At 36.2% G+C, this 72,089-nt stretch overlaps 3 protein-coding genes across 3 annotated transcripts; 1 reads left to right on the top strand and 2 right to left on the bottom strand.

Moving 5' to 3' along the window:
- Positions 1-33,228: 33,228 nt before the first annotated feature.
- Positions 33,229-36,405, top strand: LOC110877230. Its single transcript, XM_035977346.1, has 2 exons — positions 33,229-34,969; positions 35,848-36,405. The coding sequence occupies exons 1-2, from the start codon at positions 34,613-34,615 to the stop codon at positions 36,097-36,099; spliced, it is 609 nt and encodes a 202-aa protein (XP_035833239.1). The 5' UTR covers positions 33,229-34,612; the 3' UTR covers positions 36,100-36,405.
- Positions 36,406-37,252: 847 nt separating this feature from the next.
- LOC110875320 (probable protein phosphatase 2C 51) lies at positions 37,253-38,991 on the bottom strand. Its single transcript, XM_022123518.1, has 2 exons — positions 38,727-38,991; positions 37,253-38,379 (listed from the first exon to the last, which is right to left on the bottom strand). Exons 1-2 carry the CDS (start codon positions 38,989-38,991, stop codon positions 37,253-37,255), a joined length of 1,392 nt encoding a protein of 463 aa, XP_021979210.1.
- A 24,394-nt stretch (positions 38,992-63,385) lies between these two features.
- LOC110877231 lies at positions 63,386-64,198 on the bottom strand. The gene has a single exon (XM_022125390.2). The coding sequence runs from the start codon at positions 64,113-64,115 to the stop codon at positions 63,690-63,692; it is 426 nt and encodes a 141-aa protein (XP_021981082.1). The 5' UTR covers positions 64,116-64,198; the 3' UTR covers positions 63,386-63,689.
- Between the last annotated feature and the right edge of the window lie 7,891 nt (positions 64,199-72,089).

The following is a 72,089-nucleotide window of genomic DNA, read 5'->3' as shown; positions in this document are numbered from 1 at the left end:
ATAAATCATCCAAATCGTTTTACTGAAAACAAATTGGATTATTACTGAAATATTATAGTTTTTATAATCATATTTGACTTCTTAATTAGCACTGGTTACTCGTGCAAAGCCGGTTTCGTCTCGAGTGCTGCATCCAGTGCTTTCCAGGCTGGGTTACGTGTGTGTCCCAGACCGGATACGCGTAAATAGAGTAAAAACGCGTAGATGATTTTGGCTATTTACTCTTGGATTTATGATGTAAATATTTGTTTATTGTCTGTGTGTGGTGATATGGAAATAATTTGGGAGGTAATGGTCTTATTAATTAATGACACGTGTTTTGATGTATGTCATCTGCTGTTTCGTGTTATTTTTTCCTGTGCAACACCATTTATGTATTGGTGGATAATAGACTATGGCTGCACGACTTGGTGTCACGGCCTCCACACTTGTGGTAGTTAATGGTTACCAAGGTTGCATACATGTTTAAAACATCCTAAATGATCAAGTTTTTTCTTTGCTACATTTAAAATTGTCATGTTTTCTTCTTGATTATGTTTCAGTCACGAATGTCACCATTCGACACTGCTATACGACTCCATTTAAATTCTGTTGTCTGGTTATTAATATCGTTCTTAGCTATATCGCACCTGATTTGTTTCACCGAGAACTCCACATGTTCAGCGTTGATACCCACTGGTCTCTCATGTTTTGAATAGTCTGCTACACTAACAAATTATGAAGCTGACCCATTTGCTACTTTTCATGTACTGTTGAGTGTTGATGATATTGCCCTCCATTCCAAGTCCAAATTTTACTTTTACTAATACTAATTACTAAAGTACACAGAATAGCTACAATAATGTTTGATTTCAAAACGCATAAAAACTAGGGGTGTGAATTTCTAACACAACTCGAAAACCCAACACGAACCTAACACGAAATTCGCGGGTTTAGGTTTAGTCTAAACGGGTTCGGGTCAGTTTCAGGGGACCCGTTTAGGTTAACGGGTCGGGTTCGGGTCAGGTCGGGTTTGGGCTCGTGTAAAATTTTCGGGTTCGGATCGGGTTGAACCCGTCAACCTGCGAACACGACCCGAATCCACAGCATTTAATCTCAGTTGATATATGTGTTTGTCTGTTACCAATCTGTTGTTTTTAGGAAAATCTCTATATATGTGTTTGTCTGTTAGCAATCTGTTTTTTTTAAGAAAAATCGCGATTTTGTTTACGTATCTGCAGATTTTCTTTCCTGCGATGACCAGAATCATTTCAACTTTAGGTCCTCAAGTCGCATTTCATCTTTAGCAGTGTCACATCTTTTGTTTACACTGACAACATCAACAACAATTTGTAAACTAATAGACGGGTATAATGATGTAAATTATCGATGTTGCGATTGTCATTCATAACCTAACATAAAGCGGAACAATTTATAAACAAATAGACGAGTATAATGATGTAAATTATCGACTCCGCCGCAACGCCCGAGTTTCCCACTAGTTATTTGTAATGAATGAACAAACAAATAAACAGAGCTTGGACTTATAAACTATTCATCGGCCATACTCAACATAAAGATTGCAAACCGGTTCGTGATTTTTTTTTTTTTTTTTTTTTGCGCATTTAGTAGCCGACAACAAAAGATTACATAAAAAAAATTAAAAATCATCCACATTTTCCTCACCTTCCAATATATATTACACTTAGAATAGAAAATTACAATATTAATAAAAACTGCCCTCAACTTACTAAACGGCCTTCCATTAACTCGTGCATATTCGACGCAAGATTCTTCAACAGCAGTCTCCTCGTCTTGATCGTCTCCCAAACTGTTCATCATCAATCTGCTATAGATTCTTTGAAATCTTTCAAGCACTAACGATATACTCTTCCACTTTGATAATATTTGATCTCTTGTATGCTCGGTTGCGAAACCCATTTCCTCGTCAAATCTATCAATAACGGAATCCCAAAAACTAGTATCAGATGTATCATGTGTACTATCCTCGTTTAACTCTAAGGTCCTAATGAAAGCAAGGCCCAAGGCGTACTCCTCGTCATCTGTCCAAACAGGAAGACATGGCAGCATTTCGGTGGTGTGGTGAAGTGAATCGTTTGCACGACGAGAGCGTTTTTTGGGTCTTCGATCCTCCCTGATGAACATTATGAAAAGCAAAACTGGAAATACGCCCTGATTGAAAGAAAGCTCCTTTCAATTTCGAATTCTTCAGAACTGCTTTTGCGATTTTATTAAACACGGCTTTTTCTTTTTATTAAAACTCAAAAGTATAATTAAAAAAAATAAACTTCTGACGCTATTTATTAACGTACGAATGCTTGTATTTCAAGTATCCTATACCGACTCATAGAATTCCTCTCATAACTTGGAAATTAAGCAACATTCAAACTCTATCTAATTATGAGTTAAATAATTGATTTGAATAAAAAACAATTAATTAAACTTGCTGGATAACGTAAAATTTATTATTATTACTTTATTTATTTTAAAGGGCGTATACAGGTAAGTTACCTCAAAACTATTTATGGTATTTATCGTATCAAGATAGGGTTCAATTAAGAACCACTTTTATTGTGAGAACTATGAGAATCTTGGAGTGAGCAAGTTTAGGTCCGGACCGAAAATAACCGAGAACCGGACCGAAAAATATACCCAACCCGACGCGAACCCAAGTACCTAGGTATTTAGATCGGTTCCAATTTTTCATATAAAATAGGGTCGGGTCGGTTCTGGGTTCTTTTCATGGTGAAACCCGACTTGGACCTATGGACCGGAACCGACCCTATATTTAGAGTAGTGAATCGATTCTACATTTTATGTTTGATCGGTTCTCGAGTCGGGTCAGGTAATGGTCGGGTTTTTCCTTTTGCTCACCCTGTAGGTCCGGGTTTCGGGATCCAATCCGTGATTTTCATGATTATGTTCAAAGATGGAAGAGATAAAGAGAGGATAAACAAACAAACTTTGTATTAATCCGGTAGAAAAACATTACAAGTCGGCCCGATTACATGATAACCGAACTAATACCAAAGAAGTATACATCCAGGGAGAAATCAAGTGGTGATTTCTCCCGGTGAGGTACCAAACCTCCTCTCACTCTCTTGCACACACTTGTGCTCTCACTCTTGTGTTGCAAATGACAAGGTGTTGGTATTTATACAAAACACAGGTTGCACGGTCGAAGGATTAAACTGACTGGTCGATAGATCATCTGTCGACCATCCAGCTTTCGAAAGATACACACATACCTCGAAGGATGCCATATCCTTCGAGGTCCATCTTCAACCTTCGATGGATATCTTTCGAGCTCATCGAAGGATACACAATCCTTCGATGCCTTATCCTTCGACACCAACATTAAGCAACCATAATTTGTCTTGCAACCACACACGGTCAAACGAATAACCCTCTCGTTTGACCACTTCAAACGAGCGGGTCTATACACGTTCGATAGACCGTTTCACTAACTATTACAAATTCAGCTTAAAATAATAACTAATCTATTCGACAAGCATCGGACACAAAATCTGCATCAACAAATTCCCCCTTGTCCGTTGCTGTCGAATGCTGAAAATGCAACTGCAATCGATCTTCAGTCAAGTATTCATCTTCTCTGTGTAAACAAATTCCCCCTTGACCGATGATCCAGGTAAGTAGTATCTTGATGCTCATTGTATAATATTTCCCCCTCAAAGTACGCGTATCCGAGTTGAGTGTTGTGCAATTTCCTCAAAAGGCTCAATTGACCGATCTTCCGCTGATCTTCCAATACTCCAACCGGCATTTGATAAGGGTTCCATTCTATAACAACTGCATCAAGTCTTGATCTTCAAGCATACCTATGATTGCGTTTAGAAATTTACCGAAGAAATTCAACATATGAAAATTTTTATCCCCCCATTTCTTTGGTAAAATCTCTAAACCTTAACAGATTCTTTCCACTTCAAAGAAACTGTCGTCAAATATTCACCAATTCCCTCCACTAAGCGGAACTGTCGTTTTTGGCCCATAATAGTCGCGTTACCATTTTTGCCATTTGCATCGGTAACCGTGACTACCCCACAATTTTTCAACAATCAAGTTTTCATCATCTCTTGTTTTCATCATCCCGCATCATCCCGCGCGCTCCCAAAACCCATACGAATTTTGACCTTGATATTAGGAGCGCGATTCAGATCAACTCCGCAAATACCCGTCCCCACTTCACAAACTTGATGCAAGCCCAAATCCCATTCACTTGATTTATAAACAGCCCAACACAAGAAAATAATTTCACACATTTGTGGCCCACTATTGAAACTGACTAAGTGATGGGCCCCAAATGAAATCGTTGGTATATCAGTTGATGTTTGCAACTTGTGAGAAATTATCTCAATCATAGGTGGGCCCAAAAAAAAATTAAGTCAACAGGTTTGAAACCATTTTGCCTTGTTATCTTAGCCCATGAAAGAAAAGACATTATCATTGTAAAGCCCTAGCCGACAACAACCTTGATCAGCAGCCAAACATTCTAGTATTGTCTCTTCTCAAAAGTCAACAACCCTAATCTTCAACATTCAGCCGACATCATGTTCTTTCTCTCTCCTGGTCCTTTTCTTCGATACAAACAACAGCAGCACCATCATCTTTCATGACCTGTTCAATCTTTCGAGCCCCAAACAGCATCCTTCGAGATCTGAGGATGATCTTTCGAAGTCAGTTGGGTTTGATGACCCTTCGAAATGAAAAGAAGACCTTTCGAAAATCATTAAGATGACCTTTCGATTTTGTTTTCTTTCGATTCTGTTTGGTCTCTATGATCCTTCGAAACAGATGGTATGACCCTTCGAAATAACTGATAACCTTTCGAAGTTGCTTAACTGTCAAGATGACCCTTCGAGAAAAAAATTGGGTTGACCTTTCGAGGAGCTACTTTGACCTTTCGAAGTCTTGATCTGACCCTTCGAAAATTTGCCTGATCTTTCGAATTTTGATCTGACCCTTCGAAAGTGAATGATGACCCTTCGAGAAATTGTTTTGACCTTTCGAAGTTGTTGTGGGAGGAAGTTGATCCTTCGAAGTTCTTTACATCTTTCAAATTATGAAGATGTGAAGAACATCAAGATCACAGAAACCTGGGAAAATCTGCAGATTCGATGAAAAAAAGTTGTACACGATTTTTGATGAAGAAAACTTGAGTATTTTAGAGAAAAACATAAAACCCAACACTCGTTTTATCACAGATCTGAATATTCGGGTCCAGATCTGAGTTTTTCTCATTTTCACCATTTTTACATCTCGAACAAAAACCCATAAAAATCACAGATCTAGAGCGCATGTGACTTAGTAAACGGTTAGTTTTACTAAATCGGGCACCATGGCTCTGATACCAATTGTAGGTCCGGGTTTCGGGATCCAATCCGTGATTTTCATGATTATGTTCAAAGATGGAAGAGATAAAGAGAGGATAAACAAACAAACTTTGTATTAATCCGGTAGAAAAACATTACAAGTCGGCCCGATTACATGATAACCGAACTAATACCAAAGAAGTATACATCCAGGGAGAAATCAAGTGGTGATTTCTCCCGGTGAGGTACCAAACCTCCTCTCACTCTCTTGCACACACTTGTGCTCTCACTCTTGTGTTGCAAATGACAAGGTGTTGGTATTTATACCAAACACAGGTTGCACGGTCGAAGGATTAAACTGACTGGTCGATAGATCATCTGTCGACCATCCAGCTTTCGAAAGATACACACATACCTCGAAGGATGCCATGTCCTTCGAGGTCCATCTTCAACCTTCGATGGATATCTTTCGAGCTCATCGAAGGATACACAATCCTTCGATGCCTTATCCTTCGACACCAACATTAAGCAACCATAATTTGTCTTGCAACCACACACGGTCAAACGAATAACCCTCTCGTTTGACCACTTCAAACGAGCGGGTCTATACACGTTCGATAGACCGTTTCACTAACTATTACAAATTCAGCGTAAAATAATAACTAATCTATTCGACAAGCATCGGACACAAAATCTGCATCAACACACCCCCATGAGAATCAATGTGAAAACAACAAAATAAATTCACTCCACCACCACCAAAAACCTAAACCCCCACCCTCTAAAAACAATATACCTCTTCAAAAAAAACTAACCCCCTCCCCAAAATCAGCTCCACAACTTGTTAGGCTGAGCGGGGCACCAGCAGGGAGTGGCTGCGGTGACCCAATTCCCCTAGCGGGAACACCGTCGCCATCCCTGCGGTGACCCAATTCGGGTTGTTGGTGGGGTCAGCCTCATTTTCAACCAATCTGTGATTTTCTTTTTTTTTATTAAAAAAATAAGTCACCTAGGAGGGGAGTGCCGCCATCAAATTGGGGTGTGAGGGGAGTTTAAGAGAGAAGTTGACGTGGCATAAGCTGATTGGGTGTGCGTAAGAGAGAGGACTCCCCTCTTAGAGGAGTGCCCCGCTCACCCTTAGAAGTGGCGGTGGGGCCCATAATATTTGAGGAGGAGGTGGTGATGGGTCCAGATGACTTTAACAACATTATCTTTATATAAATTATAAGAAGTTTTACGGTAACAAAATACAAGAAAACCCCAAATCATATAAACGCAAAAACCCTAAACTGAAACCCATCGCATGCGTAACAAATTAAAAAAGAACCAAAATTTCGATTTTAAATTACCTGTAAGCCGAATTCGATTACTCGATTGTGGAATCCGTTGCACTGGAAATTAGATTATTGGGGAAAATTGGAACGGTGGTGGATGATAAAAGGGGTGGAATTTTCGACACAAAAGTGTGTAAATTTGGGGAAAAACTCAAAAAGGGATAGTTTGTGCACAAATAGACCGGTTTGCTGACTTGGAATTAGTAATAACCATTTTTCATGGTCGGTTTTTCGATTTTAAAAGACTGTGATTTTGCATATAGGTTTTGCGAAGTTCACCGCGTTGCGGCGAATTTCTTTTGTTATTTCGTTTGTGTTAAATGTGTTTTGAAATTACTACGATCGCATTACCCACGGAACTGCTGACAAGAATAAAAAGAAAATGTAGAAAAATACACTAAAAGATAACCGAAAGAAAATCAACCAAAAAAGTTATATGGTAACGATGTTGTTCGTATGAAACCCGTGGTCGTGGGTAGCGGTACCAAATTTGCTGAACCGAAAGATCTTAAGTACCAATTCGGTACCGACTTTTGGCGTTCCTAGTACCGGTTCATTACCGTTTTTTACCTTCATATACCGGTACCGTAACCAATATTTCGGTATCAGCAATGTTGTAGAAGGCGCTAGGTGCTAGTCGGGCGGTGAGGTACCGCCTAGGGATTAATCGGGATTAATCAGGATTAATCGGAATGGGATTTTTATATGTATTTTTTCAAAATTATATATATAGAGTAGGAGTTCTGCGGAAAGTGTGTTTTTCCTAGAAAGTCTAGGAAGCGATCTGGGCCATCCGATTGGTGTTTTTAATGGCTTAGATCTAATGGATGGCATTTTTGTAATATTTGAGTTATATAATTAGAGACTTTTAATATAGTGAGGGTATTTTGGTAATTGGAAGTGTTTTAAATTAGTCAAGAAACTGCCATATTAATAACCAATCCCTTAAATCATGGGATTTCCCCTCTTTCTCTCTCTCTCTCTCCCTAAACGCAACCAAAGAAGAACCAACCATTTTTCCTGCAAATATTCTTCTCCGATTGGTCATATATCGGTTGTTTTTCATACTTGTTTCAATTTTTTTTATCTATCATTGAATCGGGTTCTTATTTTTAGTTAATGGACCTCAATGTTTGACATGTTAGAGTGGGCTCTAGGTTTATGTGTTTTACCATTTTAATGTTGACTGATGACAGTGTGTTGAAGACGAAGACACTGGGTTGTGTTGAAGACGAAGACAATCACAGTGTGTCCAACAATCTGCTTGCTGTTAAATCACAATGTCAAGAAATATGCTTGCTGTTAAAACACAGTGTCAAGAAACCTCCAGCAATCTGCTTGCTGTTAAAACACAACGTAAAGAAATCTGCTTGCTGTTAAAACACAGTGTCAAGGAAATTTGCTTGTTGTTAAAACACAGTGTCAAGAATCCTCCAGCAATCTGCTTGCTGTTAAAACACAGCGTAAAGAAATCTGCTTGCTGTTAAAACACAGTGTCAAGGAAATTTGCTTGCTGTTAAAACACAGTGTCAAGAAATCTGCTTGCTGTTAAAACACAATGTCAAGAATCCTCCAGCAATCTGCTTGCTGTTAAAACACAGCGTCAAGAAATCTGCTTGCTGTTAAAACATAGTGTCAAGGAAATCTGCTTGCTGTTAAAACACAATGTCAAGAAATCTGCTTGTTGTTAAAACACAGTGTCAATAATCCTCCAGCAATCTGCTTGCTGTTAAAACACAGCGTCAAGAAATCTGCTTGCAGTTAAAACACAGCGTCAAGAAATCTGCTTGCTGTTAAAACACATTGTCAAGAAACACAGCGTCTTGTATCATTTAAATTGAAACTGCCAATTTGATTTAAATGGAATATTTAGTTTCCATAGTTAGTTATCCTAATAAAATAATCCATAATTAAAATAATATGCAAATTACACAATTGCCCTTTTAGTTAAAATCCTTCAATGCCACATGTCGCGTTCTTATTGCTTCCAAGACTTTCTAGGAAAAACACACTTTCCGCAGGAACCCTACTCTATATATATATACCCAATAATATAAAAATACTACTTCAAAATTCACATAAATACTTCAAGTTTCAGATAGTATGGTTCCATTTTGATCGATTTTGACCAATTTTGACCGCCTAGGACCGATTTTGACCGATTAATATAGTCCGATTAATCCGATTTTTGACCGCCTAGGACCGCCTAGGTACCGCCTTTGACCGACTTTGACCATGGCCGAATAATTGACCGACTAGCTCAAAATTAGGCAATAAGTGGCCGCCTAGCGCCTAGGCGCCGATTAATCGGCCGCCTAGGCCGATTTCTGCAACACTGGGTATCAGTACTGCTTATATATCGGTTGGCACCGAGCTCATCCCTACCCCTGAAACTAAAAAAAGAAAAACTTAAAAGTTGAAAAAAATCAACCAAAAAAGTTATACGATACCGTTGTTGTTCGTACAGTGGCCATGATCAGGGATGAGCAAATGATATCGGGTAGCAGCACTGAATTTCCCGAACCAAAAGATTTCCAATATCAATTCGGCACCAAATTTTGGTGTTTTCTGTATTAGTTTCGGTTTTTATCTTCATGTACCAATACCGAACAGGACCGTACCAGTATTTTCGATACCAGTACTGGCTCGATACCGGTTGACACCAAGATTATCCCAACCCGTGATATTAAAAAAATAATTAAAGTTAAAAAGTAAAGAAAATAACTATTATTATAATATTAAAATAATAAAAGTATTAAAAACTATATATTATTATAATATTAAAATTACTATTCATTAGCTTCTATAATTAATATATAACTAGTTATTTTCCGCCCGCGCGTTGCGACGGGACCCAATTACTACAAAAGGCGTGTAAGCAACGGCAAACAGATACTGAATATCAAAACATAAATAAAATGACGTGGTAAGGATAGTCACTCCGTCATAAAAAAACGATTATAAATAACCTAATATATAATAATAGGACCCACACGTCCTACACGTTGGAAATTCGGTTGTTTTCAGTTAAGTTATTACGGTGCTAACACGTTAAAATATGGATGAGCTCGGTACCGGTAACGACAGCGAAAGTACCGATCTGGAAAATCATCGAAATTAGGTACCGGCACTGAAAATGCTCGGTACAATACGGTATGGTATTTGAAGGTAAAAATCAATAAGTACAGGTATGGTGCTAGACCAGTGTCGAACCTAAAGTAACGATTCTGAAAACGTCAAAAGGTGGATACTAAATTGGTACAAAAAATGATTTGGTACCGATACGATACCCGTTCGTTTACAGGATTTGATAATAGGACCCACACGTTGGAAATTCGTTTGTTTTCAGTTCAGTTATTACGGTGCTAACACGTTAATATATGGATGAGCTCAGTACTGGTAACGGCAGGGAAAGTACCGATCTGGAAAATCATCGAAATTAGGTACCGGCACCGAAAATGCTCGGTACAATACGGTATGGTATTTGAAGGTAAAAATCAATAAATACAGGTATGGTGCTAGACCGGTGTCGAACCTAAAGTAACGATTCTAAAAACGCCAAAAGGTGGATACCAAATTGGTACCGAAAGTGATTTGGTACTGATATGATACCGGTTTGTTTACAGGATTTGATACGATTTGCTCATCAATATTCTAAATATCCAAGTTAATTTTACATGCTACAATTCATTCATTACAGAAAAAACAAAAAAGAAAGCAAAATAAGTTGTTGTGTATATAAAAACTCATTCAAACGAAAAACAGTTTACTTACTGTGTGTATGAAAAGTAATATAAACGTTGCAATTTACTTGCATTGCTACGTTGCTACAGGATTTGTGAGCTCGGTACCAACCGGTACCGAAAATACCGTTACCGAAATCTCCAAAAGTGGGTACCGGTACCGAATATACCTAGTATGGTACGGTTCAGTACCGGTCGGTACTGGTATGGCACCGGTATTTGAGGGTAAAAACCAGTGAATACCTGTGTAGAACTGGTAACGAAAATACACCGGTTTGGTAAATTTGAAACTGATACCTATACCCGATACCATTTGTTCATCTCTTAATTCTAATTTTAAATAATTCTAATAAATCTAATTATAATTTTAATTTAATAATAATATTATCACTGTTCATTCAGTTTGAAATTTATCATATATAAATATAATAATAATAATAATATATAATAATAATAATAAAAGTATTAAAAAACTATATATTATTATAGTATTAAAATTACTATTCATTAGCTTCTATTTTAATATACACAATAATATAATATAATATAATATAATATAATATAATATAATATAATATAATATAATATAATATAATATAATATAATATAATATAATATAATATAATATAATATAATATAATATAATATAATATAATATAATATAATATAATATAATATAATATAATATAATATAATATAATATAATATAATATAATATAATATAATATAATATAATATAATATAATATAATATAATATAATACTATCTTATCTTTATTTCCCTTTTTTTACTTTAGATTTTTCTTCATAATATAGTTTTTATAAATAATTTATTTGTTATTTTGTTAACTTAATATTTTGTTGCTATAATTATTTTCTTTTTCACTTGTAATTTTATTCAACCATGATAAATATATTTAATTTTTTTTCTTTATCGGAAGGATTGAAACAGATACCTTTTGAACATCGGTAGCGGTATCGTATTCCATTTATGTTTTCTTAACATGGAGGCAAAGCGTTCATTGAAAATTAAGTTGTATAATGATGTAAATTATCGATGTTGTGATTGTCATTCATAACCTAACATAAAGCGGAACAATTTATAAACAAATAGACGAGTATAATGATGTAAATTATCGACTCCGCTGCAACGCACGAATTTCCCACTAGTTATTTGTAATGAATGAACAAACAAATAAACAGAGCTTGGACTTATAAACTATTCATCGGCCATACTCAACATAAAGATCGCAAACCGGTTCGTGATTTTTGTTTTTCGCATTTAGTAGCCGACAACAAAAGATTACATAAAAAAAATTAAAAATCGTCCACATTTTCCTCACCTTCCAATATATATTACACTTAGAATAGAAAATTACAATATTAATAAAAACTGCCCTCAACTGTAGCTCACAAGTTTCCAAATTTCTAACTTACTAAACGGCCTTCCATTAACTCGTGCATATTCGGCGCAAGATTCTTCAACAGCAATATCCTCGTCATGATCGTCTCCCAAACTGTCCATCATCAATCTGTTATAGATTCTTTGAAATCTTTCAAGCACTAACGATATACTCTTCCACTTTGATAATATTTGATCCCTTGTATGCTCGGTTGCGAAACCCATTTCCTCGTCAAATCTATCACTAACGCAATCCCAAAAACGAGTACTAGATGTATCATGTGTGCTATCCTCGTTTAACTCTAAGGTCCTAATGAAAGCAAGGCCCAAGGCGTACTCCTCGTCATCGGTCCAAACCGGAAGACATGGCGGGATTTCGGTGGTGTGGTGAAGTGAATCGTTTGCATGACGAGAGCGTTTTTTGGGTCTTCGATCCTCCCTGATGAACATTATGAAAAGCAAAACTGGAAATACGCCCTGATCGAAAGAAAGCTCCTTTCAATTTCGAATTCTTCAGAACTGCTTCTGTGATTTTATTAAACACGGCTTTTTCTTTTTATTAAAACTGAAAAGTATGATCACAAAGAATAAACTTCTTACCCTATTTATTAACCTACGAATGCTTGTATTTCAGGTATCCTATACCGACTCATAGAATTCCTCTCATAACTTGGAACTTAAGCAACATTCAAACTCTATCTAGTTATGAGTTAAATAATTGATTTTTTTTTGAACGGCAAATTTGGATCACTGACGGACCACTGGAGTATCATCGTGCCACCAGCAGAACCACCCGATCATATCCATCTCCATTAGGCAATAATGCCTATACACCAATTCAGGAGGAAACCCAATAAATCTGGGAAAACCCCCTTTGTGGGAATCGAACCCATGACCTAATGGTCATAAGCCTTATCCCACCCCCAATACCACTAGGCTATAATGCCATAGGTTGTTAAATAATTGATTTGAATAACAAACAATTAATTAAACTTGCTGGATAATGTATAAATATATAATTTATTATTATTTATTTTAAAGGGCGTATATAAGTAAGTTACCTCACAGCTATTTGTGGTATTTTATCCTATTTTATCTTTTTTTTTTTTGAAAAATAACTTTCATTACACTACAAGAAAATGAAGCTAATGCAACTTTAATAAATAGTTGCATTAGGCCTTAAAAAGGTTGCATCGGGCCTAATACAACCTTTTATCAAGGGCTGCATAATGCAACCTTTTCGAAGTCTAATGCAACCTTTTTCGAAAAGGTTGCATATACAATTTAAATGGAACCTTTTTATAATGCAACTTTTCTATTACTCAAATGCAACCTTTACAACCTCAAATGCAACCTTACTTAGAGTCAAATGCAACCATTATTATATTTTTAGCAGAAAAATGCAACCTTTTTTTACATCAAATGCAAAACTTTTTTTTAAGATTTTAGTAACAACAAAAGCAACCTTTTTATAATCAAATGCAACTCTATAACACTATTGTTTGAAGTACTAAAATTTCCATTATTATGCAACATTATCTCAATAATTACATCAACATAATAATAATATAAATATAATAGATAATCTTATATCTCAATTTAACATATGTCCGAACTCAATAATTACTCTAAGATCTTGAAGTACACCCATAGGTTGCTTTTTCATCATATTTCGCACCATAGCTTCAAATTTGCTTGTTAACTATTCAAATTCTTTTGCATAGCTTCTAGCTCAGCTTTTTCCTTTGATGGTCCTCTTCAATTTCTTTTCGCATTTCAAAGCAATTGTGTTTTTTCAACTTCAATATCCGCTTTAAATGATTACATAAGCCCACCCGGAATCATGTATGGTTCCTCATCACCATCCATCTTTTTTCATCATTGTTTTAGTAACACCTCTACCATAAAGTCGTAGGTAGCCATTATACTCCTTTTTCATTACAGCCATAAAAGGATCGACCGAAGCACTTTCATCTTCTGTTGGTTTGTAATTCTTCATTTGTTCCTTCAAAAGAAAATAATACACTTTAAAGAAAAGTTGCAGCCAATAAATCAACAATAAAAGTTGATTATTGAAACTAACAAAAAGAGTGTTGGAAAATTTTATCATCTACTAAAATATATTTTAATAAGAGTTGCTGCAAACTAACTAAAAACTATAACCAAAGTGATGCAAACTCATACACCTTAAATCACCCTGACCATAGATTATAACTAGCAGTTTCGCAGTTTTGGTTCATTAATCTCCTAATTATATTCAAATAAGACTAAGATATTTCATTAGCAAAAAGAATTCAAGAATGTATGGAATTTAAAATATATCTATTACTATATTATTAGTGGTGAGCAAAAGGTAAAACCTGACCCGAGAACCGAATCCTATTAAATCACTAACTGATTCACTACCCTAATACATAATCTGTTCTGGGTATTTTTATTTTAGGGTAGGTCGGTCCAAGTATAAAAACTCAGATTCATGTTCTGATGCCTAAGCGATGAAGAATAAACAGCCAAAGATGGCATTTAATCCTTGTAATCGACTTGATACATTTCAATCCTTGACCTGTATGCAAAGAACAGTTGACCTATATGACTGAAACCTGTTGACCAGTTGACCTGTATGACAGTATGACTGATACACAAAATCCCCGCCTAACGTTGTATGTATTAGCTTCATTTTTCGGAAAATGTATAATTGGTTCTGCATTTATGGCGGACACCATGACAAAGGAAGCTAAAATCTCGAAAAATGTATATGTAGCAAAACCTGAAAAAGAGAGTGGCGTTAGCTAGGGGTGTTCACGGTCCGGTTTTATCGGTTTTTAGGTCAAAACGTGAACCAAACCGTTAGTAACGGTTTTTTATTGTTGAAAACCAAAACTGAACCGTTAGGAATTAAAACCGAACCATTACTAATGGTTTGGTACCGGTTCGGTTTCACGGTTTAGGCTTCGATAATAAACTAAACTTAAAATAATAACTAACGATCTAAGTATACCTCTAATCGCTCCTAATCTAACTATATTCTAATTCTGAATAAGCACCAAAAGAGCATTAAGGATTACAAGGTTATGGACACATAATAATATATAAAACTTAACAGAAGAAGTATGAGGAAAAATAAAAATTCAAACTCATAACAGTAACAAGATTAACAAAAAATTATAGTTAAAGTTATTTTAACAGCCCTGTATATGTTATATTATAGCTAGCGCATGTTTATTTAAAGTAAATATATAATATAAATAATTTAACGTATTTATTACTAAATATTTAATAAATAAAAAATTAATCAAATTTTACGGTCCGGCCCGGTTTTATACGATCGGTTTTTGGTATAAATCGCAAACCAAACCGTTAGCTACGGTTTGAAATTTCTGAAACCAACCGACCGAAAGTGAAAAATACTATAATGATAACACTTATAACGTTCCGACCACAATGATTGCTACTAACCTAAAATCTTTCAAGAAAAAAAAGCTTGCAAAAAATATTATATGATTAAGAAAACTACCTAAAACGAGTACCCTAATAGAGGGTGTCGCCCCCGCCGCATCGCGCGGGCACCCCACTAGTAATAACACATGAGGATACTTCACACAAGCAACTGATTTGGACCATTGAACAAGCAACTGAATTTAAAATCTCATACGAGATACTTCACACAAAAATCTCAACGAAAACTAGAAAGAACTGACAATTTTCGTTGCAGTGTCATCATAAGTATCAAGATATGTACGCCATTATTGTTTTCTTGAATCGTCAATCGTCTCAGTCTTTCATAAGCAGTCAACGGTTTTTTTGTTTTGCCATTAGACCTATTAAATTTAGAATTTAGCAGCTTATTTAGTGTAACCAAAAACCAAAAATAATAATAGATGAGTTCAGAATATTAATTAGAAAAAATCATATGTAGTTCACCACCTACAAACTTGAACTGTTTTAGTTTTCTCATTCACAAATTTTTATACTAACCGTCATGTGAGGCAGCCCATCTGGCACCTGTTTTTTTATATATAAATTTATATTAAGAAGCTCATTTTTCTACTCGCACAAGCCTCCCAAATTCTAAAGACAGACCTGTTAAATTGCATCAGAGACGAATAATCATGATCATATTATAGCAATCTAAATTACGTTAGGGACTAATACAAGTCATCATCATACACTAGTTATCTAAATTACATCAAAGACTAATTCAATTGTATTTAATACATGTTTGGAATACTATTTAGAATCGGAACATTTGAATAGTGATACTCAATTGATAACAAGGAGATTATATGTGAGTTTTCATTCAATCAGATAGTTTAACTTCTAAATTAGTCGTATTTAATTCTCTACCACAAGAAAGACAATTTACATCAGCAAGCTAATCTACAATACCTAACTTTATAGTAGGGGTGAGCAAAATTTGGGTGAAACCAGAAATACCTGAGAACCAGACCGAAAAATTTCCAGAAACCGAACCAAATTTATATATAATACTTGGCCCTCGGTTCTTATTTTCGCCAAAAATCGGGTTAGGTCGGTCCTCAGTTTTGGACCCAAGGTAACCGAAATGTTTGAAACCAGACCGAAGCTATCATAATAGAAAGCAATTTACCGGGGCCAAGTCCACCAACTTTGACTAATTCTTCTACCACCGACAAATCGACTAAATATCTTTAGTTGTGAGTTATCCGATAAAGCAATTTATCATCCCAGTGTTGGAGTGTATACAAAACACAACATTTTATGAAATCTACATATTAATGTTTATAGGGATGAAATGTATGCAATGACCAATAAAATTCACGTCTTGCAACAAAGAATACTAACCAACTGACCCATTCATGTTTCTCATCTATTTATTTATGGTATTTCATGAAAACTCGAGACCAAAAGAATACCTCTGCACAGTCTACTCAAAACCCAGCAGATATAAAACAAGTATTGCCTATCAGTCTCTCTTAAAAGAAAAGTTTTTCACAGGCATTTCATCGAGTAATTGGTGTGCATTCATCAAAAATATTGTAGAAACCTAACACTTGATTCATTTGAACCCCATGATAACAAGTTTAAACAAGAATAATCTTAATATGAAGCATTCATTTGGTTAATTTTAACATCTTCAATATACAATCGAAATAATCAGTACCTGCAAGGATTCAAGATGGCTATGTTGAAGAGTCATTTAATACAAACTTACTAACGTCGATTTCTTGGGTTGGATTGTAGTAGTTTTAAGAAACTTGTTGGATTGGAATTATACCAGCCAATATCACATATATAATCACACAGATCGACATATAATAGATAATGAAAGAAGAACGGTTACCAACTTCTTGAATCAGAAATGACTTGCTCAGTTGCTTGAATCAGAGAACGGGATTAGGGGGAACAATTAAATAAAGATTCGATTGTGGTAACTGATTAGGATTTGGGGGGAAGTACAAATTAGGAGGGGTCTCTAATTTTTTAACCAAAAAATGAGTGGGAACAGGTAACTAAAAAACATAGATTGATTGTCTTTTTAATAGAGTAAAATGCACGGATAGTCCTTGTGGTTTTGTAAAATAACATTTATAGTCCCTAACTTTTGGAAATTAGACTGGTGCTCCCTGTGGTTTGACAGTTTGTTACTTGGATAGTCCCTGGAGTGGATGGGATTAGTTTTCTCAGTTAAATGGGTGTGAAATGACGTTAATACCCTTACTGTATTAAAAATATTAAAAGATAAAGTTAACTAAAGTAGGCCCCACCCCACCCTCACCCCCCACCTCCACTACCACCTTCAACTCCCAAACACCACCACTCCCTTAACCGAAACAAATCGAAAACTCAAAATAGTCAGTTTTTAACCTTTAAAGCAATCTTTAATCAATTTGAAATGTTCAAAAAATCAAAAAGTCAACTGAAACAAATCAAAAACAGTCCCAAATGTACAGATTTCTATCCAAGACAAACCGAATATTGATAAAAAAACAAATCGAAATCCATCGAAAACAATCAAAACAGTCCGACATCAGACACGAACCATTCCGAAATTCGACCGAATTAGTTCCTTTTCTGTCTACGTTTTTTAATCAGAACACCAAACAATAAGAAAACACAGTGACGGAACCAGAACCTTTTATTTGGGGGGTTGCAGTAGTCATATTGTTCACATTTCAAAGATATACCAGTTATCTTTTTTATTGATCAAAACAATGTACAAGAAGCTTAAAAATGGCTATTTGTTGGTAAATGAAGCTTTTGTATATTAACAAAGTTAAAGTGATTGAATTTATAAGTAAAAACAAAATTTCAGTAAGGATACACCAATAAATATGTACATCAATTTTGTATATAAGAAACAAATAAAGTATAAATTTAGAGGCAAATAGCACGAAAAAAATTATAAATATAACATAAAAACGGAAATACTTTCAAAACTTAAATCAAATAAACCGGAAAAAAAAGAAACTAAAATTCGTCTCATGATTTTTTTAATATTTATCTATTTAGCAATTAAATAAGTTTAGTTGATTGTACAATATATAAAAGACTTTTTAAACTCACTGACAATTGGTCTTGGAAAAGCAAACATGACAATAATAATAAAATATTATTTACTTTTAGGTTAAAAACAAAATAAAGGTCATATAAAAACTAGTCATCTTCTTCACAGTCCACCACCATATTACTTCAGCAGCCGCGGTTTCTCACCGGAAAAAATCCAGTTACGTTTTTACTCTTCTTTCTTCACTGTGGCTACTCTATTGTTCACGATTTGAAGGGTCAAGTTATATATAAAAAAAACGATGGTAGGTAGCATACTAATGGAACTTTGGTCGGCCGGGGGGTCAACGGACCCCCCTGACCCCCCTCTGGTTCCGCCGATGAGAAAACAGATTATGCAATGTGCATAAGCTGCAGATCCAGATCTCAGTCCGATTAAATCCAAAACAAACAGTTTCAGTCCATTACTTCATTGTTGATTCAGAGGTTTATGAAGATCTGATAAAGTTTGTATCAACCAATATTTTTCTTTCTTTCAGTAAAGCAAATCAATCTACGTTTTCAATTTTCACAGTTATGCAATAACAACAACCTCTATTTCGAATCAGTCCCAAACACACAATGAATCTTTCAATGAAGACTGAAAATTTGTTGCAGGTGGTGGAGGTGGGGGGTGAAGGTGAGGGTGGGGCCCACTTGACTTAACTTTATTTTTTAATATTTTTTAATACAGTAAGGGTATTAAGGTAATTTCACATGGACTTAACGGAGAAAACTAACGGACATCCACTCCAGGGACTATCCGAGTAACAAACTGTCAAACCACAGGGAGCACCGGTGTAATTTTCAAAAGTTGAGGACTATATGTGTTATTTTTCAAAACCACATGGACTATCCGTGCATTTTACTCTTTTAATAAATAACAAAAAATAAGATAAACTTTTATATCATATGAAACTATAATAAGTACATGTATCGATTAATGACCAATTAGTGCTAACTTTGGTTAATTTGGTCAACCAATATCATTGATTGTTTTTATAAGGTCATGTTTGTTTAGGGCCATTCATGGTTATTGTATTGTCATTTCGGTTATGCTTATTCAAAAAGCTCGCGGTTCACAGCTCGCTCTATGTTCGCTCGAACAAAGGTTGGGTTGAAATCAACTGGGTTTTAAATCGGGTTGTGGTTAACTGGTAGACCCTTAACTGCCTTCGACACATTAATCCATTCTTTACAACCCACCCACTGAATTAACATGACAATATGTGAGAGTTGCATCTAAAATTTCCTAATGTAACATTTTTAACGTAAGTTGCAAATTTCAACTAAATTTGTAACCTTTCAAAAAAAAGGTTGCAATTTTTAATAAAATTTGCAACCTTTTTTGAAAAAAGTTGCATTAGATCTTCTAATGCAACCTTTATGTTCAACAAAGTTGCATTAGAGTCAAATGTAACACATTTGAAAAAGGTTGCTAATAAAAAGTTGCATTAGGCTAATTTTCTAGTAGTGTTAACAAAACCATCAAAACGCCAAAACAACCTCCTAGGCGGACACTGATAAGGCAATACAAACAACCAAATTACATGAAATTGAAAATACACCATTTCTTCTGATCTATCAAACATCATTGAATCTATTTCTAAACCACAGAAATCCTAGAGCTTTGACGTTCGGCACAATAGAAACCACCGTTGTCGATGTATCGATAAAATAATAAGATGATAATTTTTATGAAATCCCAATGTAAATATATTGGTCCCAGCGAAACTATAAATTAATAATTACTAAAATATTCCAAATTTCTAGCTTTGTCTAGTAAAAAATGAATCTATAGTCACTTTTTTTGAACAATTCAAATCTATATTGAGTTCATCTTTAAATCTCCTCATTGCACTTAAGAGTTGATGCACTGTATTCTTGTATTGCAACAAAAAGTTGTGAAGAGTTGTTGCCGCTTGCAATGCTTCTTTTCGAGTGACCGGTTCCAAAGGTACTGAATCATCATCAGATAAAATCAAGTCAAATATGCAAAAATAAATAATGTAATAGTTGTTCAGGTTGTACGGAATTACCGGTATTTTGCCTAGTGTCACAGGAGGTTGCTAATAAACAAGACAAATGAGCCCCGGTACCATTGTTGGGTAAAGATAGTGGTAGTTCGAGGCAAAAAAAAAAGTCGTCGGATTCGGGTAACTAAAATGCGGTTACATCGGAAACTGAGTTCACTAGCGGTATATCCGACATAAACGTAGACCCTTCACCAACAAGACCACGAAAGAAAGATAAGAGAGTAGCAACACCATCCGATAGCGAAACGGCTTTGACCGAGAAGCTCTCACAATACACCCTTATGAAAGAAGCAAAACAAGCACGGGCGATAGAGTTGTCGAATATAAAAAAGAAACGTGAGGAAGACACCATAGCGTTAGTGGCGGAACAACGCTAGGCGGTTGTAACAACTCTCACTAAAATTAATAATTAGAATGATAATTAGTCAATAAGGAAACACTAATTGAGACACCCAAGTGATTCTGCATAAAACCTGAAATTTCCGGAACAATCGGAATCAGGATCAGGGCCCCTAAAACTCAGGGGGGCTAAACCCTATGGGATAATTATCTTAAAAATTGAGTTGTTATACTGAAATTCGATTTGAATGTTGAGTCACCGAACCTATACCACTGAGAAGGCTAGTCTACAAGTCTAAACGCACCCCTTACGGACCGTAAAGGTTAGTCCTTACGGACCGTAAGCCAACTGGCTCCCTTACGGACCGCAAGGGTCAAAGCTTACGGTCCGTATGCGAGTCCAAAATTTCACTATAAATAGCCGACCTTGTCAGTCGACTGTTGGTGTTAAAACGTCAATCAAATTCGTTCTGTAGATCGATATTAGGCTGCTTTACTACAAATTAACCACACACCACACACGAGGTGCTGCCGCGGAACAGGGTAATTACTCGATCGCTATTACGATTCATTTTCCGGGATCAATATATCCAAAGAATGTCTAAGTGCCGCCCACATTGGGTTATACTTTGTCATTTGTCGTTAATTCGACAAATGAGTTGAAGTATTATACTTTGTCGTTTGTCGTTACTTCGATAAATGAGTTGAAGTATTATACTTTGTCGTTTGTCGATAATTCGATAAATGAGTTGAAGTATTATACTTTGTCGTTTGTCGTAAATTCGATAAATGAGTTGAAGTATTGCACTTTGTCGTTCGTTGTGAGAATTTGATCTCGTGAGTTATCGTGACTGCTGTATTGATCACTAACCCGTTTGCGTATATGCATTATTATTTGAATTAGGATAATCAAGGCTAATCAGTAGGCTTATACCTTGCCTGTTAAATCTGCAATGTGAGTCATTCTTCTTTTCATCAAACTGTTTTACAATACTCCAAATTATTTTCAAAGTGTTATAATTACAGGGATTAAGTCGTGGTTATCTTGATCGCTGGTTAGTGGGGTATTGTGCACATTACTAATTTCTCACAGTTAGGCAATAAGCCCTAACAGGGGTTAGGCTACAAGACCTAGCAGTGACAAAACGTCACTAATTGGGTGACTGGACCCAATAGTGGTATGACCATCGTCACACGGGTGGCAAGACCAGATATAAAATAAGATACTGCCATTGTAATCGCTCTTATGCTGTAATTAATAACTATGTGTCGTTTTAGCAAACTGAATGATTCACTCAGTATTTCCCCGCTGACAAAACCTTTTTACAACCTGTTTCAGGTGACCTACTGTGAATTCAGTACACGTGCTACGGAGCACCATCAAGCTTGAAGTAGTGGCTCATATAAATAAATAAAACATGTTTGTAAAATAATGAGATTGTGAAACGTACGAGGTTTATCCTGAAATGTAAATAAATAATACTCGGGCATTTTCAATAATTAAAACGATCCTGTTAAGACTTCCGCTGTAAACATGAATACCGCAGGTTTCCTGTCCCGCGGCTCCTGGACCGGGTCAAACCGGGCGCGGGGGCTGTGACAGGAAAGAGGTGGTATCAGAGCCACTAATCAAGCCACTGATTTAAGCCTATTAAGTATTTAGAAAATACTTAATTTTATTAAATTACTATTCTGTGATTATGTGTTTTATTATCTGATTAATTGCATATAGCATGGAACAAATTTTATATGTTAGTAAATAAATTAAATTAAAATTTTAGTGTCTTTACAAGTCTAGAAGCCTTATTTCAGTAAATAAATAAATTTTTAAATAAAACCTAGGATGTTTTAAAATTCTAGTTGTTCGGATAATTAAACCTGTATTTCTATCAAAAAAAATTGTTATAAATTCTGACATAATAATTGTGTGTAAACAGCATGAGTGACTTGTCTGATGCCCTTCAGAATTTAAATCTCTATCCAGTAAGAATAGAAGTTTCCAGAGATTTCAATAGATATATACCAGATAGAGAAGAACCCATAGAATTTGATGCTTTACCTCTCGAGTCTAAGAAAACGGAAATTGAAGAAAGCTCTAGGCCAATTAAGGGGTTACCATCTCAAGAAGAATTAGATCTTACATTAACAGACTATAGTACTATCAAGACTGTTAGTAAAACACAACTTCCAATAAACTTAGATCCAGCTATTCTGAATCCTTCAATCCACTCGCGACCTTTCGACATAGACGACTGGTTGACTCATGAAATACAGTTACAGAACAATCCCTATAAGCTTTTTCCTCAGTTCAATCTGGAACCTTTACCAAATCCACCAAAGAGTAACGAGAATACAGCTAGACTTCACCACTTGGATCAAGAACTAATGGATGTTGGGAATAGGATCCAAGAGATGGGGAAACAAATCTCCTGGAATTACGATCCAAGGAAACACCGTTACTAGACTATTATTTAACAAAAGGATAGAGGATTTATGAAATTACGATTATGTAATAGTAATAATAAAATCAGTATGTGTAAAATAAATAAATAAAACGGTTGTATATAGAAGCATAATATAATGAAAATCTTAGAAAATTTACAGAATTGGGTTCACGTGGTTATGTGCAATTAAGTATAACATTGGATTATTTCTTGTATACTAATTATTTATTTATAAATCAGTTATCCAATGGAAAACGCTAATAATGAACCAGTTAACGAGGGTAATCAATCTGAGCAACAATCAGGGGGTCAATATATGACTAGGCAAGATATAGAAAATATCGTTGCTCAAGGGATAGCTAACACTATTCCAACAATGATTGCTCAAGGAATAGCCAACGCTATTCCAGCAATTGTCAATGCTGTTAAAAATCCCATAGAACCACAGCAAATCATTCCTAGCAAACGTATTTCTGAAGATAATTTCAGTAATAGCGTAAACGGAGGCAATAATCATGTTAATCATGATAATGAACCACGACAAGCTCCGCTCCCTAAGAAAAGAAAAGTTGCAACGCCTGGTTGCACTTATAAGGAATTCCTTGCCTGTAAACCTGTAGAATTCGCAGGCAATGAAGGGGCAACTGCGGCACTGCGTTGGTTAGAGAAAACCGAGGCAGTGATCAGAATAAGTAAATGTATTGAGGAAGATAAGGTTATGTACGCTTCGCACCTTTTTAAGGAAGAAGCATTAGAATGGTGGAATACAATATTACAAGCCAAGGGAAGTGACGTAGCCTATGCCATGGGTTGGGAAGAATTTAAGCAATTAATAGAAAGAAAATTCTGTCCTGAATATGAGAAAGAGCAAATGGCAAATAAGTTTCTAAGTCACCGAATGATGGACGTAGATTGTCGAGGGTATACTTCAAAATTCTTTGGGTATGCCAGAATTGTACCTACTCTGGCTTCGCCAGAACCGGTACTTATATCTCGCTATATCTGGGGTTTGATTAGCGAAATTCGTGACATTGTCAAAGCTGCGAGACCTCGTACGATTGACGATGCGGTAGAATTAGCCAACACTCTAACTAACGGATTGGTACGCACTCGGGAAGAAAATAGGAAGAAAGATTTAGCCCAGAAACTTTCCCAAGAATTTCATATAGGTAATAATAACCATCTTAGGAAAAGAGGAAATGAGCGATTTCCTACTATCCCATTTTGCGATTCTTGCAAAGGAAGGCATTTTGGAAAATGCAAAGGATGCTGTAACTTTTGCAAAATTCCAGGACATCGAGAAGAGGATTGCAGGAAAAAGAAGGCAATAACCTGCTATAATTGTGGAGAACCCGGACATTACAGAACAAACTGTCCGAAATTAGGCAACCCAACAAACGAAAAGGCGAAACCTGTAGAAGGGACTGCCAAAAGAAACGCAAGGGCTTTTCAATTGACTACTCAGGAAGCTGAACTAATTCCTGACATCATAGTTGGTACGTTTTAGTTCCCGACGATTAGGCAAAAGTATTATTTGACTCTGATATAAACCAAAGTTTTATAAATACCTTATTTTGCCAAGTCCTTAATTTACCTTTAACCAAACCTTAGGCTGACTTTTACAGTTGACACAGATTTCGTTAAGATAAATAATATTTTGCAAGAAGCAAAGAATAGAATTAATGAGACGTAAACTTTTCTGTAAATTATTATTAATAAATTTTCCGGATTCGATGTTATAGGAATAGATTGGTTAAATAACCAACCTTGCTCGAATTCTCTATAATAAAAGCTTCCGTGTTAATAGGAAGGACGGATCAAGGAAAAGGTATATCGATTATAGGTAATTAAACAAAGTTACAATTAGAAATCGATACCCATTCCCTAGGAATGAGAATCTATTTGATCAACTTTCAAATACTAGGTATTTGTCCACAATAGATTTGTGTTCCGAATATTATTAATGAAAAAAAAAATACAAGAAGAAAACATACCTAAAACCGCTCTCAGGATTAGGTATGAGCAATACAAATCTAAAATCATGCCCTCTGGATTAACAAATGCCCCAGTCGCATTTATGGACATGATAAATAAAATATGTAAATCGTATTTGGATAAATTTGTAATTATTTCTATTAGACAATATACTTATTTACTCCAAAAAGTCAGGAGAACTATGGTAAGCATTTGCACGCACTCTTAACCTTGTTAAGAAAAGAAAAGCTATATGCCAATTTCTCAAAATGTAAATTCTGATTTCAAGAAATGTAATTCTTAGAACACATGGTGAATCTTGAAGGTATTTACTTAGATTCTGCTAAGTTAGCAGCAAATTACTAAATGGAAATATTTCGCAATCCCTAAAGAGAAATTAGGAATTCTGTAAATTTAAACAGATACTATAGACAGTTTATTAGGAATATTTCTCCAGGTAGGTATATCCCTAACTAAATTAAAACAGTTAAGGTTGAATAAGAACCTAAACCAAAAGAAGCTTTTAGGATCTTACAGCATAAATTAACAAGGGTTCCAATTCTAGCCTTACCAGAAGGAACAGAAGGTTTTAAAGTATGCGGTGATACTTCAAAACTAGAATTTGGAGATATGGTAATGCAACGCAAAAAGGTAATTGCGTATGCATCAAGGCAATTGCAAAAGCGCGAAGAAAGCCATTCCACCTACAAACCTAAAATTAGAAGCCATAAATTTAACCTTAAGATTAGAAAACCCTATCTGTAGGAAGATAAGTTTATTATCCATACGGGTCATAAGAATTTAAGATACATATTGGAGTAATAAGAATTAAATATGAGGAAAGAAAAAAATCCTAAGTAAATACAACTGTAATATTTAGTATCACTGGAGACAATTATAAACAAAAGACATTGGAGTTCGAGTTGGAGACAAAATAATACTGAAAATATCTCCTTAGAAATAAATTATTAGATTCGGTAAGAAAGGAAAGCTAAGTCTAAGGTGGACTATTTCCAGTGATCCAACAAATAAGATCGATAACTTATCATCAACAACTACCAGAAGAATTATCTAAAGTACATGATGTATTTCATGTATCCAATCTCAAGAAATGTTTATCAGACGAATCTCTGGTAGTACCTCTTCAAGACATAGAGGTAAATGAGAAACTGAAATTCATAGAAAAACCTTTACAAATCGAAGACCGGAAAGTCAAATTCCTCAAACACAAACGACTTGTACTGGTGAAAATCAAATGGAATTCCAAGAGAGGACCGGAATACACTTGGGAACTGGAATCAGAAATGAAGCGCAAGTATCCTCATCTGTTCCAGTGAATCTCGAGGACGAGATTTTTCCTAAGGTGGGGAGGATGTAACAACTCTCACTAAAATTAATAATTAGAATGATAATTAGTCAATAAGGAAACCCTAATTGAGACACCCAAGTGATTCTGCATAAAACCTGAAATTTCCGGAACAATCGGAATCAGGATCAGGGCCCCTAAAACTCAGGGGGGCTAAACCCTATGGGATAATTATCTTAAAAATCGAGTTGTTATACTGAAATTCGATTTGAATGTTGAGTCACCGAACCTATACCACTGAGAAGGCTAGTCTACAAGTCTAAACGCACCCCTTACGGACCGTAAAGGTTAGTCCTTACGGACCGTAAGCCAACTGGCTCCCTTACGGACCGCAAGGGTCAAAGCATACGGTCCGTATGCGAGTCCAAAATTTCACTATAAATAGCCGACCTTGGCAGTCGACTGTTGGTGTTAAAACGCCAATCAAATTCGTTCTGTAGATCGATATTAGGCTGCTTTACTACAAATTAACCACACACCACACACGAGGTGCTGCCGCGGAACAGGGTAATTACTCGATCGCTATTACGATTCATTTTCCGGGATCAATATATCCAAAGAATGTCTAAGTGCCGCCCACATTGGGTTATACTTTGTCGTTTGTCGTTAATTCGATAAATGAGTTGAAGTATTATACTTTGTCGTTTGTCGTTACTTCGATAAATGAGTTGAAGTATTATACTTTGTCGTTTGTCGATAATTCGATAAATGAGTTGAAGTATTATACTTTGTCGTTTGTCGTAAATTCGATAAATGAGTTGAAGTATTGCACTTTTTCGTTCGTTGTGAGAATTTGATCTCGTGAGTTATCGTGACTGCTGTATTGATCACTAACCCGTTTGCGTATATGCATTATTATTTGAATTAGGATAATCAAGGCTAATCAGTAGGCTTATACCTTGCCTGTTAAATCTGCAATGTGAGTCATTCTTCTTTTCATCAAACTGTTTTACAATACTCCAAATTATTTTCAAAGTGTTATAATTACAGGGATTAAGTCGTGGTTATCTTGATCGCTGGTTAGTGGGGTATTGTGCACATTACTAATTTCTCACAGTTAGGCAATAAGCCCTAACAGGGGTTAGGCTACAAGACCTAGCAGTGACAAAACGTCACTAATTGGGTGACTGGACCCAATAGTGGTATGACCATCGTCACACGGGTGGCAAGACCAGATATAAAATAAGATACTGCCATTGTAATCGCTCTTATGCTGTAATTAATAACTATGTGTCGTTTTAGCAAACTGAATGATTCACTCAGTATTTCCCCGCTGACAAAACCTTTTTACAACCTGTTTCAGGTGACCTACTGTGAATTCAGTACACGTGCTACGGAGCACCATCAAGCTTGAAGTAGTGGCTCATATAAATAAATAAAACATGTTTGTAAAATAATGAGATTGTGAAACGTACGAGGTTTATCGTGAAATGTAAATAAATAATACTCGGGCATTTTCAATAATTAAAACGATCCTGTTAAGACTTCCGCTGTAAACATGAATACCGCAGGTTTCCTGTCCCGCGGCTCCTGGACCGGGTCAAACCGGGTGCGGGGGCCGTGACAGCGGTATAACAACTTTTGTATGATCAGGATATGGAGACGTTTACTAAGTCACACGACCATGCTTCACCCGAGAACTTTTCATTTTTTCTAGCCCGGAAACATGAGATCGCGAAAAAATATAATTGGTCATACCCTTTCTAAATTTTTAGTTTTATTATGGTTTATGTTTTAATTTTCTAGTTTTAATTTTTATGTAATGTGTTTTTTAATTAAATGTACTTTTATTTTGTTTAATACTAGGATATTGACCCGTCGCACGTTGCCGCGGCGTCGAAAGTTAAAGTAACTCGTATTTATACTGTATATTTGATCCGGCTCTTTACTTAAAAAAATGGAATAATGGAATTTAATAATCCCAACTTTTACCAGTTGGCCGGCAACGGACCTAACTTCAAAAATAGCCACTGGCGGTCCTAACTTTTGACATTTTGTAAAACACTGGACCCTTGCTAACACCGTCCAAGGGATGTTAGTGGTGACCACCAGTGGTCCAATGTTTGAAGTTGGGACCACCCTCTCCTACTCTCCCAGCAAGGGTCCAATGTTTTACAAAATGTCAAAAGTTGGGACCGCCAGTGGTTATTTTTGAAGTTGGGTCCGTTGTCGGCCAACTGGTGAAAGTTGGGATTATTAAATTCCATTATTCCTAAAAAAATTACATCGCCATCGAATGAAAACGTAGTATACTTGACTCGACTTGCTTTCAAATACAGTTTACGAACGTACACAAAATAAGTAGAAAACGTATTATTTTTTACCAGACTCGTTTGAGAAAAAAGTTTATGTCAAAACGCGAGTCATTTACGTTGAAACATGAATTTTAAAACGGCAAGTACGTTAAAACTGCGATACACAGCGCGTTATGTCGGCGACACCTTAGTTGTTCATAGTTGACGACACGTTATGTGATGCGTTAACCATATAAAACACATGTTTGACGTATCCGATCGAACTCGGTGTAACCTATATAAGCATTGTGGTTACAATGCACAATGATGAAATTAACATGTGATGCCCGCACGTGACATTACACGTTTTTGACTTTGTAACACATGGTACGTTCGTGAAAATAACGTCATTACAGTGTAAAGTTGTAACAATATTTTAGACAATCGTGTAAAATCGTAAAAGTAAGACATTAATATGGTTAGACATAGATAAAAAAAAAGTGTATTAATGTGTGACGCCATGGTCTAAAGTCGTAAAAGCAATTCAAATAAATGAGACGTTAAGTTATTAAGTAGAAAAAGTTGGCAGATCAAAGTTGTCAATTACCAAAAGTTAAAAGTGAATCCTTAAGTTACCTAGTTTGAGATTGTGAACTGAAAGAACTAAAAGTATTGGGGTTAAAAAGTAATAGTATAAAGATTAGAATTGGAATATATGAAAAATGAAAGAAAATTTATGTATAGGGGCTAATATGCATTTTTTTGTAAAAGTTGAGGCATTAAAGAAAGGTCATCCATCGACCTTTGTCTTTAATATTATACTAGTAACAAGACCCGCGCGCGTTGCGGTGCAGGTACTTCGCAAATATCGAACGGATTAGTCCAAGCGTTATGTGATGTGTTAACTATATGAAACGCATGTTTTAACGTTTCCGATTGAACTCAATGTATCCTATACCTGCACTGCGATTGGATCAAAACGTAACGTAAATCGAATTTATATCGTACAATCATAACGTATTATACGCTACCCGACTAATTCGAATTTCTATCATCAAGCCAAAAATTCTTGAGGGGGTCGAAGTGGCGTTTACAAAGTTTATAAAAAGTTAAGTGGTTAAAAATTGTATTTCCTAAAATTAAGGGATAAGAAAGGGTAAAGATAAATCCTGATAAAGTTTTGGGGTAAGAAAGAAATTATAACAAAGTTGAGACTGAAAAGCAAACTACCACAAAGTTGAGGTGTCAAAAGCAAACTATGTGTAAAATAAAGTAGTAGTTTAGGGACTAAATTTACCATTTTATGAAACTTTGAAGGTACCAAAGTTAAGGGGCTAAAATTACAATATCGTAAAAGTATGGGGGAGGGGGAGGCAAAGCCGGTGGAGTTTCCACCGACTTTGTCTTTTTAAGTTATAGCTAGTAATAATGCCCGCGCGCGTTGCTACGCAAATACATCGCAAACATCGAATGGATTTGTTCAAGTGTTAGGTTATGTGTTAACCATACGAAAACACGTGTTCGACATATCTGATTGAACTCAATGTAACCTATATAAGTAATGCGATTGGAACATAACGTAAAGTACATTGAATCTTTATCGTACAATCATAACTTATTCTATAGGATTAATTAAAGCTTTGAAAAGAAAGAAAGAAAAAAAAGAAACCTTAATTTGACTCCACCCTCTTCAGAACAAAATTTATGAAAACGTACATAAAATAAGTAAGAAAACGTATTATATTAAAAAAAAAACAAAAAGCTCGAATTGATACAGACGCATACATAAAAATATGCACGTAAAATGTTTTTTTTTTAACTAAAACGTGTTATATTTAACCTAACTCGTTTCGAGAAAAAAATTATGTTGAAACGTAGACACCCTTAAATTTATACGGATACAAATATGCACAGAAAAATAGGTTGTTTAAGTAAAAAAATTATATGTGAAAATAAAAGAAATTAATGAAGGAAGGTTGTCGAAATAAATTTAAATTAGTAAAGAGTTAAGTGCTAAAAATGTCAATTGTTAAAATGGAAGAATAGTAAAGTTAAATAAGGGGCTAAAATTGATTACTCTAAAAGTGGAGGGGCTGTAGCAAAACCAAAAAGCTAGAAATGCAATAATGTAAAAGTTTAGAGGGTGGAGGCAAAGCTGATGGGAAAGGACCGACTTTGTCCTTTAAATGTTATACAATAAATAAATATGTTTTATTTATTTTTAGAGTAAACTGTCATTTTGGTCCCTGTGGTTTGGCCAGTTTTGCCACTTTAGTCCAAATCTCAAACTTATTACATCTGGGTCCCTGTGGTTTGCATTTTGTTGCCATTTTAGTACAAATCTCAAAATCTCTGATTTTTGACTGTTTTAATGTCCCTTTTTTGTCTTTATCTGAAGGGGCATTTTGGTCATTTAATTTTCATTTAACATTTTCTTAATTTAACATTTTCATTTAACTGACTCTCTCTCTTCTCTCTCTCTTCTCTCTCTATAAACAACAACAGGTCCAACCCAGCCACCACAGCCCCACCACTACCTGACGCAAGTAAGTTCCTCATCACCACCGTCTCCAGGTGCAACCCTCAGCCCCACTTACCACTGCCCCCACCTTCCACCCCACCCACCACTATTAACACCATCACACCCTCCACCGCTGTCTTCCACAACGAATCTAACCTAAGTATTTTAGGAAACACAAACCCTAAGACACTTCACTTTCAGCCGACACCACAAGCTTCCCTCTCATTCCCCTTTATTCTCTAATCTTATCTTTATTTTATGATCATATACACACCCCCAATTGTCTGAAACACAAATCATCTAACAAAAATACAAAATTTCCAACTCCAATCTCACTCTCAACTGTACATTAACCCCATAATCCACCCTCCACTCTCTCGATTTCTACCTGCAGCGGAGAGGCGCCGGTGGTGCACAGTAACCCCATCATCTTCATCTTCATACACACAAATAAAACCCATAACATCTTCATACACACAAATAAAACCCATAACACTCCTCCCACACCCCCACCCGTGTCTTAGATCGACCAAAGAGAGAAATAATTCGAAGGGGAGAGGAGCCGGTGGTGCACAGTGACGGCGGGAGACAATGATGATTGATGATTTAGCGTCGCCGCTCATCGGCGGCATTAGTGATGGAATTTTGTGCTTTTCACCTCTGATTTAGTGCAAGATGGTTCTGGTGGAGGTCCGAACAGCAACAGCGACGGTGGGTTGGACGATGATGATTGATGATTTAGCGCCGCCGCTCATTGGAGTTTCGAGTCGAAACAGCAGAAACCCTAGGATTTCTTTGGTTTTTTTTGTGGATGATTGATATTTGTTTTGTTTTTTGAAATGGATATAGAAGGAGGAGAGGGTAGGGTAGTAGATAGGGATAGATTGGCCGGAGTACGACCGGAGAACGGCAGATGGTCGGAGAAATGGATATAGAAGGAGGAGAGGGTAGGGTAGTAGAAAGTGGTGGTGGTTGATCTGATGTATGTGTTTATATATATATATAGGGTAAGGTTCATGCGAGAACCACCTTTATTGCGAGAACCGCGAGAACCAATGTGAACACAAGCTAAAATAGCTAAAAAAAACCTAAAAAAAACCCTAAAAAAACCTAACCCCCACCCCCCAAAAACCTAAACCCCCCACCCCCCCCCCCCAAAAAAAAACCTAACCCCCCCCCCCCCCAAGCTAAATGCTAAAAACTAAAACCCTCAAAAAACCTAAAAAAACCTAACCCACCCCACCCCACCCCCCCCCCCCAAAACCTAAACCCCCCTCCCCCACCCCCCAAAAACAAACCCCCCCCCCTAAGCTAAAATGCTAAAAACTAAACCCCCCAAAAAACCTAAAAAATCTAAAAAAATAAAAAAAAATCTAAAATTTTTTTTTTATTTTTTTACTATTTTTTATGTTTAAATCGCTACTTTTAGTAGCAATTTTTTTTTTTTTTTTAAATTTAAAAAAAAAATTTTTTTTTGGATACTAAAAGTAGCGATTTTTATATAAAAAATAGTAAAAAAATAAAAAAAAATTTTTTTTGGTGTTTTTTAGATTTTTTTAGGTATTACTGTTTGTGTTCACACTGGTTCTCGCGGTTCTCGCAATAAAGGGTGGTTCCTAACGGATCTTTGTCCTATATATATATATATATATATATATATATATATATATTAAATTTTTGAATTAAGAAAATGTTAAATGAAAAGCAAAATGACCAAAATGCCCCTGCACTAAAAGACAAAAAAGAGACATTAAAACAGTCAAAAATCAGAGATTTTGAGATTTGGACTAAAATGGCAACAAAATGCAAACCACAGGGACCCAGATGTAATAAGTTTGAGATTTGAACTAAAGTGGCAAAACTGGCCAAACCACATGGACCAAAATGGCAGTTTACTCTTATTTTTATTGCATAAAACAAATTGCGTGAATTGGGCCACTCCTCTGGACCCACGTGAACTCATATGTGGAATTGTGGATGTGTGTCTCCGTCAACTCCCACTTGCAAACGCCATTCCAGAGTTATTTCGCACAGGTCGGTACAGTTGACTTTTCACGCATTTGTATTCTTCCTTTCTCAACTTCTTTATCTACTCAATCCAATGGCGTCAGGCCAAAATCTAACAATGAGGTACGACGTTTTTCTAAGCTTCCGAGGTGAAGATACTCCTTATTCTATCACCGATCATCTCTACGATAGATTATTGAGGGCAGGACTTCGCACTTTCAGAGATAATGATGCAATCGACAGAGGCCAAGAACTGAAGCCCGAAATCGAGACCGCAATAATCGAATCGAGGGCTTCTATAGTTGTATTGTCCGAGAACTACGCCAAGTCCAGATGGTGTCCGAAATCGAGACCGCAATAATCGAATCGAGGGCTTCTATAGTTGTATTGTCCAAAATGGATATTGGATGATGTGAAGCGGTGGAGGGCAGCGTTAACAGAGGTTGCTAATTTGACTGGCTTGGTTCTTTCAGGGTGTACCAAAGCATGGAAGGCTTTACCGAGCAAAAAATATGTGAATCAACATGGTGGAGGAATTCCAGAACAGCCATTGTTGCTTTTCTTGCCCCCGTCGTTAAGGAGTTTATATCTTGCAAACTGCAATCTTGATAATAGCAATCATGATCGTGTGGTATTCCATGCCCAATCGTTATTTAACTTGAGTTTAAGGGGTAATCTATTTGAGTACATGCCTAATAACATCGATCTTAAAATGCTTCGGTTGCTAAACCTGTATTCTTGTCCAAACCTGAAGTCTCTTCTATGTCTCCCAAGTACGCTAGAGGAATTGTGTATCGATTGGTGTACATCACTAGAGAGAATAACATTCCAATCAGGTCGTTTCAGTCTGCGGGAGTTTGGATATAAAGGCTGTTTCAAACTATCTGAAATTCAAGGGCTTTTCAAATTAGTGCCCGTAGCAAAAATTGATGAAGCAGATCTGGGTCACATGCAGTGGATCAAAGCATATCAAGATCATAAGGTGGACCTTGTCGGTGATGATATTACTAAAGGCAGAGATAGGCGTATCCAGGTTATTCCTCCTAATTTCTTTCAAAACACCACACACATATACATATATAAGCACACATCTATATCCTACCTGAATATTGTTTGATGACTAAGGGGCTGTTTGTTTACCTCTTAATGACGCTCTTAATGGTTCAGACCTCTTACTGGTTTAGCACTTAATGGTTCAGACTGTTTGTTTCACGAGCAGACGTCTGAATGGTTCAGACATTTGCCTCTGAATAGTTAAGATTTATACAGAGTCTGAATGGTTAAGACCTCTAATCTGAATTGGTCAGGCATTTGCCTCTGAACGGTTAAGCATTATACTGGTTCAGCACTTAACCGTTCAGATGTTACTGGTCTACTGCAAACCCAGTGTTGATGAAGATGTTGTGTGGTTAAGCTACTGGCCAATTGGAAACATATTAGACGTTGGTGATGAAGTCACTATAGATATCTTCTGGGAGAAAGGAATGATGATAGTAAGCGGGTGTGGTGGCAGCCTTGTGTATACAGATGATGATGATGAAATTAAGGAAGAAGAAAACTGTGAAAATACCACGATGAAAGAGAAAGAAGTTATTGGAGGAGATCTGTCTGAATTCGAGGTGACCACAGGAGGCTACTATCTTTGCCGCCGTGATTTCTTTTACTCCGAGACCTCATATCGGTTGAAACTGTTGTTTGGGACAATGTTCACTATACAGGTAAGTTCTTCATTGAGATGTTTATAGATGATGTTTTTAGTCCATATTAAGCTGCAAGTATTGATTTCACTAATATCAAAATACTCAGATTCGTTAGGATGGAGGAAAACTCGTGAGTCGGGGCTATCTTAGGTGCTGAAAAGTTACATAGACGCCTATCCCAAAGTACGATATACCTTATTATTTATTTTTGGCATGGATATGTTTAATCCATTGACTGTTTTCATATAAATGAATATTTGATGTTAATAAATACATTTGGAACCGTTTCGACCCGTACCGTTTCAACCAGTACCGTAACGACCCGTACCGTTTCGACCCGTACCGTTTCGACCAGTACCGTTTCGAACCGTACATTTCGAACCAAACCGTTTCAAACCGAACCGTTTCGATCCGTACCGTTTCGACGCGAACGGTTCGACCCATGACCCATACCGTTTCGACGTGAACCGTTTCGACGCGTACCGTTTCGGCGAGTACCATTTCAGCCCGTACCGTTTCGACGCGAACCGTTTTGACCCGTACCTTTTCGAATTGAACCGTTTCGACCCGAACCTTTTTGACCCGAACCGTTTCGACGCGAATCGTTTCGACCCGTACCGTTTCGAACCGAACAAAATTGCCCCTCGATGTACAATCTCTTAAAAAAAACATTTTTAACCAACCCGTTCCGACCAGAAACCGTTTGGACCCATGGCCCGACCCGACCCGTTTGTCAGGTCTAGTATTATAGATGAAATATTCCCAAAATTTGACCCGAGAATAGTATTGTCACGATTCATGAAGTTTTTCACACTGTTAAGTGTTATCTACTAGTCTTAATGTTGATAATAAAACTCGTGATACCAGTATATAATTACACTTTGTGTATATTTCAGGAAATTGTGCTGGGAGTTGGCTTTAACAGTGAAAGTGAAATAAACAAGATAGAGAAGGCGGTATCTAGCGTTGAGGGAGTTGAATATGTTTCCACTCGCAAAGAAATAAAACGATTAATTGTCGTAGGACATGTTGATCCTATAGCAGTGGCAACTTGTGTAAGAGAATTTGAGAACATGGTTGATATTTTATCCATTAATTATGGTCACTATTCGGAGTCCAGGTCGAGGAAGAGGTTACACAATGGGTAAAGGTGTCGCCATGCCAGTAGATGTTATTGCTGGTCTGGAGTTCAACCTAGCAAAGTGCCAAAGTTGATCGCAATATTGTATCATTTCATTAGCAGGCTAGCATTTTCAGTAGGATGATGTAGTCCTACATCAATGATGTAGGAGGTTTTATAACCTAGAAATCGACTTTGGTCTAGTTTTGAATGTTTTTTCCGTTTTGTTTTCAATTATTTTTTGCCAACTCATGTTGCGGAAGTAAATAGGTCAAAACTGTAGCAAACCTCAATTGGAAGTGCTCTAAATTTATTTCATTTCTCTATTTTCGTATTCTTGGTGAGTTTCACTTTGTCGCGCATGTGTTCAAAAATCCAGATTGAACCAGACCAATTAGTGCACTTTCGGTCCGTCCAATGTCCACAATATCCTTCAAACACAAACAAGTAAGTAAGACTACAACTTAAAACAAAGAAAAACAATATGAACATGTTCTGGTTCGGTTTAGTACAAGAAGAGTTTATCGAAAACTGGAAACTGAATGCAAATTGGAATTAAAAATAAAAATAAAAAGAAAATGCATAGCTTTTGTATTTTGATATGACACTGGTTAGTAGTTAAGTTGTTTGATAATTAATTGCAACTTCTTCATTAACTTATTGAGTTTTTGTTATATACATACACACACATGTTATTTTCATGACCGTATACACATAGATAATTGCAAGAGTCGCATAAATCACCTGTACATAGTTCACTCCACCGTTTACACACATGTTTTTTTTCCAAAGTTTTTGTGTGAAGTTTGATATATTGTTAAAACTCCTCATGTCATGCAAGCCCGCTTCGTGTCTAGTGATTTTAGCTCTAAGCAAAGCGTATAGTACTTATTGTTGTTTTATTTACATGTTAATTTGATATTTTGTGTCAACATTTCATCTTATTCATAACTGTTGCTCCACAAAACCTTTAATATGCTAAAATTACTATATAGATTTGTTGAAACTAGTGTTAAGTTTAGTATTCAGTTTATTAATAATGTTGTTTTGCCAATAAATTTAGTGTTCAAAGCATATTGATCCAATTAACAAGAACTGTGTATTGTCATGTAGGATCTTAAAAATCAAATGTATATTTCAGTGTGTCGATGATTTACCAAATATCAATGCCAACCAGACATTTAGTAATAAAAAGTTGAAATAGTCAAATTACCAGATTGTCTGTCCACATAATTCTGCACTTGGAATCCAACAGTAGACAGATTCTGTAGCCCAAATGGAACTACAACAGCTGCCACATTATCCATACTTCCTCTTTCAAGAGCGGTATCAACAATGCAATCGGCTAATGAGTATAAACATGAAGGACTGTATTGCAATTCCAAGGGGGCAGGAGTATGCAAGTCCCATAATAGATCACATACGTCCTGTGTGCCCAGCTTTTCAAGAACACCATCAGAAACAGCCACCAAATAACTATCATTACCCGTCAAAGGTTGCCAATCCGTTACCTCCGGAACAGATATAACACCAAATCTTTTAAAGGGCAAATCACCAATAGAACGTGAAACAGCCAAGTGGCCATTGACTCGGGATACACCAGCCCATTCAGAGACATAACCGCCAGCTGCTTCTACTCGAGATCTTTCATCAACCCTGTCGGGATGGTGGTCCATTGTTAACTCTTTGGCAACAAAATGGGATAAGCCCTCTAATTTAAAGTTTCTATAATCTTTCATGCGTATAGAAGCACCCTCGCGTCTTCTCTTTTCATACAATCTCAATAACGTAGCTTTAGCCTCATGAGGAGATTGAAACATCTCAGAGCATAGAAAAGCCTTTGAGTCTCCAATATTCGCAGCTAAAATTTGATTATCTGCGATTAATATAACCGCTGCAGTGGAACCAGAGTTGAAGTTGTATCTAGAAGCTTCCTTACCAAATGCGGCATCAATATCATCAATCGCCTTCAACAAAGATTCCTTCAAAATTTCCAAGTGGAAATCCTCACTAAATATATTTGACAATGTAAACTTAATCCTTCCGATATGCAGCACATAATCACCAAGTTTCTCGATAGGCATTTGAGAGGCATGATTAATATAAATAGGCATTAATCCCCCCTTATTTGGTAACATTCCTTTTGATATGTTGGACAAAAAAGAAAATGTGGTATCCAAAAGAAAAGAAGTATGCAATGTGAAATACTCCAATAACATTTTTGAAGCCATCTCACTAGCTTCTGCGCCATTATGTCCATCAAAAACTGCTACAATGGCAACTGATGTGTCTCTAATACCATTAGCACCTGCAACACATGAGAAATAAACCATATGTAAAACGTCTTAATGATCATGAGAAACACAATACTATTTTCTACATAACTTCAAAAGAACCGAACGACTTGAGAAGGCAAAAATAGTTCCTAGCATTCCTACCTTGTATCTTTGTGTCGTACATGAGTATGTCGTGTAAAAACTAACTTAGTTTTCCAACTAGTGTAACTCCTAATATGAGTTATACAAAACTATTCATCGTAACATAATATAAAAGTAAGAATCGATCAAAACAATTTTCTAAAAATCAGAAGCTTGCATAGCATATTCGCGAATGAATTAACGAGTACTATAAAATAAAGAAAGCAATGTATACTACCTGGAAAGGGAATCCGGAGATCAACAATACAGAATGTGCGATCTTCCAGATATTTTCGCCGGCCCTGACGTGTGGCTGATTGACATCTCCCTATTGTAGACTGTCTCCTTAAATCATGTTTTGGTAAGCTCCATCTCGGGCATTCTGGTGACCGGAAGACCGCCGGTGCACCTCCTTCTTTATACACCGTCAAACACGTCGACGATTCGCCAATGGTATATGTAACAAACCCTAAAACGATTAAAAAGAATATAATTTTATTCATGTTAACCTCGTACACGATTCTTTCTGATCAACACGATAAGAAGCAAAAACTGGACACGACGCTTGCTTAATTCTGCGATTATACTGAACACGACGCTTTTTCTGTTTGTTAGAACTCAAAGTACGGTTAACATAATAAACTTCTGACCCTGTTTATTAACCTACGAATGTATCCTATACAGACTCAAATAGAATTCCTCTTGACTAAAGTCTTGAGCAACAACTAATTCATGCAAATAAAAATAATTAATTAAAGTTACCGAATAATTTATTATTTATTATTATTTTATTTATTTTAAAGGGTGTATAGGTAAATTACCTCAAGAAGTATTTGTAGTATTTATCATATCATCCATATACGTGTTTTAAATTTATCTGCTTATAAACTCGTGTATTGTCGGATTAAATATAAAAAAATCCCTATTATTCTAGTCTATAGGTGTTATAAACATGTATATTCTACGAGTTGAATATCGAAAAAATGTAAAACATAAAATTCTATATGATCCTTATCACACTTATACGAGTTGAATATCGAAAAAATGTAAAACATAAAATTCTATATAATCCTTATGACGCCAGTAATACTATTATAATCTTATACATTCATAATTCATTAATGTTATCACACGGGTTGAGAAAAATAATCTATAAACATAGGAAATATAAACTATAATCTTATAAAAATGTGTAATACCATTAATAAATGCAATAATATTGTAATCTTATCACACGGTTGAATATGAGTATTTGTGATGTGTATATCAATTGTTGCATAAATTATAATATTATTTAAATTTTTCGTGTGATAAATTCAATCGTTTTTTTATTTGTTTATAAGATTTCTACGGAGATGGTATATTATATATGTAAAATTATAATACTATTATATAACGTCTTTGTTATAACTATTATATATATATATATAGAGAGAGAGAGAGAGAGAAACGGGATCTGAAGAAAGCGCCCTAAAGTGTGAAAATGGTGAGAACGATTCCTGGAGGACACGTGTCGTAGGCGCTACATAACACGCGGGTGTATGATCGTTATTTCCACGTTACATTTTAAAACATTTCTTTTTTTGTTAGGGGTTTATTCCTCTTGAAACAAACTCCAAAATTAGTGAGTTATTAGTTGCTACCTCCTCTCCAAGTTTCGCGACATTTATGACGTCTTATATGGATTGCGAGTTATAAAGTAATTATGTCCATATTTTAAATTATTTGTTCTCTGATAGATATTCGTTTGAGCAATTCTTGTTAAAGAGCTGGCGTTTTAATTACCCGACTTATAATGGCGTTTATTTGTTATTTCATCAATAATATCAATATAAATGTTAGTTTTGACGTTTGTTTTTTACTCATTTCTTTGATATGTTTAATGGTCTTTTAATTAATATACTTTTGGAGTTTTTCATGTTTGCATTTGTTTTTGTTTTAATTTTTGGCGTTTTAAATATATATCAAACATTGAATTTTCTTAGATTTTTCATTGGAGCAATTTATGTGTAATGATCTGGTGTTTTTTAATTATCTATTGTTACCATGGCGTTTATATTTTTTATTTGTCATCAATGTTAGTTTTGGCGTTTGTCTTTTAACTCACCCATTAATATGTTTAATGATGTTTTTAACTATTATAATTTGAACGTTCTTTCACTTTGTTTTTTTATACATATGAAACTTTGAATTTACTCATGTCGTTTAATTTAATGTTGAGGCATTTGAAAACATGTCGCGTTTTATCGGTTTACTTTTGACGTATCACGTATCATTTTGTCATGGCGTTTTTGTTTTGTTTAGGTGAGCATGTTGCGGCCAATGAAATGATTTGTCCTAAAACTGGGAATACTTTGCACATTCCCGAGGTTACAGAAGATCTAAAGCCTAAAAGAGGAATGGTTTTTGAAAGCTTTGATGATTGTTATTCTTTGTATCTTAAGTACGCGATGGCTGGTGGTTTTGCTATCAGAAAAGGGACTGAAAAGATAAACGCCAAGGGAGAAAAACATATAAAGTATTATATTTGTACAAAATTTGCTATATATAAGAAGAAGAAGGTTGATACATTGGAACCAAAGCAGAAGGAAAGGAGTGTGCGATCCATTTTTTCTAAGAGGACCGGTTGTAAAGCACAAATTTGTCTTGAGTTTGAGGCCAGATTTTGGAAGGTGTATAAGTTTGTTGAAGAGCACAACCACGAATTTGTTGATCAGCCTGATAAGCATTTCCATCTGTCAGAACAACACCTCACTCAGCTTCAGCAACATGTTATACATAGCATGTCTGAGTTGAATTTGGGCCCGGTTAAGACGTTAAATGTTATGAAGACTGTTTTTGACGGTTTTGAAGATGTGGGTTCAAGTGAAGTTGATTTTAAGAATTATAAGAGGCAGATTAATCTGTTTATTGTGGAATACAATGCAGATATGGTTGTGAGATACCTGCATGAAAAAAAACAGTCCCAGCCTAATTTTGCATTAGATCTCAAAATTGATTAGATTGGATCTCGATTGTATAGTTTATAAACTTTTTATCTATTGAAAACATAACCAAAGAGGAGTTAGCTCAATGGTATTTTGATGTGTCAAACAGTGCTCTTTCTCATAAAGGTCGAGAGTTTGAGTTTCGCTCTAGATTAGATTTGTACATAAGTTATTTTAAAATATATATATATATATACACACACACACACACTCAGAATACAAGAAAAAGGGTTAATTACTAAAATCTCAAAGTATTAAACCTAATTGTAAGTAGTGAAAGAAGGCTTTATAGAGTGATAAGTATTCAATAACCTAAACCCACTACACCACCACCCAAAAACTAAACACCCACCCCCATCCCATCACCACCCAAAAACCTAAACACCCCCCCCCCTCCCCCTGCAAAAAAAAAAAAAAAAAAAAAAAAAAGACTACTATACCTCACAAAAAACCTAACCCCTCCCCACCCCCATCCCAAAAAAAAAAAAAAAAAAAAAAAAAAAAACTAAACAACCCCCCCCCCCACCCACAAAAAAAAAAAAAAAAAAAAATCTAAACACTCACCCCACCCCACCATCACCAAAAAAACCTAAACCCCCACCCCCGGACAAAAAAAAAATAGGGATAGGGGGTGATTGGGGGTGGGTGGGGTGAGGGTTTAGGTTTTTGGGTAGTGGTAGGTGTTTAAGGGGTTTTTTTTTTTTTTTTTTGTAGTGGGTTTGTTTATTTTTAAAAGCTTTTGTACACTTCTTATTTTAAGAAGTTTTTGTATTTGATCCTCATCTCATTTATAATATCATTATAAAATAATATTATTATTAGAAAACAATTACCAAAATACACAACTATACATTTCTATTCAAGTTTTCCATAGTTCTAAAAATGTCATGATTTATAATTTTCGTGTTCATTAAAATCTTCTTCGAAAATATAAGAAGGTACCCACTCACCGACCCTTAATTTTGTTTTTCCAAGTCTTAATAAGTTTCTTATTTTTTTAGGCCCACGAGACTTTATTACCAAATCACCACTGGCCCCATTAATTTTGTTTTTCCAATTTTTAAGGCCCACGAGACTTTATCACCAAATCACCACTGGGCACATAGCAAGGCACTATATAGACTAGAACTGAACCTAATTTATTTAAGATCTGTATATTTAACTAAAAAATTATGCATATGTAAGATTAATCATACAGGGGATGGTTCAAATGAAAACCACTTTTATTGTGAAAACTCGAAACCTAACTAAAAAAGCCTAAAAAAAACCTAAAAAACATATAATTTTTTTTTTTTTACAATTTTTTTTAGAAAAATCGCTACTTTTTATATTTGGAAAAAAATTTTCAAAAAAAAAAAAAATTTGGTTGTACTGCACATGCGCACTAATACGGAAAGCCTAAACCACTTAACCCACCCCCCACCGACACCCCCCCAAAAACCTAAACCCCCCACCCCCCCCCCCCCAAAAAAAAAAAAAAAAAAAAAACTAAATTCACCCTCCCACCAAAAGCCTACCCCCCCCCCCCCAAAAAAAAACCTAAACCCCCCCACCCCCCACCCTCCCGAAAACCTAAAACTAAACCCTAAACATAAACCCGAAAAAAACCTAACCCCCCCCCAAAAAAAAAAAAAAAAAAAAAAACCTAAACCCCCCTTCCCCCACACCCAAAAACCTAATCCTAATCCTAAACCTCCAAAAAAACTAACCCTAAAAGCTAAACTAGACTCAAAAAACTAATTTTAAGCATGTAATGCACATTGTAGTACATGTTATATTGCACATGTGCACTACTATAATAATAGTATTGAAAACAAGACGACACCATAAATCTTTTTTTATGTCATAAAAAATATGCTCGAATATACTTGAATGAAAGATAAGAAAATTTGTGATCTTATGGTGCCATTTTTGTTTTAAAATGATAACGTATGGAGAAATGGGAAATGTTTGAAAAGTTATATATTTTTTGTTCCAGTTTTACCCCTCCTTCATTAAAAGTCTTCCCCCTTAGTGGGTTTTAGTTAGTTTTCTAGTTTTCACAATAACTAGTGGTTTTCATTTGAACCTTCCCCTAATCATACATATGCATATAAATTATATGTAATGAATGAACAAACAAATAAACAGAGCTTCGACTTCTAAACGATTCATCGGCCATACTCAAATTTAAACATAAAGATACCGGTACGTGATTTTTTTACGCATTTAGTAGCCACAATAAAAGATTACATAAAAAAAAAAAAAAATCATCCACGTTTTCCTCACCTTCCAATATATATTACACTTGAATAGAAAATTACAATATTAATAAAAACTGCCCTCAACTATAACTCATAAGTTTCCAAATTTCTAACTTACTAAACGGCCTTCCATTAACTCGTGCATATTCGGCACAAGATTCTTCAACAGCAATATCCTCGTCTTTGTCATCTCCCAAACTATCCATCATCAATCTGCTATAGATTCTGTGAAATCTTTCAAGCACTGACGATATACTCTTCCACTTTGATAATATTTGATCCCTTGTATGCTCGGTTACGAAACCCATTTCCTCGTTAAATCTATCACTAACGCAATCCCAAAAACGAGTACTAGATGTATCATTTGTGCTACCCTCGTTTAACTCTAAGGTCCTAATGAAAGCAAGGCCCAAGGCATACTCCTCGTCATCGGTCCAAACGGGAAGACATGGCGGCATTTCGGTGGTGCGGTGAAGTGAATCGTTTGCACGACGAGAGCGTTTTTTGGGTCTTCGATCCTCCCTGATGAACATTATGAAAAGCAAAACTGGAAATACGCCCTGATCGAAAGAAAGCTCCTTTCAATTTCGAATTCTTCAGAACTGCTTCTGCGATTTTATTAAACACAGATTTTTCTTTTCATTAAAACTCAAACGTATGATTAAAAAAAAAAAACTTCTGACCCTATTTATTAAGAGCATTCTCATCCAAACCACCAAAATCTGTGTGGGGGGTTTTTTAAATATAAGAAGTATAAAAAGTGGTTGTGAGTGGAGGAGAGAGAAAATGTTACTGTTCATCTGTATATTTGGGGGGACACTGTTCACCCCCTATACTTTTTTAATATATATTGAAAGTGGTTGTGAGTGAAGGAGAGAGAAAATGTAATATATATTGAAAAGGAGAGAGAAAAAATATTTGTTTTTAGTGGAAATATATTGATATAGGAGTTGTTTTTTAGTGGAATGTATGTATATTTTTAGTGGATTGGATGTGAATGCTCTAACGTTCGAATGCTTGTATTTCAAGTATCCTATACCGACTCATAGAATTCCTCTCATAACTTGGAAATTAAGCAACATTCAAACTCTATCTAATTATGAGTTAAATAATTGATTTGAATAAAAAACAATTAATTAAACTTGCTGGATAACGTATAATTTATTATTATTATTCTATTTATTTTAAAGGGCGTATTATACAGGTAAGTTACCTCAAAACTATTTATCGTATTAGGATATGTTTCAATTAAGAACCACTCTTATTGTGAGAACTATGAGAATCACTGTGAACACAACAAAATAAATCCACTTCACCACCACCCAAAATCTAAACCCTCAACCCCCTAAAAAAGGCTAAATTGCACTTTTCGTCCTTTATGTTTTAATCTTTCGACAGACGCTGTCCTTTAAGTTTAAAAATTACACTGTATGTCCTTTATGTTTGCAATCATTAACGGGCGGTGTCCTTTCAGCTAAACCCAGTTAACTTTTTTATGTTAACCCCTCACGTGTAACTTTGTAAAACTCCTTAACAGCAGGGACCATATATGCAATACCCAAATTCTGTTGGACCGAACTTATAATAATTATTACAAAACTAAATCTTTATCCACCACTGTCATCTTCAACCACATCCACCCATCACTTGATCCACCATAAGCAACCGAATCCACATCCACCACTCTGAACAATACCCTTCACCATTACTTCAGATCCAACCACTAACCCAATACCCTCACACAAACCCTAAGAGAAACTCTAGATAACCAAAATTGCAAATGAAACATGAAGAAACCCTAAGAGAAACTCCAGATCCAACAATGACACAACTGACACGGTTAAACCAAAATTGCAAATGAAACATGAAGAAACTGAGAATTAGATTATAGATCTAGGAAATTTGACCGCAGAACTAGTCGCGCTTCCAGATCCAACTGACACGGGGATGGAGGGTAAGTCTATGGTGGCGAATTTGAAGTCTACAACGACGTGGTATGGGGTGGCAGCGGCGGTGGGTTATGCTATTGGGTGTGTCCAGATCGAGGTCCATAAGAGCACCGCCATGGTATTGGCGGCGGCGATTGGTTTTCCGGCAATTTTTGGGTTCATTAAGAAAAGAGGATTTGGGTGAAGAGGTGGCGGTGGTTAGGAGATCAATATGATAAATAAACCAACAAAGAATAAACTTTTTTTTTCACATTTTGGGCATATGTATTCCTGGACTGTATCATCGTTGTCTAATTCATGTTCCAATTTTATCTTCATCGCCTGCATTCTATACATCATATGAATGAATTTTTAAAGAAAAGAAGATCTGAATTTAAACCCTTTTTATAATGGATTCATATTGTAGACAGCGGCGGACCCAGGAATTTTTCCATGGGGGTGCGAAATATTTTTAAAAATTTTAGGCCCCTAGGTATATAAGTAAAAAAATCGGTTCGTATCGGGTCGGTTCGGGTCATGTAAAACAAAAGAAGTTGCGCCATAACGTCCCTACTCATGGTTCCTATCACAAACAAATTGATGCATAAGTTCATCGCTCCATAAAATAATGTTTCAATTTTAATTTTCAACTCTAGAAATCGTGTGTAATCACCCTAAAAATCATCTAAACAACATAATCAGCCTAAAAATCATCTAAAAAACCATAAACAACGTCAAAAACATGAAATTTCAAGCCTATTTAAGAATTTTGTTACCCTTTGGTGTCGGACGGCGGTGGTTCGCGGCTGCTGATGACGTGCTGTTGTGGTCGATGATCGCTGGTAGGAGACGGCCCAAGAGAGGGAGGGCGGGATGAATTCTAAAGGACTATTGGGCTTATTTTAATTATTATAGTTTGAACTTAGGTTGAGTTTGGTTAATGGGCTAGTAATTAGTGGGCTAATTATGTTTAATGAAATAGTGGGTTAAGGTATTGGGTATTTGGGTTAAGTTGGGTAGTATAAGTTTATATAATTTAGGTAGTTTTTTTAATTAGAGTTTACTAAAAAATTTAAAATATAAATCGAAAACATTTTTTACCTAAGGTGTGTGGACGAAAAATTTCAAGGGGTGCGGATAAAAAAATCCAAGGAGTGCGGACGAAAAAATCCAAGGGGTGCGGACGTGATTTTCAACGCAAAATAGCACTAAATTTTTTTTTCCCGGGGGTGCGCCCGCCCACCTTGGGCTATATATATGTCCGCCCCTGATTGTAGATGAAAGTGGTGGATAAGGATCAAGTGATGATGATGAATCGATGTGGTTTAAATTTGGTCCAACAGAATTTGGGTATTGCACATATGGTCCCTGCTGTTAAGAAGTTTTACAAAGTTACACGTGAGGGGTTTTAACTTAAAAAAGTTAACTGGGTTTAGCTGAAAGGACACCGTCCGTTAATGATTGCAAACATAAAGGACATACAGTGTAATTTTTAAACTTAAAGGACAGCGCCTGTCGAAAGATTAAAACATAAAGGACGAAAAGTGCAATTTAGCCCCTAAAAAATATACCTCTCCAAAAAACCTAACCCCCCACCCTCAACTTCCACAAAATCAGCTCCACAACTTGTTAGAAGTGGCGGTGGGTCCCATAATATTTGAGGAGCAGGTGGTGATGGGTCCAGGTGACTTTAACAACATGAAGTTTTACGGTAACAAAATATATTTTTTATTATTTATTTTTCTTTACATTAACAAGAATTTCAAGAAAACTCCAATTCATATAAACGCGAAAACCCTAAACTGAAACCCATCGCATGCATAACAAATTAAAAAAGAACCAAAATTTCGATTTCAAATTACCTGTAAGCCGAATTCGATTACTCGATTGTGGAATCCGTTGCACTGGAAATTGGATTATTGGGGAAAATTGGAACGGTGGTGGATGATAAAAGGGGTGGAATTTTCGAAACAAAAGTGTGTAAATTTTGGGAAAAACTCAAAAAGGGATAGTTTGTGCACAAATAGACCGGTTCCCTGACTTGGAATTAGTAATAACCATTTTTCATGGTCGGTTTTTCGATTTTTAAAGACTATGATTTTGCATAAACTAGGTTTTAAAAAGTTCGCCGCGTTGCGACGAATTTCTTTTGTTATTTAGTTTGTGTTAAATGTATTTTGAAATTACTACGAGCGCTTTGCAAACGAAACTGCTAACAAGAATAAAAAGAAAATGTAGAAAAAAAACAATACAAGATAAGCAAAAGAAAATCAACCAAAAAAGTTATATAGTAACGATGTTGTTCGTATGAAACCCGTGGTCGTGGGTACCGGTAGCAAACCGAAAGATCTTAAGTACCAATTCGATACCGACTTTTGTCGTTCCTGTTACCGGTTCACTACCGTTTTTTACCTTCATATATCGGTACCGTAACCGATATTTTCGGTATCAGTACTGCTTATGTATCGGTTGGCACCGAGCTCATCTCTACCCTTGAGACTAAAAAAAGAAAAAATTAAAAGTTGAAGAAACTCAATAATAAAAGTTATACGATACCGTTGTTGTTCGTACAGTGCCCGTGATCAGGGATAAGCAAATTATACCGGATAGTAGCACTGAATTTCCCGAACCAAAAGATTTCCAATATCAATTCAGCACCAACTTTTGGTGTTTTCTGTATTAGTGTCGGTTTTTACCTTCATGTACCGATACCGAACAGGACCGTACCAGTATTTTCGATACCCGTACTGGCTCGATACCGGTTGACACCAAGTTTATCCCAACCCGTGATATTAAAAAAAATGATTAAAGTTAAAAAGTAAAGAAAATAACTATTATTATAATATTAAATTAATAAAAATATTAAAAAAACTATATGTTATTATAATATTAAAATTACTATTCATTAGCCTCTATTTTTAATATATATAGGTTTAAAAAAGTTCGTTGCGTTGCGACGAATTTCTTTTGTTATTTAGTCCTGTTTACATATGTTTTGAAATCACTACGAGCGTCTTGCGAACGGAACTGCTGACAAGAATAAAAAGAAAATGTAGAAAAAACACTAAAAGATAACCGAAAGAAAATCAACCAAAAAAGTTGTATGGTAACGATGTTGTTCGTATGAAACACATGGTCAGAGATGAACAAATTGTTTTGGGTACCGGTACCAAATTTTTCGAACCGAAAGATCTTAAGGACCAATTCGGTACCGACTTTTGCATTCCTGGTACCGGTTCACAACCGTTTTTTACCTTAATATACCCGTACCGTAACCGGTATTCTGTATCGGTTGACACCGAGCTCATACCTACCCCTGAAACTAAAAAAATAATAAATTAAAAGTTGAAGAAAATCAACAAAAAAAAGTTGTACGATACCGTTGTTCGTACAGTAACCGTGATCAGGGATGAACAAATGGTACCGGGTAGCAGCACTAAATTTCCCGAACCAAAAGATTTCCAATATCAATTCGGCACCAACTTTTGGCGTTTTCTGTATTAGTGCCAGTTTTTACCTTTATGTACTGATACCGAACATAACCGTCCCGGTATTTTTGATACTAATACTGGTTCCACACCGGTTGACACCAAGCTTATCTCAACCCTTGATATTAAAAAAAGGATTAAAGTTTAAAAGTAAAGAAAATAACTATTGTTATAATATTAAAATAAAAAAAAGTATTAAAAAACTATATATTATTATAATATAAAAATCACTATTCATTTCAATTCGTTTATTAATATATAGTAACTAGGTTATAACCCCGTGTATTACACGAGTTGAATAAATGTAATTAGATATATTAAATAATAAAAAGTTAGATCTTTATGAACCCCGTATATTGTACGACTTAAATAAATGTAATTTTATATATCAAATAATAAAAAAGTTATATCTTTAAAAACCATGTGTATTACACAGATTAAATACATGCAATTTTGTATTCTAAATACTAAAAACGATGTATCTTTAAAAAACCCGTGTATAATTGGGTTGAATAAATCTACCAAATAATAAAAAAAAAATTCCTTCCTTAAAAAATCCCATATATTACACGTGTTAAATAGATTTAAAAAGAGTTATATCTTTAAAAACCATGTGTATTAGATACTAAAAACGTCGTATTTTTAAAAAACCCATGTATAGTCGGTTTGAAAAATCTACCAAAGAATAAAAAAATATATCCTTAAAACCTCGTGTATTATACGTGTTGAATAAATCTAATTTTACATAACAAATGATAAAAAGTTATATATTTAAAAACTTCGTGTATTACACGTGTTATATAAATGTAACTTTGTATAGTAAATAATAAAAAATATAAATTTTTAAAAACCCCGCGTTTTACACGAGTTGAATAAGTATAATTTTGTATACCAAATAATAAAAAAGCTATATTTTTAATAAAATTGGATAACATTTAATATTAATTTATTATTTATATATTTAATATAAGATAAGTAGGAAAAAGAGGTATTTGTTTTAAAAATATATTAAATTAACAATTTAGATTTGAGGATAATATTTTATTAAAGTATGATAAGATTTAATATTAATTTATTATTTATTTATTTAATTAATATAAGATAAGTATATATTTGAGGATACATTTAATGAATGACACGTGTCTAAAAGTTGGTTTCTTTTATTATAGTAGATAGATTAATATATAGTAATAATATATAGTAATATAATACTATCTTATCTTTATTTCCCTTTTTTAACTTTAGATTTTTTGTAGGTCCCTCGGAGGATGAGGTCAAACCTTAACCTTGTTATGAGAAACACACTAGCAAGTGCGGAATCCAAGCTAGAGTGCAAACCGAGATGAAACAAGCACAAACACAAGACACACAATATTCACCGATTAACACCACTTGTATTAATACGTATGAAAGGTTCGGTTACAAGCTCAATGTTTACAAATCTGTTTTGTAAACTCTCTAACAGTGTGTGTGTGTTCTATCTCTCTATCTCACTTATCTGCTTGTCTACAATAAAATGAACACACTACACGGGTATATATACCCAACACAGATTGTCTGTCCGAAGGATCATGTAGGCTGATCGAAGGATCAGATAGATGATCGTAGGATCATCTATCGATGTTAAACCTGTCGAAGGACATACGTATATCTCGAAGGATGATCTATCGAGGTTCATCTTTCGAGCTCATCGAAGGATCTAAACTATCCTTCGCTGAGACATCCTTCGACACAGACAAGTTACAATCATGAACTAACTGTTTGGCCAAGTCAAACCAGGAGGATGGTTGACTTGGTCAAACTTACAAGACTAACGAAGGACATCGTTTTATATCGACAAGATACAGACAAAGTACAGACACAAGTGCACCAACAAACTCCCCCTTGGCTGTAGCTTTGTCTCGATCTTTGTGTCTTCAAGTCTTTGACGTCCTTTCAAGTCTTCAATGTCAGAGGATCTTCAAAGTCTTCACGTCTTGAAAGCAGAAAGTGTATCAACAAACTACCCGTATCATGTAGGAAGTGTGTTGACAAACTCCCCCTTAACATAAGCTCCCCCTAGAGTTATGCTCGTGAATGACTTGATCTTCAATGCTTGAGATCCTTGTGGTGTTGATGATGGTCAGCGGCAACTCGATCATTTTCATCTTTTGAGAGCCTTCACGTCGTGTCTTCATTCCGAAGCTTGTCATCGACCATGTTCTCCTTGCCTTTAGAATCTGCACATGCAAGAAATCTAAACGCGTAATGAGAACAACTGCTTGGAATATAGTTAGTATAAACAAATGACACACGAATGACCATGTCACAATCAAACACCGTCCGACAGTTTGAAAGTTTAATAAATTTGTCAGTTTTAGTTTCTAACTTTCAAAATTTGCAAATTTCGACCGTTTATGAAGATTTAGTCAATTCGGTTTTCGTTCAGGTTTCAGGTAACGAAGACTCGAGATCCAACATCGTACGATCGAAAATAAAATAGAAATAAAATCTGTTTGTCTTTTATAAAGTTTATATTAAAAGACAACAATTTTAATATCCTTTGAGTGTTATCAAACGACATCACCGCTAATGTCGTGCTGATATGCACCAAACGACAAAACTGTTTAAAATAAGACAATAAAAGTTAAGCAGTAAATAAATATATACAGACATTCTTTTTGCGAGTTTCGAGGGTAAGAGAATCATATCAGTGTACGGTCATGCCAAAACGCTCTTGTTGTTCAGTTAGTTAACATTAAGATAAGCATCCTATAACAATTATCGGTATTGTTGTCCACTTAAGCTCAACTTATCAGATGTAATCATGGCGAGGGGATACGTTAAGGTATGATTTATACTTACCGACCGGTGTTCATCCACATCAAGGTATGCACGAGGGTTCATCTTACCAGTGAGTATACCGATTATCATCTGTTTGACCGTATATGATGTGAGATTCTCACTTATTTTGATTTGAAAACAAGCCCTATGTGATAGAATCACTTATTGATGAGGAACTTGATTTTCATATGCATGAGGGCACAGGAGCAAGTCCGTGAACAGGTCAGTACTTCCGTACAGCAGAGAGACGAACTTGACTCCCGGATAAATGTGATATTTTATCACTTATTTGTTTGGACATGTGATTGTTTATCACTTATTAAGGTCGAATGCAGTATGAGATATGTACACGTATGTATAGTATCATGGAAGATCTAGACTTGCGTCCCCGTTATTTTTCGGTAAAAGATACAACCATGATACCCAGATGAAAAGCAGCATAAAGACCGAATATCTCAGAACCTCGGCAATCTATCAAACGAAATTTCGGTACTAAGACCATATGCCAATGAATGGTTCCCACCTGGTCTTCAGTCGATTTAAGTTTATATCACCCTGCACACTTTAAACTGATTGTGAGCCTACCGATACATCTTATATAGAGCTGCTTATCGTTTTTCATTTAAGGTTTAAAGAGGTTTGGATAGACCACTGATGTACTATCATTTTCTCTTTTGCTCGCCAGGAAACTCATTTTTGTTTTTCTATTGTTTTTGTGTTTTTGAAATTTTTCGATGTTTTTGGATTTTCAAATTTTCAGATTTACTCCCCCTAAAATCAATAAACTAAGACAATTTTAAAACACAAAGGTATTTACAAAAATGATTTTCCAATGTTGGTTTACTCTTGCTTGACCTTAATGCCGTTTACCAATAATAAAAAGTCAAATCTTGATTTGTCAAAGGCTTTGGTAAAAAGGTCGGCACGTTGGTCATCGGTGTGGACCTTAACAACATCGATTAGCCTTTTCTCAAAGCAATCACGTATGAAGTGATATTTGATTTCGATGTGTTTGGTCTTTGAGTGCTGCACAGGATTTCTAGTGATCTGTAATGCAGCAGAATTATCAACGTAAATAGGAGTAGTTAGGAATTCAAAACCGTAGTCGCGTAATTGTTGTTGGATCCACAGAACTTGGGAGCAACAACTTGAGGCAGCAATGTATTCAGCTTCGCATGTTGATGTAGCGACGCACGTCTGCTTCTTGCACTGCCATGTGACTAGGCGATTTCCTAAAAACTGACATCCAGCCGTTGTGGATTTGCTGTCGATTTTGCATCCGCCAAAATCAGAATCACTGAAAGCGACCAATTCAAAGTTATTATCCCTAGGGTACCATAGACCGGTGTCAGGGTAACCCTTCAAATAACGAAAAATCCTTTTTACAGCTGCAAGATGTGAGGCCTTTGGGTTGACTTGATATCTGGCAAGCAGGCACGTTGGGTACATTATGTCTGGTCTTGATGCTGTGAGGTACATAAGAGATCCGATCATTGCGCGATAGTAGGAAGGACTAACAGCTTCACCCTTCAAGTCTGGAGTAATTCCGTGATTTTGTGGCAGTGGGGTACCAATGGGCGTTGCATCAGACATCTGGAACCGGCTCAAGATGTCACCAACATATTTAGTCTGATGAATAAATATCCCAGACTCAGTTTGTTGCACTTGTAGGCCCAAGAAGAAGGTCATTTCCCCCATAGCACTCATCTCGAATTTATCCTGCATAATGCGCTCGAAATTCCTACACAAGACATCATTAGTAGAACCAAAAATAATATCGTCAACGTATACCTGTACCAGAAGAAGATCTCCATCTTGTTCTTTGATGAAAAGAGTACAGTCGATAAGACCTCTTCGAAAACCGTTCTCCAGCAGATAGTTAGATAAGGTTGCATACCAAGCTCGCGGTGCTTGATGTAGACCATAGAGAGCTTTGTTGAGCAACCAAACCCGATCGGGATGGATAGGATCTTCAAAACCTGGAGGCTGTTCGACGTACACCTCTTCTTCAACCACACCATGTAAGAATGCACTTTTGACGTCCATCTGGTAGACCTTGAATCCTTTGAATGAGGCATAAGCCAGAAAGATCCGAATTGCTTCCAGACGTGCAACAGGTGCATAGACTTCGTTGTAGTCGATTCCTTCTATCTGACGAAAACCTTGAACGACTAAACGTGCTTTGTTCCGGATAACAACTCCGCGGTCATCCTTTTTGCATTTGAAATCCCAACGAGTACCAATCTTCTTGTAACCAGCAGGTTTCTCTACGAGTTTCCAGACACCAAGCTTCTGGAACTGTTGCAGCTCTTCCTGCATAGCTTCAACCCAAGAGTTATCTTTCATGGCTTCTTTCCAAGTTCTTGTTTCTTCCTGTGAGACATAACACGCGAAAGACCAAGCGTTTTGTTGCCCGGATTCTCGAATAGCTGGATACAGGCCTGCATTGTTGTTATTTCGCAACATGTTTCTTGTTTGAATGCCACTTTGCACATTTCCAATGATGTTTTGTTGAGGATGGGTATTATGAATCCTTGTTTCTGGATTATCTGGAACTGGAATATTTATACCTAGGTTGTTGAGATTGAGATCAACAACTAAATCAATGACCGGAATTGACGAAGAGGATGATGCAGTTGCTTCAGCTGTTCTATGGGCATCCACTGGAGGAGTACCCTCTGAAGTACCATGAACTGCTGTTGGAGCTTCTTGATCTGCATCTAGAAATTCATCATCCTCTGAAGATTCGTTCAACTCGGTTGCATCATGAAAATCCTCATTGTCGAGAGTATTATTGTTCACCGAAGATGGTTCTTGATTGACAAGAATTGGACGAACCACCGGTGAAACTGTTGCATTGTCACTCTCGAAAAACATCCTTGCCGCAGCACTTTCTTCAACGGCTTCAACATTGATCGAATTGAAAAAGTCATCGTACTCAAACATCCAAGGCTGACCAGGACATTTGACTGGCAAATTGTGCCTTTGTACTCTGACCTCAGACCATTCCTCGACCCTTTTAGTCTCTAGATTCCAGACTCGTAAGTTAGGGGTGGCATACCCAAGAAAGTATCCGTCAATTGCTTTTGCCCCAAACTTTCCATTAGGATCGATGATTGTACATGGAGCTCCAAACGGTTCAAGATAAGACAAATCTGGTTTCCGTTTTTGAAGAAGCTCAAAGCAGGTCTTGTTGTGCCTTTTGACTGTAAGGACTCGGTTCAATGTGTAACATGCAGAGGCCACAGCTTCAGTCCAGAATGGAATGGGCAACTGCGACTCTACCAACATTGTCCTAGCAGTCTTGATCAATGTGCGGTTCTTACGTTCAGCGACGCCATTCTGTTGAGGAGTATAAGCTGCACTAAACTCATGAACAATACCCTTTGAAGTGCAAAACTCCGCCATGGCATGATTTTTAAATTCAGTACCATTGTCGCTACGTATCCGCCTAACCTTTAACTTATACAAATTCTCAATCTGAATGATCAAGTTTTTGATAATGCCAAAGGTTTCACTCTTGTGTGCCATGAACGCCACCCAAGAAAATATTGAATAATCATCAGTAATTACGAGGCAGTATTGATCATTCCGAATACTCTTGTGCTTGACAGGACCGAACAAATCCATGTGCAAACGTTCAAGAGGAACTGCCACCGTGTTGATCTTCTTTGTAGGATGTCGTTTCTTCGTTTGTTTTCCTTTCTGGCACGAAACACAGACGTCTTGAAGATGGAAATTTTTAAGAGGAACACCATTCACCAATTCATTTGATACCAAATGATTCATTTTGCGTAAGTGAATGTGACCCATTCGTCTGTGCCAAGAAATAGAGTCTTTTTCTGTGGCTTTGGAAACGAAACAAGTTGCTTGTGCAGACGTAGTAATAGCTTGGCTCATATCAAGGACGTACAAATCATTTATCCTTGGAGCTGACAAGAGAATCCATTCTTTTGGAATTTTGAAGCCGGGTTTCAGCACATAACATCCATTAGCATCAAAGTGTACTGAGAATTGCTTGTCACAAATTTGAGAAACACTAAGAAGATTGTGATCAAGTTGTTGCACAAAGTTGATCTTGTCAAAGCTGACAATCCCGTTGGATATCATTCCTTCACCCGTAATATAACCACCCTTATCTCCAGCAAATGCAACATAACCTCCTCTAATAGATTTGACGTCGTAGAGAAGCTTCATGTCGCCAGTCATGTGCCTGGATGCCCCACTATCAACAATCCAATGACTACTGATAGTTCCTCCTGGAACACCCTGACTTGATGAACCGTCGACATTAGCCATAAAGGCTGAATGGAAAGAAGACGAAGAATAAGCAGCTTGATCCACCAGAATAGATTTTCTATCACTTAGTGCTGCAGCTTCCTCCAAAAGCTCATCAATGTCAGCATCAACCGAAACATTTGCTGTCTCACCCACATGATCATCACCTGAACTGGATGATTCTTCATCAACACTCCTGCTGTACCCAGAAGAGTCTTCATCTTCAGAAGATTCACCACCACTGGCGGAAGATTCTCCACCACTGGTGTGAACTACCTCCTTCACAATTCTAGCAAAACAAGCTGTACCATCCTGAGCATCACCACTCAACTGGATTGACCAGTCACAACCTTCATCCACTTGAACCACAAGTGCCCTGTTGGCATTTGATGGTCCAGCTTGACTCTGGTTGTTGACAGGTATTAATGTACGCTCATTGTTCCTGTTCTGGTTCTGCTGGTTGCCTTGGTTTCTGAAGGGATTCTGGTTCCCGTGCTGTGCTGGCTTTGTACATTCCCTTTTAAAGTGACCCCGTTCACCACAGTTGAAGCACTTTACTGCCTGTTTATCGAACCCATACTTGGTGTCTTTCTTGCTTTCCAAGCTGGTTCTTCCAGTACTTTCCATGAAATCCTTTGCCCTTCTTACAGCACTAGCAAAGGCCCACTTGATATCCATCAAGTCCATCTCTTCCTTATCAATCTGCCGATAGTCTTCTTGTGTCAGATTAATGTTGCCAATCTGACCTTCCACCAACCCACAGTACGCGCTCACTACAGTGTTAAGCAGCTCCATGTGTTCCCTTGCTACTTCTACACTGACCTTAGAGAGGCTTGAAGTGTCGAGCTGTACTGTATTTGGCTTTGATTGCTGACCAGCAGATGATGTTCCTCCATAACACGCATGTTGTTGAGCAGGAGGAGGAGGAGGTGGTTGTATTGGATTTCCATACAAGTCTGTGGTGGGAGCTGGCTTAACAGGAACTTGCACTGGATTGCCATACATATCCGTGCTTGTGACAAACGCCGTTTGTAGTGGAGCATGTGGACCGGTTCTTGCGGACGAAGAACTGGAAGTTCCATAATACATTTCTGGATTCTGTGGCAATGGAACTCTTTTTGCCTTTAATGTTTCCTCCTGATCCTTGTTTTCTAAAAGCTGCACGAAGTCGTTGATATTTGTAGTTCTCAATACTCCGTTATACTTTAAGATTTCCAAGAAACTACTCCATTGGGGAGGCAAAGCATCAGCAAACTTCTTCACCACCTCTGCTGTAGTTGTCGCTACTCCAAAATTGTTCAACTCTGTAAGCAAGTGATAAAACCGGCTTGTCATGTCTCCCAAAGACTCCTTATCCATGCACGTGAAACAGTCAAATTCTTTCTTGAGAAGATCATGACGCAATTGACGTGTTGCTTCATTCCCTACTCCTCTGGTTTTCAAACCGTCCCACAGCTTCTTCGTTGTCTTGAAACTGACAAACTGGTGGTAGATATCTTTGCTTAACGCCTGAGTGAGAATGGCGTATGCTTTCTTTTCCAGATCATACGTTTTCTTTTGATCTTCAGGAAGATCGGCAAACGTAGCAGTATCTGAAGCAGCAACCTCTATAGCTTGATCGAAATCTGTAGTGAAACGTATCCACAGTTCGGTATTTTGACCAAGTACGTATGTACGAAATCTATCAACCCAGCCCGGATACTCGTTCAAGTGCATCAACTTAGGAGGTCGATTCAAACTTCCGGTTTCGCTTTCGCTCAATAAGATACTTTGAATGCTCGGAGTTTGATTTGATACTAATGCCCATTGACCTGACGTTATGGCATTTGCTTGTGAAGATGTCGATACCGGAGATTCGGCCCATGAAGGAGATAAACTTGTACTCGTGTACTTTCCACTGTCTGGAGCCGGTGTACCCCACCATGAGGGAGTGGAACCTGTACTTGTGTATTTTCCACTATCTGGAGCCGGAGTTCCCCACCAACTCGGATTCATGTTTGATAAGAAGAATGAATTCTATATGAATATCCCGAAAGATAACAGCCAGCCGAATGATCCAAGCTCGAAAGATCTGAAAAACACAAACTTGTTAAATCTAAACAGACCACAATCGAAGGATCAACACTTGTTCGAAGGATCAACAGTGTTCAAAAGATCACTGTTGAATTTCGAACAATGATTTCGAAAGATTCACAATTGAAAGATCCTTATCTTTCGAATATATATCCTTCGAATAGATTCCCTGGATCGAAGGATAAGTCTCAGACTTCGAAGGACTGTTCGAAAGATGATTATCTATTGAAACTCCCTTGATCGAAAGATGATCTTTCGATTTCGAAGGATATCCTTCGATCACTACTGACACAACTGACAGAAAAATGACAGGTTGGTGAAAAAGGTGATGGGTTGGTAGTCAACTTTCGGCAGAAGGGTATGATCAGACCATGCTTTCTACCAACTCAGACTTTTCAAATAAAATATTGCCTAAAATGGAAAGTCTTATCCAGAAAATCCGGTCACCGGAGCACACCGGAATTTTGGCCGGAAATCACCAAGTTTCTTAAAAACAAGTTTTAAGTTACCCAACCCGTCCTTGAACACACCCAGTTAGTTTAGAACACGTTTTTATGTCAAGAAATGCGAGAAAAACACTAAAAACGGGTGCTAAACCATGTGTCCAAACACTCCAAAGTCTTGTAAAAACTCGGTTTTAACAAGGAAAAGAGCCAAAGCTCTGATACCACTTGTAGGTCCCTCGGAGGATAAGGTCAAACCTTAACCTTGTTATGAGAAACACACTAGCAAGTGCGGAATCCAAGCTAGAGTGCAAACCGAGATGAAACAAGCACAAACACAAGACACACAATATTCACCGATTAACATCACTTGTATTAATACGTATGAAAGGTTCGGTTACAAGCTCAATGTTTACAAATCTGTTTTGTAAACTCTCTAACAGTGTGTGTGTGTTCTATCTCTCTATCTCACTTATCTGCTTGTCTACAATAAAATGAACACACTACACGGGTATATATACCCAACACAGATTGTCTGTCCGAAGGATCATGTAGGCTGATCGAAGGATCAGATAGATGACCGTAGGATCATCTATCGATGTTAAACCTGTCGAAGGACATACGTATATCTCGAAGGATGATCTATCGAGGTTCATCTTTCGAGCTCATCGAAGGATCTAAACTATCCTTCGATGAGACATCCTTCGACACAGACAAGTTACAATCATGAACTAACTGTTTGGCCAAGTCAAACCAGGAGGATGGTTGACTTGGTCAAACTTACAAGACTAACGAAGGACATCGTTTTATATCGACAAGATACAGACAAAGTACAGACACAAGTGCACCAACATTTTTCTTTATAATATAGTTTTTATAAATAATTTATTTGTATTTTGTAAACTTAATATTTTGTTGCTATAATTATTTTCTTTTTCAGTTGTAATTTTATTCAACCATGATAAATATATTTAATTTTTTTTCTTTACCGGAAGGATCGAAACAGATACCTTTTAAATATCGGTAGCGGTACCGTATTCATTTTATGTTTTCTTAACATGGAGGCAAACCTTTCATTGAAAATTAAGTTGTATTCGCAATATGGTATTTTTTGGTACCCAGTACAATAACTTTTCTTTACCGTGAGGAACAAAACCGATACCCTTTGAACATGCGTACGAGTATGATATTTCTTTTTATGCTTTCTCAACATGGAGGCAAAAACATTGTTGAAAATTAAGTTGTATTCGCAATATAGTATTTTTTGTACCGGGTACATTAACGAAACCGTAAAAAACCACTACATCGCACGGCAAATTGTTGACTGCCGCATTGCGCGAGCTTATTTTTAACTCTAGTTTAAATAAAAGGAGTTCACTTGAATTTATTAAAATTAATTTTAATTAATTTTATAATTCTTTTTTGATTGTTTTATCATCTAGCACTAATAAATTAGAAATTTCACACACATACCAGACAAGTTATTGTATTTTAAAAATAGTTGTATAACAAGCTATTATATCCGTAATGGAACTTTTTTTTGTAGATTTTTTATTATAATTTTTGTGCTAGATTTTTTATGCTATATTGTTTTGTACTAGATTTTTTGTGTTAGATTTATTTGTATTAGATTTTTTGTGTCCTATGTTTTAGGACCAAAATACTCTTTCATCCTACTTGATAGGAATACCACATATCATCATCTCTATAAGGGTGGAAGGGGCACCTTCGGTGACCTCTTCGGTGACCCATGTTTGCCGCACGGTGAGGGGCTTCCACCCTCAAATCGGTGAGCGGGAAGTGGGGGTGTGGTGAGTATTCACCGAATGTGGGAAGAGAAGAGGGAAAGGAGAGAGAGGGGGTTAATGGTGGACCCCAACCCCTTTCAACCAATCACACATTTATGATTTATTTTTAAAATTGTTTACAACTCTTCATGTGTTTAAGCACCTCTAATGATTGAGTGCAATATAGAGAGTGAAGAGGGAGGTTGACAATGCATGATATTATTGGTTAGGGGAAAAGTTTATCACTCCCCATTTAGGAAGCACTCCTTCCACCCTAATTCTTCTAAGACTGTGAGGTATGGGGCGGGGGTTGGGGCGTGGGTTGGCTGAAAACGTCCAAGCCACCACTCCGGGTGGGCTTGGGTTTGGGCGTGGCCCCTTGGGCGGGAGTTTAAGACCGGGCGTTGGGCGGGTCTATCAAGGTGACATGGCAGGATGAGATTGGCCAAGACAACTAGCCGTTGGCAAACGGCTATGTGTAAAAAAAAAATTGATTTTTTCACTATAAAAACTCATTTCTATTCATTTTTTTTTACGACAACTACTCCCCCTCTTCTATAATCATCTCTATCTTATTTAAAAAAAAATTCTTATCCAACCACAATATGAAAAATGAATCCTCATAATCGTGTTTATGACCCGAACAACCCATGAGCATTACAAGAAAATCCTAGCCCACCACCAAATCGTCCAATTCCTCCTCCATTTTTAACACACTCCACTATGCCCGATATGGCGGGTTACGCATCGTATCTCTCGAATCGTGTGTATACTAACTTCCCTCACACCGACTATTCTATACCTAGTCCGTTCCACAAACGCCCATCAACCTTTCACAAACGTCCATCAACCTTTCACAAACGTCCATCAACCTTTCCCAAACCGAAACCGTCCCCGAAACTTAACCCTCCATCGATGGTCATTCCGCATGAAAACCCATGAATAAGAGAAGTCAGAAGAAAAAAACCGAGGCCGAGAAAGCACTTGAAAGCGCCAAACGAAAACAACAAAGATGGGTCGTTAATGAAGAAGTTGCATTGGCGAGGGCTTGGCTTCAACAATCTCAACATCCAACTTTAGGTATTTTTAAATATGTTGTAGCCCTTATTTTAATATTTATGTTTTTTTATATAACTTTGTAATATATTAAATTTTATTTTGATTAAAATAGGAAATTATCAACATAGAAACTATTTGTGGGAATCAATTAGTAAAGCATTCCATGAAAAAAATGGAAAGGGAGCTTTATCGTGAAAATGATAGCTTATCCTCGAAGTGGACCGAGATAAGCGGGCAACTCACCAAATTTAGTGGTTTTTTACATAAGGGAAAGCAAAACCCAAAAAGTGGTGAAACCGAAGCCGACTTTGTGACAAATGCATTGGTTACATACAAAACGAATGTGGGGAGCTACTTCCGTTGCATTCATTGTTGGGAAATTTGTAAGTTACATCCCAAGTGGGCGAATATCCCCAGTGGTAGCGAAACTAACACGTCTTCTAAAAGGTCAAGGACACCCTCGTCCCAAGCCCAATATGATGCACGAGATCAAGAGTTGGAGGACTTTCTGGATGATTCGCCAAACCGGCCTGAATACGGAAGAGATGCCGCAAAAAGGCGCGCTCAAAAATCAAGATCGGGTACGACATCGCCTTCAGTTAGGAGTTTGGGCTCGCGTAGGGGAGTTTACAACGATTAGTTGAATGACATTGCAAGCAAGTTAGATACATTCAACGTATTCCAACAACAAAGGGCCGAAATTCGGAAGAACAAAGAAGCTCGGGATGCCCTGAAACAAAGACGAGATGATATGAAATTTCTAGCACAGCCCATCGATCACCTATCAGGTGAAGAGTTGGAACTAATGTTGGAGACGAGAGAAGAGATAAAGAAAAAATATTACAAGCACTAGTAATTTTTTTATGTAATTTTCTTTATTTAAAAAACATTATTAAAAAATTTAAATTTTTTGTTTTAAAAATAAAGTTTGGGCTGGCCACGCCCCAAACCCCCGCCCTACCATACCGTCATCAATGTGGGTCACCCCAGCGAAGCCCACTCAAGCCACATGTCAACCCATGCCCCAAACCTCCGTCCTATCATACCCCACGGTCTAAGGCTATTTAAACAAAGCCTATTTTTTTTAGAGGATCTTCCCCCATGCATAATATATTCGACTTTGATACCAATAAATAAGTTTACCAAATGCTATACTAGCATACTCATCTCAAACCCGTAAGTTTTTTTTTTAACTAGTCCCATGCCCAAATCATTTTACCATTACTCGTCCCGGGTTGTTCGTTTTCATCAAAAGATGTTAACAAACAAACAAATGAATCCTCCTCACTCGTAGCACTCACAGGGAGAGGTAATCAAAAAACTTAGTTTTGCTATTCAAAAAGAGATAACGACGCAGCTTATTGCACGTTTACCAACTATGTCGATGTAAATTCGTAACATATATAAAGTCATTTCAATATTAACCCTTTGACTTTTCCTTCCAAAAAAAAAAAATCAAAAGAGGTAACGTATATATTAATCCAACCATTCTAAAACCCATCAATAAATATGACCGTTTATATAATTATAATAGTCATATTTACTTAACAACTAAAACCGTTCATATATTAATCAACCTACGTAACGTATGATACAGTTATTATACTATTCACGACGCAATTAATAGCTTTTGTCTAGGGACACTCTAGAAGGCGATAAACACAAGAAGTTCTTGTTTACAACTTGTATCAATAATACAAATTAAACAATGAGTAACGTCAAATAAAGCACGAATTACGTCTGTATCAACAATTTAAAACTAACTAACCACCTTTCAACTAGTCTTTATTTAACTTGAAACAAATATTTTATTTATATACACATTATTTCAAGAATATCAAGAACACTACATGATTACTTTATGATGACATCAACAATACTTTATTTATATACACATTATCCCAAATAATATAAAAACATTAGTATATGATAACAATATGATGATATCAAGTTATCAACGTCCCCCTTTCATTTTCCAAATCTACTCACTACGTAGTAACATTTTAAAATAACAGTTACTAAATTCAAAAAAAAAAAAAAAAAAAAGAAAAAAGAAACCATCTAGAACTTTAGTTAATCCGGTTACCCTAAATCACCAATCAGACCGATCCGAGAAATCCGAAGCGAGGCGAGAAGCAATCGCCGAGTGATACATCGCATCGTGAAATGACTCCGTCTCCACCGTCAACATCCTAAGCTTCCTCGCCTTTTCTTCGGTAAAGTTCGCTGAAGAAACACGAGATCTGGTCAGTTTCTGACCCTGATCAGGGTCAGAACCTGCACCAGATCTCACAGAAAAACTGTTACCGCTACTGTTACTATTACTGTTCATCTTGGTTTGATCATTGTTTATGGACTCAATGTAGTCAGGATCCGCGGACCAGCCAAAGAGTGGGGTCCACCAACTCTTGCGTGGCGGTTGCGGATCCGACTTGTGGTTGGTGGTGGTGGTGGTGGTGGCTGCGGCAGATGCTTTGATGATGAGTGATGGTTGAATTGGTATGAGATTTGCAGCCATTTTTTTTTCTAGAGAGAGAAAGTACGGATGATTTGATTTCTTTGTTGATGTTCCGTTACAGATTTGGAGGTTGATATGGAGTCTTATGATTGGGTTTGGTTTATAAAGGGTAAATGGATAAAGAACGGACACGTGTCGGTTTTGTCGTGGAGTTGGAAGAGTCACGTGAGGGGTCGGTACATCGTAACACGCTTCCCTTTTTCTTTTACTTTTTTTTTTCTTTGATTTTTTTTTTATTTTTATATATTTATTTTTTATTTACTGAGCTTAATGCCTTAAATACCCTTTTTTTAGTTTTGAATAGAGTAAGGGGCCTTTGTTTACTTTTTAACGGGGGCTTTTAATAGTTGAGATCTTTTACTGATTTAGTATTTAATGGTTCAGACTGTTTGTTTCACAAGTCGATGTCTGAATGGTTTTGACAATTGTCTTTGAATGATTAAGCATTATACTAAGTCTGAATGGTTAACACCTCATCTGAATTGATCAGACATTTGTCTCTGAACGGTTAAACTTTATACTCGCTCTTAATGGTTTATACCTCTTACTAGTTCAGCACTTAATGGTTCAGACATCTTACTAGTTCGGCATTTAATCATTCAGATGTTATGTTGTCAAACAACCCCTAAATGACACAACGTTCAAACTTGATAGGAATGAAAAATGTAAATGACTTGAAGTTAGTAGCGTAAATTTCTTATACCATTTACACTATCAAATTTACGGGTTTAGGTTTAGTTTAAATAACTCGAGTCTATACACAAGTTTATTTAAATGGTCAGGCTTAAGTCAATTTAATGGGTTTTTGGCATGGTTGTAAAAGTCCTGTCTAGGCTTGGAGTACTCGCTACAAGGTAGGCTGTCGTGGCCCGAGTACCGTTCACCTAGGCCCATTACTTCCCGAGTAATCTCGGCCTAGGCCGAGTAGCTCCCGAGTACTCCCGAATACGACTAGGGAGCGCCTAGCGACTTTTGCAACCATACTTCGTGAATAGAAGGGTTTCACTTATTACTTCTAAAGGGGGTCCCCAAAGAAATAGTCTGTGGATAAAATGGTATATTCCTCAACCAACTAAAAATGTAGGTTCAACTCTGCAAATAGCATATGTTGTGATTTTAGCTGTAAAAGAAGAATTTCTAAAGACGTGTTTAATGTCTAAACACAAACTTATTGAATATTTTTTTGCAATAATTTTTAAATGATAAAGAAAAATGAACATTTAAGTTTTTTCTTTTGTAAATTTGTAACAAAGGTTAAGAATGAAATAAAATTCAAGTTAAACATGTACGTGTGTGTTAACCTACGAATATGTGTGTCGTGCTTAAATTCATGTGTTTAACATGACTTCTTGGGTTGTGTAAAATTTACAAGTTTTTTGTTGGTTTCAACCTACGAATCAACGGATACAACTCATTTGACACAACCAGTTAGAGAAGGAACTTTCCTAAAAATATCTTCGTATTATGTCATGTTTGGAACATTCTTTAAAAAACTAAAACTCAAATAAAAATCTTATTTAATTTCAAGATTGGTGATTAAGTAAAGACAAAAACACATAGAAAGGACGACAAGAGTTTGAGTATTCTTGTTAGGACCACATATAGATGATACCATACTTCGTGCACATGTTTTACAATTAAACTTTCAAAACGTGTGTATGTAACAATGTTGACGTGTTAATGTGGTCCTTTTGAAGGAATATACGTTACAAATTTCCTCTATAATGTCTTCTTGTCGTGTTTGAACGTAGTAAGAAAGTGAACGATTTCTATATCAATGTAACCTAACTGAGACACCATAAGTGGAAACTTCTCTGCACATACATCAACTTGTTATGTAATTTTATAAGCATTAGGCCATGCGTAGTAGGGGGTTATATAGCACTATATTGGGCTAAAATGGCCCATGGCGCCCCGAAATACCCCCTCCTACGTTACAAGGGGTTATGGAGCATGGTCGTGATACGCATAGCGGCGCGAACTTTGGTTTCTCTCTGTCACACATATATACATATATGTATAATTGAAATGGTATAACCCTACTACACACTCAAGTTATATAACCCCCTTTCTTACACATTTGTCACGTGTTGTATAACCCCACATCTATAAGGGTTATGGGACTTAACCACTACACATTCTCTTATAATGGAAACAATAAATACGTGTAGACAATAGTGGGTCTAGTAATATTTGTTAGAAAAGAAAAATAAATCTAATAGAAAATGGGTAAGATAAAAATAAATATGATAAAAAGCGAATCCGGTGACAAGTTCATAAATTTAAGAAAACCATTAACCAAACAATTTTTTTATAAAAATAAACAAAATTAAACAAGAAATAATTAAATTACAGGTTGTTTGTTTAGCTCTTAACGAAGCTCTTAATGGTTTAGATCTATTACTGATTCAACACTTAATGGTTCAGACTATTTGTTTCGCGAGCAGATTATACTAAGTCTAAATAGTTAAAACCACTTATCTGAATTGATTAGACATTTGTCTTGAACGGAAGCATTTACCCTTCAGAAGTTGTCAAAAAACCCCTAAATAAAATTAAGAGTAAATTACTTTTTGAGTCCCTGTGTTTTAGTGGTTTTAACCACTTGAGTCCAAAATCAAAATGTTTAACGCCCTGAGTCCCTAGCCATTTATTTTATAACGTTTTGAGTCCAATTTTGTTTATTTTTTAACGATTTGAGTCCAAAAAATTGGACTCAAAAGGTTAAAATTTGGACTCAAAAGGACTCAAATGGTTAATGAAAATGCTTATAGGGACTCAGGTCGTTAAACTTTTTGTTTTTTGACTCAATTAGTTAAAACTACTAAAACACAAGGACTCAAAAAGTAATTTACCTTAAAATTAAACAAAACAAATAACACTAGTCATACTTTGATGTAAATGAGAAAAGAAAAAAAAAACTTAGAAGAATACAAAATCTAAAGCTGCAACAAAGGGGGCAGTACAGAAGGCACCATCGGACTGTCGACTGCAACACAGCAGCAGTGGACGGCGGTGTGGTGGTGGCCCAGTGGCTTGCCATGCCTTATAAAAAAAATCAGGCTTATCGCTACAACGACCCAAAACGTTGGGCTTTAACAAAAGAATTTTGACGTTTAATTGGGCCTACATGTGAGCCCCTGTTTCTAGAAATTGTCCCTTGTGTAGGTTAGTTATATATATATATATATATATATATATATATATATATATAGGGTAGAGGGGTAGGGATCAAGAGTGAACAGTGTTTAAAATGCGAACAAAAACGAACAGATCCTGACCGTTGGATGATGAGATCTTGATTATAGGATTTAAATGGTTTTTAAATTAAATAAAACAATAAATTGATTTGAAATAACCGAATAAGGGCATTCTTGTAATTCTTTATAGGAGATAAGATTAAAAAAAACAGTTAGAGGAGATCAAATCAATATTCTTTATATATACCAATCCCTTTCTCTCTCTAGAAGGTTAAAAGGCGACGTACAAAATTTTCTTCCGGCCTGTTGAACGTCGAAATCTGGTAGTGTGATTTAATCTTCTTGATTCACAGCAAGGTAATGTTGTTTATAGTATACCGAGCATTCCGATTGTGTATATTTTGTGTGTTTCTTCCTTGAATTCCTGCATTTAAAATCTAGGGTTTTATTTGAATGTGTGTATAAAGAGTCGTAGTTGTTATAGTAGGTTGGTTTTTGTAGCTTTTAATCCATATGATTTGTCTGTTTAATTGAAGTTTAGTTCAGATTATAACAATAGTGTAAGTTAATTTAGGGTTCTAACAATGAATGTCATAATTATACTCTGTTTTGCGACACAGGGGCATGCCTACTTGTTCTAATCGTAGTTCATGGTGTACCGCTTGAAAAAAAAAACATTATTAGAGGATGTATCCGCACATGTGTAGTTGACTATTATTGGGGGTTTTAGGTAGTGATTGAAATAGTGTTGCTGATTACATACTTTGAGAAGATCAGTACAATTGCTGACATTTACACATGTGTATTTTCGTGCTATTATACGTATGTGTATTAACAGTGTATAATATTAAACTTGAAGTTGGTTATGAAACAGTTGTATATTATCGTTGTACAACTGCATTTTTTAACCATGAAAGAGTTTTGTATAATTTTAAAAGTTGTGAAAGCCGTTTATTTAACTATACTAATTTGATTCAGGTGATTAGATGGATTTCGAAAAAAAATAATGTTCAGGTTACATTTGGTGAAGGAATTCATTTGATTGTTGATCTTGACAATAAGCCTACTGTCGTCGAAGATGCAAATACAAATAAAAGTATAATATTCTAGCGATTTGAGGAAATTATATAATAAATTGAGACACTTTATAACGCATGTGGTAGTTTTATTCCGATTTTGACCATTTTGTTCTTTAATGCATGGTTCATCTAATTGAACAAGAGGTCTGTGTTTTAAAACCTATGTTGTTGATTAAGTGTACTTTACGGATACACATGTGTATTGACTGTCATATACTTCAGAATTGACGTTATATAGATGTATTGTACATAAGTGTACTTTACGGATACACATGTGTATTTTACATGTCTTGTAAACAAGTGTACTTTACGGATACACATGTGTATTGACTGTCATATACTTCACAATTGTCGTTATATAGACATCTTATACATAAGTGTACTTTATCTAGAAACGTGTATAATGATACAGCTACTGATACAATATACCGTATTATTTGTGTGTAGAAAGATGTGGTGGTAAAGTACCTGAAGCGTGTGGGACATCCTCGTTGCTATGAGATTGAAGTTTTCTAGCATGTACGTTTGGATATTAGTTGGGGGACTATAGGAAATTATGTTGATTGCGGTGTATATGCGATGCGCCACATGGAAACCTGGATGGGATCGTTGAAGGGCGTTGGGACGCTCGATTCCCAACTGATGAGTCCAAAACGAAAACCGAAATAACACAACTTATGAAGAAGTTTGTGAACTATTTGGTTTGGTGTTTACACTTGCGATTTGCCTTTCTAATTGTTTTGGTGGAAATCGTTTACGGTAGATTTGGGATGCTTTATTCGGATATTTAGTGTAGTATGATTACGACCATTATTTTGGTGGTTAAATTTATGGATTTTGTTGTTTTCAGTTGCTGCCTATAACTTGAATACAACTTATCGTATTTTATGACGGGTTTGGATGTTTCTCTTTTATGAACTTGTGTGGATGATGAAAGCACATTTTACACATATGTGTATTGCAAGTATAATATATAAGTGGGATGTCCAGAACAAAAAAGAAAAAAAAAACAATTTAGAATGGGTACATACGTGTAACATATAATGTACTACCAAAGTTACAATTTATCTTATATAATGGCATGTTTGGATGGTCCACTTTTATGAAGTTATGTTTGTGATGAAATTAATACATTACATATATGTATTTAAAAAAAATAATATACATTGAATGTGGAGAACAATAAATTGGTAAACTTTAAAGTTACGTAACTAGTTAAGATTTATGAAAATAAAATACATTTCAAGCTTATTATTGTTACAAATTCTGAATTCAAAAATTGATTATGCGTTCCTTTAATTGAGTTGCAAGAAAGTAGGAAGCAGTTACATAAAAAATGGAAAACAGTTACATAAAAAATGGAAAACTGATCTGGTAAAATTAAACTCAAATTTGGATTATAATTAAATAAAAAATCAAATTTAAATTACTAATTACAATCCTACCCTTATAATCTTAAAACTAAATCAAGGGTCAAGATATGTTCATTAAGTTCACAAATAAGGGGAGGTTCACAAATGAACCTAACCCTAGGGTAGAGATCTTAAAAGAAGTCCACCCTATTTGAGAAACTTGAGAAGCATTCTGGACCACACATTTTCCCTAAGCTTTTCGTAATATACACATATGTATAGTTTAAAATTAACTATATACATATGTGTATATTGTCAAATCTTGAATTATACACATATGTATATAATCAATTTTTAACTATACATATGTGTATATTACGAAAAGCTTAGGGAAAATGTGTGGTCCAGAATGCTTCTCAAGTTTCTCAATTAGCCTAGTGCTTCTCACATGATCATAACCATATATATATATATATATATATATTAAATCCATTAAATCTAACTAACTCTTAAATCAATATTCACCATTGGATTTGACTGAAATTAAATCTCAGCCACTTAAACTCACAAAAATAACTACTATTGTAGTAGTTTTGGGCGGTTCTTTACAGTTTTCTTCAGTGGTGGTTACCCCCATTATCTCCACAATTCGCCAGTTTTGGGGCAGTTTCTGCTGTCACAACCCCCGATCCCTCAGGAACGGGCGGGCGTGACCAGTTTCGGTGGTATCTGGTTATTGTCCAATTTGGCAGCGGAAATTTTCATCAGGACCGTAGTTAGGAAATATTTTATCAGAGTAAAACCACCATATTTTCATAATATTAAACACATGGGATAAAACCCAAGTTTTGCAGTACATACATTTTCATAGGAATAAATCCTATTTTATTTAATAAAAACATCTATTTTATTTTAGGTAACTTTATTGCCACTTTTCCAAGCCTTCAGTGCTCTCCAGCTGGCTTTTATTGGCTTCCTACTAAGTTACCTGAAACACGTGTTTAAAACATTTTATCAGCAAGAAATACTGGTGAGTGAATCCCAGTTTAACCAAGTTTAAATAAAAAGTCACAGTGAACAGTATTGAGGGCGCATCCGCAATTACATTTGTTTCCAAGTTATATCAATTACCACCACACGGTACTGTCGTTCCGACTTATGGTCATGTTACTCCTTTACCAGGTGGTAACAAATTTTGTATACAAAACCCCAAATTTACCGACTGTAATTGTATTCTTACAAATACTCAATAACTGTCATTCGCATAGAAAGGTATTTAAGGTTTTGTAAAAACAGTTTGCAAAAAGGAGATTACTCACATTGCTATTATAGGGCTTTCCTTTGTGATTCCCTGGTTATAGTCTAATTAAATAAACAATGCACACGCGTTAGTATAATAACCCATTTTAACATTAGTAATACCCTCCCCGAGACGGTATTCCAACGACTACGTCGGGCAGAACCACGACAGCCGTTACGGAACCCTAGATCAATCGAGCAGAGTATCTAATACGTATCCAGGGGTTATGATACTTACAACGAGGCAGAGCTTCGCTAATTAGGGGGTATAATACCCGCTTATATTGCCTAATATTCAGATTTTGAGAGAAAGAAACGATCGTGAACGAATTCTGAATGAAACCCGATGGCCTGCTTATATAGTTGCTGAACTTGACTCTCTCGCGGCCCGCGTAACACATGGGTAGGGCTTACGCGGCCCGCGTTGACCTCCGGTCAATGCGTAGCTGGGCTGAGTCATTGAGTAGGTTTGCCGGGTGTTGGGCCACGTGGCCGCACCGGGCCGTGCCACCTTTTTAGTCCCTCGCGGCCCGCGTTAACTAACGGGGATTTCTACGCGGCCCGCCTGACCTTAAAGAATCAACGAATTCAGGTTTAAACCTTCATACCGCCCGCGTAAGGTTTGGGGTGGGTCTACGCGGCCCGCCTCAACTTACTTTTTCTTGTTTTTAATTTATTTTTAATGCTATATTGTATTTCAGGCTCGGTTTTCACATACGAGGTGTATTTTAGGAAGTGTAGGGTATCAGGGGTGTTTTAGGAGAGTTGTTATATTTTGGGTATCATTCCTGGGTTATATAATGCACTCACATTAAGTATAGTGACCCAATTCTAATTTATCCCTACGTCACGAGACAGAACCCCAACATATTTAGGCAAAGCCTTGAGATACGTTACGGAGCCCTACGTCAGTCGGACAGGGTATCAGTGATCAAGGGTTAAAACACTTAAAATAGGACAGGGCTTTATAGGATTTAGGGGTAAATTATGGATGAATTAAGGAGACAGGGAGATGGCAAGAAAGAGAAAGAAAAAGAAGAATGC

Source organism: Helianthus annuus, chromosome 9 (genome assembly GCF_002127325.2).
Source record: "Helianthus annuus cultivar XRQ/B chromosome 9, HanXRQr2.0-SUNRISE, whole genome shotgun sequence".
Taxonomy (NCBI): Eukaryota; Viridiplantae; Streptophyta; class Magnoliopsida; order Asterales; family Asteraceae; genus Helianthus; species Helianthus annuus.
This window is presented reverse-complemented; position numbering and strand designations above follow the sequence as displayed.

Excerpts from the sequence above, each read along its gene's own strand:
- LOC110877230 (XM_035977346.1), top strand. The coding sequence starts at position 34,613 with ATGTTACTGGTCTACTGCAAACCCAGTGTTGATGAAGATGTTGTGTGG. Across the intron at positions 34,970-35,847 it reads GGACAATGTTCACTATACAG|GAAATTGTGCTGGGAGTTGG; the intron begins GTAAGTTCTTCA and ends TGTATATTTCAG.
- LOC110875320 (XM_022123518.1), bottom strand. The coding sequence starts at position 38,991 with ATGAATAAAATTATATTCTTTTTAATCGTTTTAGGGTTTGTTACATAT. Across the intron at positions 38,380-38,726 it reads TCTCCGGATTCCCTTTCCAG|GTGCTAATGGTATTAGAGAC; the intron begins GTAGTATACATT and ends CATGTGTTGCAG.
- LOC110877231 (XM_022125390.2), bottom strand. The coding sequence starts at position 64,115 with ATGGCTGCAAATCTCATACCAATTCAACCATCACTCATCATCAAAGCA.